This window comes from Miscanthus floridulus, chromosome 1, assembly GCF_019320115.1.
Source record: "Miscanthus floridulus cultivar M001 chromosome 1, ASM1932011v1, whole genome shotgun sequence".
NCBI classification, from domain to species: Eukaryota; Viridiplantae; Streptophyta; class Magnoliopsida; order Poales; family Poaceae; genus Miscanthus; species Miscanthus floridulus.
The window spans coordinates 29076864-29148952 of record NC_089580.1 but is presented as its reverse complement, the minus strand read 5'-3'; the positions used below and the strand labels follow the sequence as shown (position 1 = coordinate 29148952).

The window sequence follows — 72089 nt, the reverse complement described above, 5'->3', positions numbered from 1 at the left end:
TGAGAATTACTATCAGGCAAACTTACTCTTAAAGTCCTATTCAAAGCATCTATAACAGCCTTATGCTGATACATCCAATTCATTCCCAAGATTACATCTATATCCTGATCCTTAAGGATAATCATGGTAGTGGGAAAAATATGCCCACCCAGGTTTACGAGTACCTGGTATACCATTTCCTTAGTACATAGACGTCCCCTAGGTGACTGTATAAAGAAACTTTCCTTTGTTGCCCCAATTGAAATTTCATGCTTCACGACAAATGTTCTATTGATGAATGAATGCGATGCGCTAGAATCAAAAAGTATAACTGCAGGGTGATTGGCAATAGGAAACATACCCATCATCATTGGCCCCCCTTCCAGAATTTCTCTAGCTTGAATATAGAACACCCGTCCTGTCTTCCTCTCATCTTTGCCCTTCTGAGCATTCTGATTGTGGTTCTTGTTTGGTGCCTGACCCTGTTGTTGATTGGTAGGGATCTTCTGATAATTTTGATTAGCCTGCCTAGGATATGGACATTCCCTAGAGAAATCACCAGCCCTTCCACAATTGTAACATGGATAGTTGTGACCCTGGGACATTGGAGCATTGCCACCAGAAGCATTAGTTGACTGTGAATTCGGATAGGTTATAGCAGGACGGACATTTGACTGTTGCCCAGCTTGGAACTATGACGGACGATAAGGAGGACGATTATGATGTACTGGATGATAAATCACCCTCTGCCTCTTCTGATTTCCCCTAAAAGATCCAGACGGCACACTCTTTTTCTTTTTGAGCTCCTTATGCTACCGATACTTTGACTCTGAAGCAATTGTAATATTTACTGCCTCATGATAAGTAACATTGGTGCAAGTGGTCATCATAGTCTGCAACTTGGTATTCAGGCCTCTCATAAACCACCTCTTCTTCTTGGCATCAGTATTGACATGTTCTGATGCATATTGGGACAGATGATTAAATCTTCCCACATACTGCATCACAGTTTGATCTCCTTGCTTTGAAGCAAGGAATTCATCTAGCTTCATAGCCATCACTCCTTCAGGGATATAATGGGCTCTGAAGGTAGTATGGAACTCAGCCCAAGTTATTGGAATGCCAGCTGGTTGCATAGCCACTAAGTTTGCCCACTAAGCACTTGCTGCTCCTCTAAGTTGCTAGGCGGCAAACGCAGGTTTCTGATACTCCGTGCATGGAATAAGGTCAAATTTCTGCTCTATGGTTCGAAGCCAGTCATTAGCCTCCAATGGTTCATCTGACTTGGTGAACACCAGTGGTCTTGTGTTTGTAAAGTCAACATATGTAGCCTCCTGTCTGTTATGGCGACGACCACGGTTTCCTTGCATCTGATTCTGATTACTTAGAGCGATCTCATGAAGCAAACAGGAATTTTCAGCCGTCACATTGACAAGTGCGGTTATAGCATCAGCTAGATTTGTTGGAACTAGTGGTGGATCTAGAATACCATCCTCATCTTGTGAAGTTCTAGGAACATACAAACCCTGCGTATGACGCATCTGCTCATAACAAACCAAACTTTATTCACAAGCCTTTATTGAATTGCATAAAAGCTTACTCCAGACACATTACATAGGGTTTACTACTATAAACACCAGACCCTATAAGTACCAAAACAAGATACATAGCTTAACCATAATTAACTATTATAGAACTCTATTCTTTTCCGTGATTACTTCAAACTTCAGGCTCGGTATCCATTCTGGAATTATTACCGCCTTCATCATCACTTTCATTGATCATTACTAATTCTTTAGGATCTTCTTCTTCCTCCTCTTCCGATTCGTTATCATCGGCAAGGATGACACTGGGGTCCATGGCATTAGCTTGAGGCTCATGATTTGGATTTAGTAGATTGCTAAGCCTATGAACTTCCTCATGTAGATAGGTATTATGTTCTTCTAAATCTTCTACCTAGAATTCTAGCTCATGAGTTCTAGCTCTAGCTACATTTTCTCTCTACCAAGCTTCATTTCTTCCTTCCACCGTACGAACCAACATACGTTCGTAGTTCCTATGTGCGGTGGTGAGATGCCTCAATTGACCATGCAATTATCCTACCTGTATAGCATCTAAAGCCCTATCTCTAGTAGCTTGTGCTAATTCTGTAGAAATTCTCTGTATCTCCACCTGGGGATTAGGCCTAGAACTACTACTGCTAGCACCGTCATTTCTAGGGGCAAGTTGGTGACGAGGAACTCCTTTGGGTCCGGTGGACTTATGGGGCGTCATCTTGGCATGAGCCATACTATAGGAAGCCAATTTAATCCAAGTAAGATCATTTGATCAAAATCTAAAAAGTAGCTAAGATAGATTACATTCCTCAAACCAGACTCACTACTCAACTCCAGACTAAGAGGTGAAGGAAGTAACGAGTGAATTAATCATGATGCATGAATCATTCTTACGAACAAAAACATCAAAGTTTATAATACACATAAACAACATTTATTTTTATATAGGGCATAGTAATGTTACTACTCCACCACACAAAACCTTTTTTAATCAAATATGAAATGGTGAGAAAGAAATAAGATAAGTCAGAAGCAATTTGGACCAAATTATCAAGTTAAATTTAGTCATCCCAAATCATTTTGAAGTTTTTGTAAAACAATACAACAAAAACCTTGTAACGATTGCTCTGATACCATTCTGTGGCAGAACCTTCTAAATTATAGGACCCACATGCACTTGTCATTGTCCAACGACCTTTGACAACTATGAATATGTTCCTGGTAACTTAAGAAGTCTGTTGGGTGTCCTCGGGGAACCCTGAATCATCCACGATTTTTGAGCAGGATCACATTACAAAGTCATTGCGGTATTATAACATTTATTCAAATATGAACACCAGAGTGAAATCAGTGGAAGTCTTATGATAACATAGTTTACAAACTAGTTGTGTCAAACCTTACAAACTAAGTTCGATAATTATTACAAACCATAGTAGTAGTGGAGTGGCATAATTAACATATATATAACACACAAAATAAACATCCTGCCCAAGGATCACACATTTACTTCTCATCGTCAGAACGAACGATAGTCATGCAGCATGATCCAAAACAGATCTGCTCATGAGGCTCACCTGCAACAAGGGTCAATGAACCCTGAGTACAAAAGTACTCAACAAGACTTAACCAAAATATTAACTGATAACTTAGGAATGCAGGCTCAGGGATTCAAGGTATAGCTTTAACAATGATCAAAGTTCTTTTGCATAAAAGCTCTTTTAACAAAATTCTTTATATAGAAAACATCATAAGAATTATATACAAAGCTGACACGATCCGCGCTGAGATCATGAAACTTCATATCCAACACCTTCACAAGCCTTATTCAAGTTCTAGTTATTAATACTACAATGATGAACAGTGAGTTGAGTCTCCATAACCGAGGAGCAACGACGATTCGAACCGATTAAACCCAGCTGGGGATTCCAGACCACACGACATATGCAGGTCCCCGACCTACATATATCAACCTACTCTTGGATCCTCTAAAGCAAGAACAGGTCCGCGCCACCCGAGAATATAGTACTCCACCAATCCAACCCATTGCCATGTGGGTACATGCTATTCCCGCCATCTCTCCACTCCCAGTGCGCGAGTCGCCATTCTCGTAATAGAATCGCCAAGTTCAGGCTTACCGGAGTATGTGGTTAGTACTACAAATTCTCACCTCATGCAATTCAACAACAGACGTGCCTTAATCGACACAGGCGGAAAGAACCTGCTCACAAGACCTCCATGTCTTGTGGCTCACACACACCGAGTCCGCCCGGTCTAGAATTATTACTCCACGTTCTCATATCACATGATAACATAAGTAACCAAGGTTCCATTTGAAACTTGCATGTGACAGTTAATCACCTGACTTCATCGTTCTACGCATAGCTAAGCAAAACTAGGCATATACGAATTTAAAACTGGTAATATGGTAATTATGGAATAACAAGGTTGGTAATGCACCAATTAGGCTCTTACTTAACTCCTAATCACTTAATGCAGTAACAGAAAGCAAAAGTGAAATTAATTTGTAAAACACAAGGTAGGGTTGTATGCATCCGGGGCTTGCCTTCATTGACGGAAAAGTCCGGCTCCTGCGACGTTTCACAAGTATTCGATCCGACCTCAACAGACGGATTAACCTCCTCAACAACTTGATTAACTACCACGTTTTCACCTTCATTCACTACACATAATAACAATGTCATGTTTAACATGATGTGGAATACGAAACATGATGCTCGATGATATATGCAAAATTAATACTTTGAATACAACTTTCCTTCGCGGTACAGTTGCAAGTCAAACAGACTAAATCTTTTTTTTATAACACATACATCAATTGCCAAGGATCATTATCAACTAATGACCCAAGGTCATCACTCAATCCAAAATTTCAAACAAAACCTAAATCATTAAAGGTTACTATTTGCTTTTATGAATTAATTATTTAATTCAAAATTATGAAATAAATCAACTTATTCTAATTGAACTCAAAATTTTAGTACATGTTCATTACATGATAAGTAAGTGGCAAAACAAATTTCAAAATTTTTGGACAATTAAATAAGCCTAGAAAAATCATGGAAATTCATTTATTAATAAATTGAGTAATTTTTATCACATTCAAAAAGTACTGAAAAACATTATTTCATATTTTTCTTAAATACTATACATCACAGAGAAGTCACACAAAAAATTTCATAATTTTTGGAGCTCTAAATAAATCTACACAAAAATATCAAAAACAGACACTATTCATTCAAATATGAAAATAGAAAAATCCATTTGAACGCTGAGTCACTGACAACCCAACCCCACCTGTCATCCCTATCCTCGCGCGCTGACCACGGCAATGACGGCGCTGACCGGTGATTTCTCATCGACGATGAGTCCAACGGCGACGGCGAGGGTACTAACATAATCACTACGTCACAGCGCATCGATCTATGGCACTAACGCGACCAATTACGGACCGAACCGAGCACTACGCCGACCATGGCGGCCACGACGGCGCTGCTGCACTACGCCGGCGATGTGAGACCTGTGAAGCTTAAACGGATGGCTCAGGAAGCATCAGCAGCTCACCCCCAACGCGACTGAGTAGAGCACAAGGCCAGAGGAGCAACGGAGAGGTGGGTCGATGTTCTGAACAAGCACGGCGGAGCTGATCGTCATCAGTGGTGATGTTTTGGGAGCTGTGGTGGTCAAAATGAGAAACCAATGGGTCATGGAGTACCACAGCATCGTGGCAAAGCTGAAGTAAGACTCAGCAGGGGCAGAGGCGTACCGTGGAGCTCTGGCCACGGTGAAGCGCTCGCGACGGGGATGCTGCCGGCCGCGAGGAAGAAGAGCGCGCACAGCAGTTTCCCGGCGAAATCAAACTAAATTGGTGGGTTGGCTGGGCGTGTAAGGATATGACGGAGCTGGAACACGCTTTGCTGAGATGGCAACGGCGTTAGGTCGATGGCAAGAGCTCGACGGAGCTGCGGCGGCGGTGACTGGAAAACAGAGAAGAGAAAACGAAGAACGGCGACGGTGGCTGGCTTATAACGCGACCAAGGAAGCGCAAAGAAGCCACGCGGAAGCCTTCGCCATGCCAACGCGATGCCCAGACGGCCACACGCGCGACTGGAAGCTAACTGAAGCTCGACAGCGGTGTAGCGCAAGCGGTGAACACTGTTCATCGAAATTACAGAATTGCCATTCGCCAAATTTCACAAATTACTCCCAAATTTTCATAACAACTTAAAAATCTCCAAAAACAAAAGTTGTTCAAAATCAAAAGTTCTACAACTTTGCTTTTATAACCATCTCCTAATTCAGTCTAGATTTTGAAATGAACTTTTAAATTTGAATAGGGAAATTTAACGAATTACGCCTTTTTGATTTACTCGAAATTTTTCTAAACAACTTGAAAAACTCCAAAAATAAACTTTGTATAACTTGCCAAGCTCTACACTTTTGCTTTTGGGCTCAACCCCAAAATATGCTTAGATTTTGAAATGGATTTTCAGGGTAGGATTTAAATGCTGAAAAGCGGGGTTTTCTCGAAAAATTCAAAATCCAAACAAACTTTGAACTTGAGTCAAACAATACAATTCGACACATACCACATGAATATAAACTTGTTTTAGTGTATGCATCTCAAAGTTTTTAATATGACCAATTGCCTTGCAATGCATATGATGATATGGCAGTTTTAGTATTTTAAACACCCGGGGTGTTACAAAGCGCAAATCGCGGGAACGGTTTCCCAAAAACCCTCGAATGCGAAAAGGTGGGGGGAGTGCTTTATAACTGCGCCACCGCACCCCTTGCTCATACCTTCGCCCCTTTGCCATTTCATCTTCCTCCTCAGTCATCACATTTCTATATTCACATCTACTCCTGCTTCCGCCACCAAACCCTAACCAAATCTGAGAAATGACATCGAAGAAGGGAGCTACGAAACCAAAGAAGACGAGCCCCTAGAAGGCAAGCGCCAAAATCCAACATGACAAAGAGTGGGTGCCATCATGGATGGGAGAGGCGGAGCTCAACAGATTGGTGGAGGTGGGCGTTCTGCCGGACCGTGTCACCGCCGGATGGCGTACGGTCCTCGGTGAGCCCTTCCCCATGCCTCATACCGACGAAGTGGTGGTATTTAAGGATTATTTCTGGCGTGGGATGGGATTTCCTATTCATCCATTCTTGAGGGATCTGTTGGAGCTCTGGGTGGTTACTCTGTGCAACCTCCACCCAAATACCATATTGCACATATCTATCTTCATCTATTTCTGTGAGGCGTATCTCCGAATCCTTCCACACTTCAATCTCCTCCGTCACCTATTCTGGCTAAAGAAGAGAGGCGGCGGTGGTTCCAAGGTGGTCGGTGGAGTGTATCTTTAGCTGCGCGATGGGATGGTGAGGGAATACCTTATTGTTTCGCTAAGCACATCGCTAAAGGGGTGGAACACCAGGTGGTTCTACATGAAGCAGAGCCACCCTACAGTCCGCTGCAACGCCGACCACATACCAGAGAGCCAGAGGAGCTGGTCGAAGATGCTAAGCAGAGCTGATATGGAGCAAGTGAGGGAGCTCCTTGGCTTAATAAAGATTATGAAGACCAATGGTGGATTAGTGGTGGCAAGCTTTATAGTGCATCGTATCCAACCCTACAAGGAGAGGGCCCACCCTACCTTTGAGTTCAAGGGGGAGACCGACAGTACCTGAGAGAGGTCGGAGATGCTATCAAGGGATGTTGTGTAGGAGCAGGCCGTAGAGCTGTTCGCTCCACATGCCTCATTCAACTTGCTAGGGCAGACGAAACCCTTTCACTGCAAAAATCTACCTCCTTAGGTAAATATCTCAGTTATGTATTCCTGATGCTTTTTTATCTTTTGTCATTGCTGAGCAGTTGATTAATTTACTCATGCAAATATCCATTCACAAGAAAGAACAGTGTACTTCTTGGGCATGCCAAGGAGCGATTGGGCGAAGGGAGTAGATTCCCTGCCACCGCTGCAGCCTGAGGAGGAAGCTATCAGCATATCGTCGGAGAGTCCTCCCTGATGTCGAAGAAAATCCACGGGAAGAGGGCAGTGATAGATGAGCTAGCCTAGAAGAAAAGAAAGACGATGGCTGCCACTCCCCTCAAATTGAGCAGCATCTCGCTTGGCGGTGACCAAACCACTCGAACGCGAAGGACCATGGTGTTTGAGTGGTTGGATGACGATGAAATTCTGGTTGCTCCTCCACCGAGCACTGAAGCACCTTCGCATAACACACACGTAGAGGTACAATCAAAGAGAGGTGAAGAAGTCCCTGAGCAGCGAGCGAGGGGAGTCCCCACGCAGCAGGCAATGGGAGCCCCCGAGCAATAGGTAACAGGAGACCCCGAGCAGCAGGCGACGAGAGTCCTAGAGCGGCGGGTGAAGGAAGTCCTAGAGTGGCGTGCAGAGTAGAGGCCGACGACGGAGGAGGTGGGACCTCCACCCCAGACCATGGAAGTTGACCCCATGGTAGCGCCTGGGGGCTCGAGTAGGCATCGCCGATTCAAGAAATTATATTAGCAGACCAAACCGTAAGTATCCTTGCCTTGGAGTTACTTTGCTGTTGTTTCTTAGCTTTTTTGGTGATTGATGAGATGATCTGATGTAGTGCAAAGCATGTGGAGGATCCAACCCTACCCATCTAGACTGTTGAGTAACCGAAGGCTGGTCTCGGAGTAGAAGAGGTGCCGGTAGACCCCATCCCGAAGTCCTTGGTTGCTCGGCAGCCTACGGAGGAGTCAACCGTAGCTATTGACAGACTTGGCGGCGGTGAGAGGTTGGCGTCGATGGTGGATGGGTCAACGATGGTGCTGGAGGTGATGACGAAAACTGCCGGGTCTTTAGGAGCAGAGGCTAGAGCCACCGATGCCACGCTAGCATTCGAAGTGGAGGGGCCTACAGTGCCGGCGGAGCAGACGACGTTGCCTAAGGCATCGGTGGGCGTGGTTGGACATGCTATCCGGTGACCGAGCCCCCAGGTGGTACCTCTAGCTACAGCAGAGGAGGACAAGGTGGAAGAGGACGAGCATGCTGAACCTCGACCCCAATCTATCCGAATCCCCCACAAGTGCGATGACAAGGTGGTGGTTGTCGAGGAGGAGGACACCACTAGGGAGATGAGGAGACTGAAGTCTGCCCTTACTGAAGTGATGAAACAAATCAAGGTCAGTACTGCATCTGGTGTGCTTGTCTTTAATGTTGGAGATCGGAGTTCGTCATTATCATTATGTATTTGCAGGGGATAACTCAGACTATCGAGCAGTGGCACCAGCTGATAAAGAGGATGGAGCCTCTCACTGAGTAGAACGAAAAACTCAAGGAGGCGATGAACCTCATGGAGAGAAACATCCAAAGGGCCCAGCGCGAGCGAGACCTTGTAGAGTCCAATGCATGGGACCTGGAATACCAGAAGGGCATCCTATCTAAGCAGCTGGTGGCTATGTCCAAGCAGCTACAAGGCAAGTCTAAGCAGCTGGCCAATCTCCAAGCAACTGAGGGGTGCTTCCGAGCAGTTGGAGCAGCTACAGAAAGTCTCCGAGCAGAAGAAAGGTATGTTCAATCAGCGAAATTGCTTGGCGTTGCTAAAGTATCATTATTACTGATGACCGTTGTGCTGTAGAGCAAGATGTAGAGCTCAGCCAGCTATGCCAAGCTGTTGAATAACTCCGGGAGGAGAAGACGAAGGAGACCGGGCGAGCAGACAAACTGGCCGAGGAGCTGAACGGTGAGTACTTCTTGGTCAGAGTTACTGCTGAAGTAGTTTCCTTGCTTAATGGAACCTTGCAATGCTTGTAGACTGCCATCGTAGGGTCAAGGCATAGTTTGATGTGCTGGTGCAGGAGGCTAGGACCCAACGGGAGAAGTTCGACGCCATAGTGGCCGGAGTTAAACCGGTGCTCGACTGCGTTGACCTAGAGGTGGCTCCTCAGCCTGATGGTAGGCCACCATGTTTAGACACTATCATCCAGAGGTGCAAGGCGGCATGGGAGAGCTTCAAGAGCTTCAATCGTGATGCCATTGTTACCACCATTACTCATGCCCTTACGGTGGTTTGGTCCCACTATCAATCCATTGACCTTCAGGCGATAGGGGCTAAATTTGCCAAAGGGATGGGTGAGGCGGAGATCCAACAACCAGAGGATGAGGTGGAGGATGCGGCGAAGAAGCTGGCCGATGACATAGACATGTTCGGTGAGACGGATGGTGATGGTGGAGCTCGGTGATCTTCTCAGATAATATTATCTGTAACATTTGGAAAGGGTAGTTAGAGTGCGTGGGAGCGTAGAGAACATTTATGTAATTGTATAAATGTTATAAAGTGCATGTTTATGCAGCTTGCTGGTATTTGTGGTGAAAAATCATTGCAGTAATAACCCTAATGCAATTATACGTAGTATAAGTAGCGTCTGAGCAGTTAGTTTGTTACTGAACTCTTTGGCCTTAGCTAGCCCATAGTCCATAACGTCGAGCGTGGAGCCTGTGCACGTGTAGGTGTAGGAGGAACAGGCATCACCAAGGAACCGCAGCCGATCACCTATAACGTAGAGCGCAGAGCCCTTAGCACGTGTAGGGAGAGATTGAAGACTAGGTCTTCTTCATAGATCGTAGAGCAAAATGTGTGCTGCTTGGCGGTTAGCAAAATAACTTAGAGATAAACGTAATATAAATGGTGTCCAAGCAGTTAGTTCTTTACTGAGCTCTTGGCCTTGGCTAGCCCATAGACCATAACGTCGAGCGCGGAGCCCGTGCACGTGTAGGAGGAATAGGTGTGACCAAGGAACCGCAGCCGACCACCCATAACATAGAGCACAGAGCCTATAGCACGTGTAGGGAGAGATCGGAGACTAGGTCTTTTCCATAGAGAACAGAATAGAACGTATGCTGCTCGCTGATCAGCGAAATATCTTGGAGATTTGGATAAAAGTGTTCGGTGATTTAGAGAAACCTATTTGGCGAAATACGTTGGTGATTTGGAGAAACCTGTTTGGCGAAATACGTCGGTGATTTGGAGAAATTTGTTCGGTGATTTGGAGAAACCTGTTTGGCGAAATACGTTGGCGATTTGGAGAAACATGTTCGGCGATTTGGAGATACCCGTTCGGCAAAAACATTGGAGATTTTGTATTGGAGTTTGTTATGGAGTAGCGTAGAGCTCAGCGACCGTAAGTGGAGATTAAACCGTAATGGAGAAAAAATGGAGACAAATTATGTAGACCAAAATTTTATTCATCATAAAGTAGAGAGTACATATCTGGAGCGTTTCAAGGATAGAAACGTATAAGGTGCTCGATGTGCCATGAGTTGGGGACATCGATTCTGTCTAAGTCACATAGATGATAAGACCTTAGTCGGGTAACCTCTTTGATGATGTAAGGCCCTTCCCATGGGGAGGAGAGCTTGTGCATCCCTTCGGTTTTTTGTTTTCTAAGGAGAACAAGGTCGCCGATAGCAAATGAATGACCTTTGATATTGCGGTTGTAGTATCTCCACAAGCCTTCTAGATACTTGGCTATGCGGACATAGGTGATTAGGCGTTCTTTCTTAGCCCTATCGTCGTCCTCTATCTGAACATCTGCGGCTTGCTCTTCATCATAATTTTCTACTCTAGGTGCTCAGAAGGCAATATCCACTGATAGTATGGCTTCTGAGCCATAGACCAAGAAATATGGAGATACACCAGTGCTGCGACTAGCTTGAGTGCACAGTCCCCAGACCATAGCTAGTAGCTTCTTGAGCCATCTACCCAGATGCTTTTCTTATTTCTGATATAGCCTCTTTTTGAGGGCATCAAGGATCATGCCGTTCACCCGTTCAACCTAGTCGTTGGCGAGCGGTTTCTTTGCAGTAGCCAAGACGAGTGGTTTATACTCAATCCACTTGGAGAACTTGTCAATGGTGACATATACGTACCAGAAGCTGCCTGGCGCTGGCTTGAAAGGCCTAATAATATCTAGTCCCCAGCATGCAAAGGGCTAGGAAGCTGGGATGGTCTATAGCTCTTATGAAGGCATGTGTATTTGCTTGGTGAAAAATTGGCATCCTTCACAATGTTAGATGTGGTCTTCTGCGTCAGAGATGGTCATGGGTAGTAAAAACCAGCTCAGAAAGCTTTGCCGACTAGGTTTCTCAAGGCCGTGTGGTTGTCACAGGAACTAGAGTGAATTTCAAAAAGCAGCTTCACTCCCTCTTCTTGGGTGATGCATTTCTATAGTATCCCTTCCTTGGCACTTTTCCTCATCAAGTTGTCATTCACCAACACGTAATGCTTGCTTTGGTGAATTAGGTGTTCGGTTTTGGTCTTGTCAGTTGGTACTTCAGCGTTGGTGAGGTACTTGATGAACTATTCCCTCCAATTGGCGGCCGGTGAAGGTACCGTAAGTACAAGCTACTCAGCGGGGGGAGTTTCCTGAACTTCTTTCTCTTCCTTAATGGATGGCGCCAAAAGATCTTGAACAAAGACCCCTAGCAGAATCACGGTGCGAGAGAAGCCCGACTTGGAGAGGTGGTTGGCGAGCTGATTTTGATCGCGTACCACATGGTGGTACTCGATACCATAGAACTTCCCTTCAAGCTTCCTGATTTTGGCATAGTATGCATCCATCTTTTCACTAGAGCAAGACTAGTCTTTATTGAGCTAGTTGATGACCAGCGTGGAGTCCCCGTATACCATGATGCGTTTAATGCTAAGCTCAATGGCTATACGGAGTCCATGGAGACATGCTTCATATTCAGTGGCGTTGTTGGAGGCCAGAAAATATATTCGGAGAACATATCGGAGCTTATCCTTGGTCGACATATTGAATAGAATGCCCACACCGGCACTGTTGATGTTGAGAGCGCCATCAATGTACATCACCCAGTGCTTGGGGCAAGTAGCGGTGATGGGCTCTTGAATCTCAGTCCACTCAGTGATGAAATCAGCTAGCGCCTGATACTTGATGGTAGGCCTGCTTCTGAATTCAATAGAGTAAATGCCGAGCTCGATAGCCCACTTGATGAAATGGCCATTGGCCTCTTTGTTGTGGAGGATGTCCCCTAGAGGGAACTCAGTGACCATGGTGATCTTGTAATACTCGAAGTAGTGGCGGAGCTTGCATGACGTAATCAAGATGGCGTATAGCAGCTTCTGGACCTGAGGGTAATGAGTCTTGGGCTCATTGAGAACCTCACTAATGAAGTATACTGGACATTGCACCTTATAGGCATGCCTGGCCTCCTCGTGTTCGACCACAATGGCTGTGCTGACGACGCGAGAAGTGGCGGTGATGTAGATCAGGTGAGTTTCATCGGGCCATGGTGCCGTCATGATCGAAGGCTTGTTAGGAACAACTTGAGCTGCTTGAAAGCTATGTCTACCTCCTCTGACCAGGAAAAGCACTTGGAGGCCTTAAGGAGTTTGAAGAATGGTAGCCCTTTTTCACCGAGGTGCGATATGAAGCGGCTTAAAGTAGCCATGCAGCCTATAAGCTTCTATATATCTTTGACGCATGTTGACTATTTCATGTTGGTGATGGTGGAGACCTTGTTGGGGTTGGGCTCAATTCCACATGCGCTAACGATGTAGCCTAGGAGTATACTGGATAGAACTCTAAAGATGCACTTTGAAGGGTTCAGCTTCCATTGGTACCTTGTTGGGTTGGCGAATGTTTCTTCGAGGTCGATGATAAGATCATTAGCGGTCTTGAACTTGATGACCACATCATTGATGTAAGCTTTGATGTTATGGCCGATCTGTTGATCGAGGCACATCTGGATGGCCCTTTGATAAGTCGCCCCGGTGTTCTTGAGTCTGAAGGACATGGTGGTGTAGCAGTACGCATGGAAGGGCATGATGAACAACGTCTTAATCTAGTCTTCTTCCTTGAGGGAGATCTGGTGATAGCCGGAGTAACAATCGAGGAAGGAGAGCAGTTCGCAGCCAACGGTGGAGTCTACAACCTCATCTCTTTGAGGCAGACCGAAGGGGTCTTTAGGGCAGTGTTTGTTAAGATCAGTGTAATCAGATCAGTGTAATCAACACACATTCTCCATTCTTTATTCTTTTTTGAATAAGAATAGAGTTTGCTAACCACTCAGGATGATACACTTTTTTATGAATCCGACAGCTAGGAGCCATTTTATTTCTACCCTAATAGCCTCCTTGTCTAGCATGAATCAGCAGAGTTTTTGCTTGATCGATTTGGCGGTTGGCGAGACATTCAAGGAGTGCTCGATCTTCTCCCGTGGTATCCCCGACATGTCTGCAGGTTTCTAAGCAAACACGTCGGCGTTGGCACATAGGAAGTAGATGAGCGCACTTTCCTATTTGGGGTCGAGGTGAGCCCCAATCTTCATGGTCTTAGAGGGGCCGTCGAGGCCGAGGTCAACCTCCTTGGTTTCCTTAGACTTGGCGAAGGCGCGAGGAGGCTCCAATGATGGGATCTCTAGGTCATCGATGGGCACCGTCTTGGCATCGGTGACCACATTGGCCATCTGGATGGAGAGGTCGGTGGCTTCGACGAGCGCGAGACTCTCTGTCTCATAGGCGTAGGCGATGGAGAGGTTGGACCGCAAGACTAGGACTCCTGCTGGTGAAGGCATCTTCAGCACCAGATAAGCATAGTGCGGTATGGCCATGAACTTGGCTAGAGCTGGCAGACCAAGTATGGCGTGATAGGCGGTGTTGAAGTCAGCGACGTAGAAGTTGATGTGCTTGACGCGGTAGTTGCTTGCCGTGCCAAACTATACTAGTAGGGTGATCTCTCCAAGCAGTTTTGATGCCCTGATAGGTACCACACCCTAGAAGGAGGAGTCTGAGGGTGTGAGATCTATTATCCCGAGGCCCAACTCCTTTAGGGCTCCGGTGAAGAGGAGATTCAGAGCGCTCCCACCGTCAATGAGCACTTTTCTAAAAAGCACTTTCTAGACGGTTGCATCGAGGACGAGGGGGAAACGCACTATGTAGGGGATGTCTGCCCACTGGTCGGCCCTGCTAAAATTGATGGGGGCCTCGGACCATGGGCGATAGCTAGGGTTGGCGGTGGTGTCTTCTATAGTGATGGCGAGCACCCGCTAGGTGGCGAGCTTCCATTCTATTCTGCTCTCGGTGGAGGCGAGGCCCCCAAAATTGGTGGCAACCACCTTGTCATGGTCCTGGAAGGCGTTGTTATTTCCCCTAGGTGGTTGGCGGCCTCCGGCTCCGTCATCGGTGTTGTCGTCTAGTTTTTTGTCCTAGAACTCCTTAGCCAAGCCAAGGCAGTCCTTCATCTTATATCTAGTGTTCTTGTGGAGAGGGCACAGGCCATTCGAGGATCTTCTTGTATTGCTCGTCATAGTTGCGCTTAGCGTAAGGTTCATTGATGGCGGCGACGATGTGGTCTGGCCGGCGGCGATGATTTTGACTAGACTTGGGTCCTTCTGGCCGATCACGGCTACTGTCATGATAGTAACTATGGTCGTCGTAGCGGCGGTCATTGTGGCGTCGATCATCGGGGCGATCATCGTAGCGGCGTGTTGGGCGATGAGTGCCCGCATCCTTGTTGAAGCGCACCTCGGCTTCCTCGGTGTCATTGTACTGGTTGGCAGTCATGATCATCTCGCCAATCCCTGTGGGCGGCTTGTGGTTGAACTTGGAGCGAAGCTCGTGGTGATGGAGTCCTCTAATGAAGGCGGTGATGACCTCCACTTCCGTGATATTGGGAATAGAGTTCCTCATCTCAGAAAAGCATCTAATGTAGTTTTGGAGGAGCTCAGATGGCTTCTGGTTGATGCGGTTAAGATCATGCTTGGTGCCCGACCTAGTACACGTAGCCATGTAATTGCGTGAAGACTTTTTTAGCTCTTCCTAGGATCCGATGGAGTTCGGGGCAAGGCTTGTGAACTAGCTCATGGTGGGTGGCATGAGCATGATGGGAAGATAGTTCACCATGACACTAGTGTCTCCTCCGACAGCACGGACAACAGTGGTGTAAGCCTATAGCCACTGTGTGGGGGTTCATTCTTCCATCGTATGGTTTGACCCCAGTGATTTTAAAACCATGGGGCCACTGAAGTGTTCAGAGCGCCCTTGTGAATACTGGGGCCCTTCAGGGTTGGTGGCACCATCGTCTGTAGCAATGTTGATGTTGAGCAGCTCGAGAGCTAAGTCTGGGTTACCGTACTCTTGCTCGTACTCCTAGCGGCGGCGTACTTCTTCTTCATGGCGATTGAAGCAGCGTTCGTTGATACATCATCATGCATCTCAGAGATTGTTGAGGTGCACTCAGATGTCCTGGTCGACCTCTTGGTCATGTTGGTGGTGATGTTCGATGTGGTTGCCCCCAGCTCCACCCTAGAGGAGTTGCCTATCGTTGCGGTGCTGGTCGGTGAAGTGACTTTGGCGGCGATCGGTTCTTGTCGTGGCTAATTAGTGAACTAAGGTTGTGGAGTATGAAGGTCTCTAATCCTGGCAGATCTCATTGACCTAACAGTGTGACACTTTAAGCATGGCGGTGACCTCAGGTGTTTGCGGGAGCCGGGCGAGCTCATTGGCGGCCACTACGAGATTGGTGTTTGGGGTTTTGTAGATGTCGTGGCTGTCAACGTGGACAAACTCGTCATCAAGGTTGCATTGGAGTGACCTTCCTTGCGAGTCAAGTTGTTGCTCAGCCATCGCAAGAGCAATCTTGTTTGCACGGCGCTACGCGCGGTTGACGCTCCGGTTCTTGTGGGCGATGTGCTCCTCCTCGGTTTCACCATTTTGAGGGGGGCTATCGACACTGACATTGAAGATTGCACCACCATAGAACAGAGGGGGAAGAAGTAGTTCGGTGGTTGTTTCAGCGATGGTCTCCATAGAGCCTTAGGACTCAGAGTCTAGATTCTCCTCTAGGATGGTCTATAGGGACGCTCTGGAGCGTCGGCCGACGTGGAGCATGTTGACGGCCGGCGAAGGCTGGTCGATGATCTGGTCGGTGGGAGGATGGACATCTCCAACCTAATCAGCGAATCTACCCCTTAGGGCATCTTAGTAAGCGATGGCAGCGTTGGTGAACCCAAAGGGTATAGCAGTAGCCCCTAGAGTTTCCCGAGCAGCCTTCGATAGATCTAGATCGGAGGGTGGGAGTCTCCAGAGCTGATTTGGCGATGCAGAGGCAATCGGTGAGTTTTAGACCAACCTGATTGATAGATGCGATCAGATCGTCATTGTTATATGCCTCCTCTAGTAGCGAGGAAGTGGGCGGTGAGTTGTCGATGAAGGTGACCTTGGAGGTGGCTTCGAGATCGGATCTGTAGTTGCAGGTGTGGGGGTGATCAGTGCAGAATTGATCTGTACCGGCTCGAGGAGCTCTCTGACTCTGTCAGCATTGATGATCCACGAGATCGATCCGACCATGAAGATCTAGCCAGGCTACAAGAGGGACGAAGAGCCTATGGAAAAAGCCATATTGTTTGATAAGGAAACAACATGCAATCCCCTACCTAGCGCGCCAACTGTCGATAGAATATCATTGGCAGTTCTACGAGGGGTATCCTACGAAGGTAGATTGATCGGCAGAGAAGTGTGTGATCAAGAACAAGATGGCAACAGAGACACATGAGTTAGATAGGTTTAGGCCATCAGTATGATGTAATACCCTACTCCTATGATCTATTGGTTTGTATTAGCTATCGTATGATATTGCGTGCATTTGAAGGGGGTCCCTGCCCGCCTTATATAGTTCGGGGGGCAAGGTTACAAGTCAGTTAGATATGAGAGATAACCAAAAAGTAATAATAGATTACAGGAATCTTGGGATCATACGTATCCTAATAGATCTCGTAGTATCTTTAGGATATCTTCCTGGAGTATTGAGGGAGGCACCGAGCAGAGTCGTGCCTCACAAGACTTTGTCTTGTGGGCTGGGCCACCCCTAGGGGCGCAACCCATGTGGTCTATCGTGGGTATCTGGGGTCGTACCCCCCACAACAGCCATGTGAATCCTTTAGAATTGTTTGCTGTGATGTTGATTACCTATTCGCTGACTGTTGCCCTCTATGTAGAAGCCTGCAGTCCGACATATTAGATCACCGGGTTCCTAGTCGAGATAAGAGGATGATCATCCCTATGAGATAGAATTGCCTGACTAAATGAAAGAGAACACGTATGATGGTTCAGTTTCAACAGCATGGATCTTAATTAAAAACATAACTCACATGTTTCTAAACAGGTAAAAAACATATAGGAGGCATAATTGAAAATTAAAGCAAAACTAAAAAAACATACAGAAGGCTACATCACATACATCAGAGCAGAAATGAGTTTGGTATTTAGACATACCCAAAAGACAGTGACCTCTACTCGTGTATGTACATGATGAGCAATGGCATATGCTTGTATATGTTTTGAAAAGGTTCACAACAGTAACAGAAAGCTTTGAGACATGGTTAGGTTTTTCTTTTTCAGAACACAAACTGTATGTGTAAGCAAAAATAATACGTACATACAAAAAGTGAAATCAAGGGATTAGAGACATAAGGTGGCAAAGGAGTTAAAGGGGATTTTTTTAGGCTACCACACCAAGCCCAAGGGAGGTCAAGGAGGAAGAAATAGAGCTGAGGATGGCTGTTGCTACTGTCGCCGATGAGGGTCTCGATGCGGGAGGAGGGCACCACCGCCAGGGTGGGGTCAGCACTATGCTACCCCGACCTATAGCACAGACAGCTAGGGGTTCCTAGAGCACATTAGCACACACAGATCAGAGGGAGGAGGCAGCGCCGGGGGAGGTGATGCTGGCGGGCACCGCGGGAGGGGGGAGGAGGAGGAGGGCTGCAGCCGTCATGCCCACCGTCTTCGCTGTGTCTGTGTCACGCTTTCGTGTCGAGGCTAGGAGCGATGGGGTGAGAGATGAGAGGAGGAGCTGAGATATTCTGAGAAGTTTCAGGAAGGAGAAGTAGAAGCTGGATATATATTTGGTTGCCTGGCTTCGGATAAGAAGCAGGAGAGTCCAATGAGAAGTAGGTGAGAAGCTGGATAAGGTAAGGAAAATCACGAGAAGTCGCTTTCGATAAAATTTGCTTTACAAAATCTGGGCCGTCGGATGGGAAGATCGAACGGCTAACAGTTATTAAGGTGACGTGGTGGCTGCTTCCTTTTGAGGAGCTAACGCTAGATATAGGAGTAAAATTTTGTACCGATGTGTTTTTCCGTCTGCTGTGGCTAAAAAGCAAGGGGCACATGATCGTTGACGCCTAGCCATTGACCCGACTCGAGTTCCAGAAGGATGCCTTTTCCCTATTATGAACTATTACTCTTGTGGCAGTAATGAATAAGGTCATATCCACTGTGTCGACCGGTAGCTCCATTCCATTCTAGGTGCATTCCAGATTGGTCCGCCAGCCATAGCCATATGAGGCGCAGTGCTCTACCGAATCTCTCTGAGTCCAATATCCCTAGCCCCCCAAACTCCATGGGTCTGGCCACCAGCGTCCATGCTACTTTGCACTTACCTCCCGAAACCTCTAGTCTCCAGCCCATAGTAAACGGCATCTCATTTTGTCTGTCCTCAAATAGCTCCCTTGTGTGTCTTGAGCATAGTCAGCAGGTACATCAGGATGGCACTAAGAACCAATCTCACAAGTTCCCATCTACCAGCTGGGTTTAACATTTTGCCTTGCTAGCCTACAAGTCTCGAAATCACTTTGTCGACAATACCTTGCACATGCACAGCTTTCAGTCTACCTAGTGTTAACGACATACCTAGGTATGTCATTATATATGGCCATGTAGCCCGAGCCCATTGGCCTAGCCCAAGGCCAGTCTTTTTTGGCCTAGCCCAAGTCCGGCCGGGCTTGACGACGAGTGGGATAGGGCTAGCACGGCCCAGAGGAGCAGGTCATGCCTGGGCCTTACCCTAGGCATGTGGGCTGGCATGCCATGGCCTGCACCTCAACCATAGGCCCAGCTTGCCAGCGGCTGCCCCCCTCTTAGTGCCCCCGCATATATAAGTGGGGAGTGTCGGCTAAGCCGCTCGCCCGCTCCGTAGTCCGCTCCCAACCCTAACCATAATCCCCACTCATTCTCTCTCGAGTCTCGCTCACCATAGCACAATCTATGCTCTCTCTCACCCGCATCCACGATCTGGCAAATCTGAGCTCTCTCTCGTCCATCGTCCCTAACTCCGGTGACCTCGATCCGCCTGTCTAACCCTGTCTCCACTCTCCTCCCTTCTCCCTCTCTCTCCTCTCGACCTCTCGCTCTTGGTGAACTATGTGAGTTCATGACCGTGTTCCCATCCATTCCTCTTTCACCATTCGCCATCATTTCTAATCGATGTCTCTCCTCTAGGTGGCCCTCATCATCTCTAGCACTGAGCTCTGGTTGCGTAGGTAGTCCATGAACCCTAACTCTAACCCTAACCCTAGATCTGTCTTCTTGTGTCTCTAAGACTGAGTGACTGACCCTAGATCTAGATCTTTATCTCTCTATTTTTCTCCTCCGTGTAGGTCAGTTGCTAATGCCTCATCCTCTTCCTATGGCATAGACCGGGCATGGCGCACCATTGAGGAATGGTGCTGGAGATCAGCCGTCCACGGTCAAGGTTGCTATGGTGGATGATGGTGATGTCATCTATCCACTCACCGCCAACGATGACTTGATTATGGCAGGGCTGGTCCCTGAGGACGACGACAACATCCATGATGACGTTGCTGCGTTGTTGGGTATCGATGTCTGTAGCAGCTCTACTCCGATTGATCTAGACGGTAGCGACGGTGGTGGAGGGGTGGCACCGGCACCATTGACGATGGCGACAGGGACGTCGGTCAGCTCCAACAGCACATATGGTATCTCATCTCTTGGTAAGCATAAATCTAGTGTCTAGGTTGATTTTGATGAGATCTATGAGACTGTGAATGGTTCAAAGATTCAAACTGTTGCTATCTGTAAAATGTGTAAGAGTAAATTGTCTGCTAGATCTTCTGCTGGCCTTGGCCATTTGATTAGACACTAGAAATCTTGTAGGAAAAAGGCTGATCATGCTGCTAGGGTTCAGTCTAGTCTTTCTTTTAATCTTGATGGATCTGTGCATAACTAGGACTATAATCCTCCTGTTGCTCGATCTGAGTTGTGTCGGTTGATTGCTAGGCGTGACCTTCCATTAGGTATAAGTGAGACACAGGCCTAGGAGGATTACATTGTTCTTGCTCACAACCCTATATTTGCTAAGGTTTCTAGACAGACCACCACTAGAGATCTTGGTAAGCTATTTATTGAACGCCATGATATGCTTAAGAATTTTGTGTTGCCTACTGCTTCTTCTGTTGCTTTGACTTCAGACATTTGGTCTGATAATGCTAAGGAGGACTATATTAGTGTTGTTGCTCACTATGTGAATGTTGATTGGGAGTTACAAAAAAGGGTTATTGGTCTTAGGCTGATTAAGGTTAAACATTCTGGTGAAAACATTGCTGAAAGAATTGCTGCTGTGGTTGAGGAGTATTTTCTGATTGACAAGATTTTCTCTGTCACTCTAGACAATGCTTCTTCTAATGCTAAGGCTATGAACACTTTGACACCTCTATTTGCTGGTTACTTTGGTCCTAATCCTTCACCTGATCCTTTGGATCCTAGTAACCATAAGTACAGTCTTATACATCAACGTTGTGCTTGTCATATCATTAATCTCATTGTAAAAATCTAGATTAAAGAGGTTGAAACCTTACACATAAGATTTTAGAATTGCAATTAACTTCTTAAATTCCTCTAATAATAGAATTACATTGTTCAAGGAATATTGTAATGCTAAGGGTGTTAGACCTAGAAAGTTTGGCTTGGATATGGATGTTAGATGGAATTCTACTTACCTGATGCTTAAACACTTGCTTCCATACAAGAATATCTTTTCTGTGTTTATTAATTCCCATTAGGGTTCACAATTGTTGACTATAAATCATTGGTATTTTGCTGAAAAGTTATTGGAGTTCCTAAAACTCTTCTATGACTCCACTGTTGTTCTATCTGTTGTTTATTATCCTACAAGTCCACTTGTTCTGCAACATATCCTAGAGATTGCTTCTCATTTGCATGCATGTGAAAAAGATCAAAATCTGAGAGCTATTGTATATCCTATGAAGCTTAAATTCCTTAAATATTGGCAGGACATACCTCTGTTATATTCATATGCATTCATTCTTGATCCTAGAGCTAAGATGAGAGGTTTCTTTAATGTGTTGCAATTACTTGGTAAATACACTGGTTCTGAGTACAGTTCATACTATGCTGATGTCAAAACTAAATTGTATAAACTATTTAACAAATATGAGAGCAAGTTTGGTGCAGCTAGGTCTCAAAGGGTTGCACAACCATCAAATCATACAGGTAAGAAAAAGTAGGCATGGGGAAGAATCTTTGGCCATGGATCAGGTGTTGTTGGTCCTTCCCCTCTCCCTGCCACTTCATCTTCATCTACTTCTGCTGTTTATGAGCTCTCAGCTTACTTAGATAGTGATAATGTCACTTCTTATGAGGATGATTTTGACCTACTTCTGTGGTGGCGTGACCACAAGCTAATATTTTCAATCATGTCTATAATGGCTGGAGATATCATATTGGTTTTTGTATCTAATGTCTCTTTAGAGTTTTGTTTTAGTTTGACAAGTAGGATAATTGAGGAACGGTGGCGGCGCTTGTCACCAGAGACCGTGGAGATGCTGACCTGCATAAATGACTGGGAGTTAGGAGAAAAAAGGGAACAACATGCTATTGACAACCAAGAGCTAGAAGACTCATTCAATAACTTGTACCTTGATGAAGATGAATCTACTGGTGGTGCTCCTAGTACTCAGTGAGGTTGAGACTTGACTCTTGAGAGTGTGAGTGTGATCTGTGACTGTGAAAGAGTGAGTGTATCTAAGACTTGTCTATCATTTGAACAATGGTTTGTAAGACAATTAAGAGCTAGTGAAATGTTCTTGTGTGGTTTTGGTAATTAAGTGACAACTTAGGTAGACTAATTATGTTTATGTGAGATACATAGGTAATTAGTTCATAGGTACATGTGTGTGAGCAACATATGCCATAAAGGTGAAAATAGCTTGGAGATGTTGCAAAGCTCACACATGTGATGATGAAGAAGCTCATTGCATATGAGATATGACATTGAGTCATGTAATCAAGGTGGAGAAGATCAAGACAAGACTTGGCTTGATGGACCGGTTGCAAGCGTGAAGGGCAAGTCGGAGGCTTTGGAGCGATGAACCACGTGGCGATGAAGCTTAAGCAAGACTTAACGCCGATGGACGAAGGCAACGGTGAAAAGCAAGTAAAGTCAAGATCGATGAACCAATACGATCACATGATGATATGAAGTGGATCATATCATTTGATGATTGGTTGGTGCATGTGTTGCATCAACATTGGAGGAGAAAGAATGGAATGCGTAAGGCAAATGTATAACCTAGAACATTTTATTTTACCGGTCATAGGTGTGTAGAGAAGTTTATGACCGGGTTTAGGATAGATGGCCGTACTATCAAGAGGGGCAAACTTATTTGTATATCAGTCATCTAGTGCCACTCGAGTGATCTAACTTTGTATCGTCGCTAGATCGAGTGGCGTGGCAAGTTGAGTGGCTAATCCTTTAGAAAAATAATTGTGAAAATGCTAACACACATACACTTGGTGGTGTTGGCATATTTACAAGGGAGATGAAGTTAGAGTTGATGTAGATCAACTTGGCGTTGAAATAGAGACGAAAGGTGATACACATTGTGTTTAGCACTTAGGAGCAAGGGTTCAAAACTTCACCGGCGGAGTGTTCGCCCGTAGAGTGCGAACAGTCTGACGGTGCCACCGGTGCCCTATATAGAAAAGACAGGGTTTTACAGAGTGCACCGGACGCTGGTCACGCAGTGACGGACGCTGGGTCCTGCGTTTGGTCAGTGGCAGCAGTGAAGGCATAGGTGTTGGTCTTTGACTTGATGATATGTCACTTCGTGATCGGACGCTAGGTGGGTGTGTCCGGTCTTGCTCATGTGGCAGCACAGAGAAGAGGAGAAAGGACCGGACGCTGATGCTGCATCTGATCTGACTGACCGAACACGTCCGGTCACGAGTGGAACCTTACTGGAAGTGATCGGACGCTGGGGTCCTACGTTCGGTCATGATCAGACTGCTGTGTCTGATCATCACTTGACCATTGAGATCGAGCGATCAACGTTTGAAGCAGGGGCCACGTGCTGTGCATCGCATGACCGGACGCTAGGGTCCAGCGTCTAGTCGATCTGACCGGCGTGTCCGGTCGCCCCGAGCCGTGTCCAGTGAAGGGGTACAACGGCTTTATTTTCGTGGAGGCTATAAATAGAAGGGGTCTTGGCCTTGTACCGGTAGCTAAGCACACTAGAACCTTGGTGGCTTGTGTGATAGTGATTGGGAGCCCTCCATCTCACATATGCTTGATAGTGATCATCTGATTGTGTGAGAGAGCGATTCTAGTGTGATTGTATCGTGAGGTTGCATTGAGTGGCACTAGGTAATTGAGTTGCAAGCCGGTGGTGCTTGTTACTCTTGGAGGTTGCCACCTCCTAGATAGCTTGGTGGTGGTCTCCGTTGAAGCCCGTAAGAAACTTGTGCGGTGCTCCGAAGAAGAGCTTTGTGAGGGGCATTGTGCTCGCCCCGCAGGAGCCGCAAAGAGCAACTCTAGTTGAGCGTGTCATTGAGCTACCCTCACTTTTAGGGTAGGTTCTTGTGGTGCCCGACGTACGGGCTTGGCGGGTGATGCCAATTAGCCGCAGAACCACTAAGTGAGCGATCGATACAACGGGGACGTAGCATGTTGGCAAGTACGTAAACCTTGGGAGAAAATCACCATGTCAACATTATTCTTCCCGTTAGTTTGCAATCCCCCTACATTGTGCTTGTGTAGTTGCTCTTGTAATTAATTAGCTTGTGTAGCTCACTAGTTACCTTCTTGCTTGTGTAGCATAGAAGTAGATCCCTTGCGTGGCTAATTTAGTTTGTGTAACCTTGTTAGTCACATTGCTTAGTTTGTGTAGTTAAGTATTTGCGCTCTCTAATTTAGCATTGGTTGCCTTGTTATTAAGCATTGCTAATGAGTTTAGGTGGCTTTGTGCATTTGTTTACTAGCATGTATAGGAGCTCCCTCGTTATTTGAAGTACTAGTGACATAGGTTTGTGTGACCTTGCTTCTAGAATTGGTAAGGTGAGCTCTAGCTAGCCGGGCACCTTAGTTGCTTAGTTAAGATCTTTGCAAGGTGCTAGAGAACATAGATAGAGGGTTGTAGTCTTGGCTAGACCGATTGTTTTAATTCCATATTTGTTTTCGGTTAGTCAACGCGATTATATTTAGAAACGACTATTCACCCCCCTCTAGTCGCCATCTCGACCTTACAGCTGGCTGCACTCTGTTTCCTTTCTAGGGTTTCTCACAATAGTGAGTTTTACCTAGAAAGGTTTTTAATGAGGCAGCATTGCACTAAACAACTCATTTTGGTTATTTCTGTTATTTGTTGGCTTTGGAGTTTGATATCTCTGTTGGACTGTGAATGTATTGGACATTTGGACTTTGATTCTGTACCTGTATGATTCTGTGAATAAAATAAAAGTATGACGCTGTGAATGTATTGGACATTTGGACATTGATTATGTTTGATTCTATGAATGCAAGGGTAACGGGCCGTGGGCTGGTACGATCCATAATTTTGGTCGTGCTTAGCGGGCTTGCACGGCACGAAAAACGGTCCATAGTGTCGTGTCTGGGCCGAAGGCCAGGCCCGTGGCCCTAAAAGACACGACCCGAGAGACCCGGCGTGCCGTGCCGGCCCGACCCTCATCGGGCCGTGCTTTCACTGGCCTGTGTCATGCCGTGCCGGGCCAGCCCGTTGGCCATCTATGTATGTCATTGGAAAACCTCATCTTTTCCCCCACAAAAGACTAGAATATTTTCCAGATTCGGCTCAGTGCATCTTATTGGAGCAACAGTACACTTCTCCCAATCGAGGCGCAAACCAGTTGCTGCTCTAAATTTTTTCAATATGTTGAGGAGAGCGCGAACCTCAGATTGCACCGGATTAATGAAAATCACCGCATCGTCGGCATAAAGCGACAGCCGTAGCTTGGCATTGCGCCCTCTCAATGGTGAAAGCGTGCCATCACGGGTAGCCATATCCACTTATCCAGAACCCTCTGAAATGTATCAATTGCAAGAATTTAAGTGTGGTGACAATGGGTCACCTTGGAGAAGTCCTCTTGCGTGACTCGTATATGAGGACAATGCTTGCACAAGTTAAATATGATTGTACAAGCATTTCTTTTAGTATATAGGATTGAACTTTTTAACGGAAGGAAATGGTTGTACAATGTATATAGGAAAAAGTCTACATCACTTCCTACCTTTCATACTTGGTCTACTTCACCCCCCAACTATGAAACCGTCTGTTTTACCTCCTGAACTTTCCAAAACCGTCTATTTTACCCCTGGGCGGTTTTCTGACAGCGGTTTGCTACAGTAACAGCGGATTTGCTAAAGTATCCGATGGTTTGAATTTCTTTTTATTTATTTATTTTCGGTGAATCTTCGAAAAATCATAGTAAATCATAGAAAAATCATAAAATAAAAAATCTAATTTTGTTGGACTACACATGAGTAGATCTACATAGTGAATATATAATACGGTATGCTTTAGTATAAATTTTTTACTGTAGCCTTAGATTAATTGGAAAATCTAATTTTGTCTTTAATTAATTGGAATAATTCATAGCTGTAGCTTCTATGGTCCAATTGTGGTAAAATTTTTATGACACGCTAATTATTGTATGCTTGAACTATAGTAAAAATTTCGTACTCATTGGACTATGTATAACTTAGTTATAGATAAATTCTAATTAATTACAGACAAAATTGGATTTTCCAATTAATCTAAAGCTACAAAAAAAAATTTGTACTAAAGCATACCATATTATATATTCACTGTGTAGATCTACTCATGTAGAGTCCAGGGGGGTAAAACAGACGGTTTCATAGTTGAGGGGGGTGAAGTAGACCAAGTATGAAAGGGGAGGTGATGTAGACTTTTTCCAATGTATATATATGCAGGATCTTGTCTATGACACTGTTCGTTTCTCTTATAATCCGTCTTTTTTAGCTTGTTTTTTTAGTCGGAACAGTGTTTTTCTCTCACAATAAACCAGCTGAAATATTGTTTCGGCTTGTTTTTTCAGCAAAGCGAACGGGCCTGAGAAGACTGGAACTTGTAAAATGTCTCTAGTCTCTAGACACTGTACATTCCTTTTAGGCTTTTACGTTAGAGACGAAAATCTACTCAAATAAATAGAACGAGTCAACCAGTCAAAACTGCTTGTTCGTGAGAAAGTATCGATAAATGACAAACGCTTGTGGAATAAGTGGAAGAAGAAACTGATAGACGATGCTCCAGTGCCGTCATGTTTCTTGCTAAGGGTGTGTTTAGTTGGGGAGATGAAAATTTTTGGATGTCATATAAGATGTGTCGGAAGGATGTCGGAAGAAGTTTATAGATACTAATAAAAAAACAAATGACAGAACCCATCAGGAAACTGCGAGACAAATCTAATGATACTAATTAATCGGTCATTAGCACATGTGGGTTACTATATCATTTAAGGCTTTTCATGGACTAATTAGGCTTAAAAGATTCGTCTCGTGATTTTGTCGAGAACTGTGCAATTAGTTTTTTTTCGTCTACATTTAGTACTTCATACATGTGTCAAACATGCTCTTTTACTGTAGAAGACAAAAAAAAAATTTGGAAACTAAACACGCCCTAATTTCTTCGCTGTTTTATAGTCTATGCATCGTTTCAGGTACCAGTTGATGCGTGAATGATTTGATGCGTCGTGTCGGTGAATGATCCATGCTACCGACTGGCCGCCCGCCGGGTCCAAGTCTCCGGTGTGTCGTTTGGGTCTTGTAGAACGATGGCTGATGACGACTGGTTATTCCAGATTGTGACAAGCTAGGTGTCGCTAGGAAAGTTCAGTCATGCGTGCTGTCGACGAGATGAGTTTATATTAAACTAGCCAAGTTCAGATTCTAAATTAACTCTAAGTGGTCTCAAATTTACATTATTAGAAGATGTCGGAACAGTGTTTTTCTCTCACAATAAATCAGTTAAAACAGTATTTCGACTTAGGTCCAGTTTAGTTTGCAAAAAATTTTGCAAAATTTTTCACATTCCTCGTCACATCGAATCTTTGGACGCATGCATGAAACATTAAATATAAATAAAAAATAAAACTAATTACACAGTTTAGACGAAATCCACGAGACGAATCTTTTAAGCCTAATTAGACTATGATTAGACACTATTTACCAAATAACAACGAAATCGCTACGATAGCCATTTTGCAAAATTTTTTGCATCTAAACGAGGCCTTATTTTTTCAGCGAAACGAAGAGAGCCATAGTCTGAAGTCCTCTAAGTCCAAATAGCACTGCTGTTTGACACCAGACACCAGACACCAGACACCAGTATTCATACTTCTCTGAGAAGGCTTAAATGACAATCAATGCGACAATGCTTCGTCCTAACCTGTTCCAAGTCGTCTGAAACTTTCTACGAACTGACGAGACTTCAATACTTCTCAGCCGGCGGTGGCGGGTGGTCCGCGGGCGTGCAACGACCAAATTAGGCCATTGTTTGGTTGGGTGTGGAATTTTGGCTATCGTAGTACTTTCGTTTTTATTTGACAATTAGTATTCAATCATAGACTAATTAGTTTTAAAACATTCGTCTCGTGATTTCTAACCAAACTGTGCAATTAATTTTTTTTCGTCTACATTTAATGTTCCATGTACATATCGCAAGATTCGATGTAATGACTATTGTAGCACTTTTTAGGAAAACTTTTTGAAACTAAACAAGACCTTAATCGCCCAACGGCCAGCAATTTCATCACTTGACAGACAAGAGAAGATACACCAACCGACAACCGTACGTGCCGCTCCAACATGTCAAACGTGTCATCGTCCCCCGGACAAATCAGACACCGTGCCGTGGCTCGCGTCGGACGCTGCCGAGGACGTCGGATACAACATGGCGTACGAGTCAAACCCGTTGCTCTGCAGCGAAGCCATGGCGCCGAAATCCAGCTCCGTCGGGGACGGCTCCGGGAGCCCCAGGCTGCCTTCCAGGTAGCGCACGACCTCCGGCATGCTCGGCCTCGCACCGGGCGAGGCCTGCGTGCAGAGCAGCCCCAGCCTGAGCGCCAGGCTCGCCTCGCCGGCGTCGTACTCCCCCTGGAGCCTCGCGTCCACGCAGTCTCTGATCCTGCCTTCGGACCAGCGCCCGAGCACCCAGTCCACGAGCAGGACGCGGTCGCCATCGCCGCGCGCGTCTTCCTCGATGGGCCGCCGCCCACACGTGACCTCCAGGAGGAACACCCCGAACGCGAACACGTCGGTGAGCGGCGTCGCCTTGGAGGTGCGCGCCAGCTCGGGGGCCAGGTACCCGATGGTGCCGACCACCCGCGTCGTCCGCGGGTTGCCGCCGTGGTCGTGCAGCCTGGCGAGCCCGAAGTCGCCCAGGTGCCCGGCCATCGCGTCGTCGAGGAGAACGTTGCTCGCCTTGACGTCACGGTGGACGATCACCTGCTCGCAGTTGTTGTGGAGGTAGAAGAGGCCCAAGGCGACGTCTTTGATGACCCGGAAGCGCTTGCACCAGTCCAGAGTCGGCTTCCTCCCACGATCGTACAGAAACTTGTCGAGGCTTCCGTTAGGCATGTACTCGTACACCAGGAGGAGCTCGCCTCTCCGGCGGCAGTAGCCGAGCAGGCGGACGAGGTTCCGGTGCTGGAGGCGGCCGATGCTTGTGATCTCGGCGACGAACTCTTTGATCCCCTGGCGCGAGTCATGCGACACCCTCTTTACGGCCACCTGGAGCTTGGACACCGGGAGCACTCCCTTGTACACCTTCCCGAACCCGCCGGCGCCGAGCAGATGCCTGTCGTCGAACCCGCCGGTGGCGTGGAAGAGGTCCTTGTACGAGAACCGGCGCGGCCCGAACTCGTCCTCCCATTCCTCACGAAGCTCGGCGTACTTGACCCTTCTCCAACCGAACACAAACACGCTGGTGACCGCGGCGAGGACGAACGCCACGACGCCGATTGGCAGCGCTACCTCGAGGACCGTGTTTGACCGACCACCTCCGCCACCAGCTATCGGCGGCATAGGCAGCTTGGAGTAGTCGAGTGGAGGAGCTGTTGATCCGTTCAAGGAAAAGCTCCAGCCAAGGATGCAGTGCCGCGACGACATGGAGCCCAGGGAGGAGGCAAAGCCGACGTACGACGTGTCCGTGATCACCGTCGAGAGGTCGACGGCATGGGAGAGAAGAGGCTTCTTGGGCTTCGGCATCCGCTGGGGTGCTAGCGTCACGTTGAGCTCCGTGCTCGGGCCATCATAGTCCACCCACACCTGCATGGCCTTGCCGCTGATCAGGCTCAAGTTATGGAGCACTCCACCGTCGTCGTAGTAAGCTGCCGAGGCGGCCTTCACAGACCTCAGCCCGTTTATGTCAATCCCGACGTGGTTGCTGTCCATGTCCCCGAACTCCACGTCGAGTAGCGTGTCGAGCTCGACGGTGAAGACATGGTTGGTGGCGTTCCCGACATCGCTCGTGTTGAAGAGACCTATGAACTGGCTCGGCAACGTGTCCGTGAAGCTCTTGGTAGGGGCTATGAAGAAGGCGATGCCGTAGGCGCTCAGCTCGGCGTACTCCGAGAGGATGGCGAACACGAAGGTGGTCGAGAAGGAGAGCACGCTTCCACCGGCGCCTGATGGTGAGCGGAAGTGGAGCGGGGCTGGGTACACGCCGTGGCCTTTCATCAGGTACGTGCCGTTGGTGAGCACGAGGACGCCGTCCGGTGTGACCATGGCCGAGTCGTCGACGGTGAGGTTTGCACCGGCGAAGCCATTGAAGATGAAGTCGATGGCGCCGCCGGAGGAGTGCACAAGGTTGAGGCTAACGCAGAGGAGGAGCACAAGCAGTGGCATGGTGGATGTACAGAATAGGGCCTAAACTGAATGATGCTTTTTTGCATTAGTGTGCAATCTGCTATCGGCAATAGAAATGGCAGGTTGACATCACGGAGGACCCGACGTTGGATGAGTACGTTGCCTCGCTCGCCAGCAGTCGTAGCACCGCGTGGCCTTCTCTTGAGCGCCGGTTGTCACCGCGGGTGGCCCTCCAACCACAGTTGAGGACCCGGCAGTGACGGCCTCCCAGCTGGATGAGGACCCAGCGGCAGTAGTCTCCGGTGCGTTGCGGACACCACCTCCGCGCCCTATTTACTGGGCTGTGGACTCACCCCCTCTTAGTTCACCGTCGGTGGATACCCACCTGATTGAGGACATCGACGACTCCACCAAACGCCGCCTCGATAGCTTCATCAACGAAGTGGTGCGTAAGAGAGACTCTCCACTGATGTGAGCCTCCAAAGCAGCCTCTTGCTAAGCCAGTGATACCGTGGCGGAGCAGGCGGTTGACGGTTTAGCCCCTCTCTCAAGTACCTGCTTCCAAGCGAGGTGAGCTGCTGATCATGCAGCGCATGAGCTTCACTAAGGGTCCATCAACGCCATCCGCGTCGAATCTGGAGGCCTATGAGAAGCTATTCGGCGGCGACCTGATTGCATCCGAGGCCAAAGCGCTTGACGAGCTCTTCCCGGCTGTTCAGGCCAGGTAGCCGCGAAGACGCAAGGCCACCTGCTAGGTCGCCCCGTTGTGTAGGTATTGGTTGCTTCCTTTAATGTAATATCGAATCTAGAGGTCTCTTACTTGGACGGTCCAGCTATGGCTGTGTTAGGTTGACCTCCTACGGCGCTCGATACAAACGTGTTGTATATTTGTCTAAACTCTTCTACTTAATATAATGATACGTAAAGTTTTTACGTATTCGAGAAAAAAAATAATGTTGTTTTTACTAGGGCCATGTTTAGTTCACCCCCAACTCCCAACTTTGATACTATGCAAAAAAAGATTCCCCGTCACATCAAACTTGCGGTACATGCATGGAGTATTAAATGTTGACGAAATCAAAAACTAATTGCACAGTTTGGTTGTACTTTGCGAGACGAACGTTTTGAGCCTAATTAGTCAATGATTGGACAATTATTACCAAATACAATGCGCTACAGTATCGCTGAAAATCCGGCGGCGCCAATTTCGGGCGCAACTAAACGTGGCCTAGGATGAATCGATTCTGTTCACATCTGTACTGTAAAGAACAACCGGTCCATTCAAAGCATTACTCCAACTGGTTGGTTGATTGACTTGTGCAATGACTTGAGTGTTCTCCTTTTTCTTATTTCTAGACTAGAGAAGTAAATCATCGTTTGTTTCCTAGTCTTTTTTTTATATTTTTTTATCAAACTTAATATGTCTAGACTAAGAGAGCATGTTTTATACTCAAACTTTAGTACTCCTTATAATAAAAAAAATACTAAGCTTCTATTGTTCGGGGTTAAAAGAAGATTCAAATGAGTGTTTGCAATTTCGTATCATGCTATTTTAGGCCTAAACTTCTCACATCTGCAAATCTCCTTGACGTTTAGGCCCTGTTTAGTTCCTCCTAATTTCCAGAATCCAGAATTCCAACTTTTTAGAAACCCCAAATCCAAAATCCAAGAAATCTCATGCACCTGTTTAGTTCCACCCAAAATCAAGAATGGGAACACAAATATTACAGATTTGCCATGCATGCTGCTTCTTCTTCCAGGCACAGTCGATGGCACCAGCTGCTTCTTCTTCCAGGCACCAGCTTCTTCTTCTTCCGTGCTTCTTCCCGCTCCACCACGTAGCTGCCCCGCCGCCAGATTCGGCACGCCCACAGCGTCGCCCGCCGCTGCCCCCGCGCCACACCGCCGCCGGAGCCGGCCTCACCGCTAGATCCAACCCGCCTCGGTGACGGCCCCGCGCCGCCGGCCTCGTTCTGCCCCATAGCCGCCCTGCCGCCGGATACGCGCTGCCCCGGAGCAGGCCCGCCACCGAACGTGCCCTGCCCTGGAGCCGCCCCACCGCCCGTCCCCGCAGGCCTCGGAGCCGTCCCGCCCGTCCCCGCCGGATCTTGAGCGCCGCCACCGGTGGGTGTAGGTGGAGAGGGGGAGGAGAAGGAGAGGGGAAGAGGAAGAAGAAGAGGAGACAGCGTGCGAGAGAGTGGGCGAGAGAGCATTCGCGGCCGGGGAGTTGCGAGCGAGCAGCGTGGCGGCGGCGGCCCGGAGACCGCGTTCGCGGCCGGGGAGTTACGAGCGAGCGGGCGAGCAGTTGAGTGCGAGAGCACGTACATTTGGGCTAAATTTGGGCTTATTTTGATCTCTGGACTCCAGAATCCAGAATTCAGAATAGGTATGTTTTTCCAAAAAATCCTAGATGGTGTTTAGATCCATTTCCCAGAATGCTGGGCCAAAATCCAGAATATTTTGGGTTTGAGGAGGAACTAAACAGGGCCTTAGTAGTTTCCGTAGCCTAAGAATATGAACTTCCGCGGAATATTCTCGAGGCTAACAACGCTTTTTTTTTTTCCAGTCATCTCAATTTAAATTCTACAGCTCAAATTATATCCAACTTTGTGCTATTGAAAAAAAAAACTAACTAGAAGCACGAATCTTTACTAAAACTAGAAATGACGATAAATCTGGTAAAAGTAACAACTATGATTTCACCGTAGAGTACTACATCCATTCTAGTTTTAAATTGTTTGGCTTTGCATTGTTTATTTAGGTGCATAGTAAAAATTATGTATCTATAAAAACCAAACTCATCTGGTTGTATGCCTGTATCCATGCAAATGCCACATTTCTCATAATTTTCTAATGTTTCAATTTCAATAGTTCAGAGCACTCCGTGAGGAATATGGGCTATGGCCTACTTGAGTTTTTGGCTGATTGAGACTATGAGTGTGTTTGGTTTGAGAATTACTTTGGTGCTGTTCGTTTGGACTTGTTTGGCTTATAAGCCATGCCTGAAAGTACTATTGGCTGATTTGATGTGAGAAAAAAATAATATTCGTTGGCTGATAAGCCATGACTTATAAGCCGAATACAATCGAGCGAACATGCTGTTTATCCTAGATGAGGTGGTCTATATCATGAATCAATTTCTCAAATTTGATAGAATGACTCCATTCCCCATATTAATATTAATTATTAGCTCGTGAGAAATAAGGTGACGATGCACCAACCTATTCCATTCCACAAATCAAACAAAAAAGTGAGAAATGAATAGATGATGGACTAACTCATTCCTCAACCCAAACACACCTTGTAAGATCAGAGCAGCGGCGATTCAGAATGGCATATTCAGAAACAGAACATATCTCCAGCCTGTTCGTTTCGGCTGAATTAAGTACTGCTGGCTGATTTGATGTGAGAGAAAAATACTATTGGCTGGCTGATAAGCCAAGCCAGATACATGCAGTTGCTGCCTTACTCTCTTCCTTCTACCTGAAGCTTTCCATGACGTACCTCTGATCCCAATCTAATCCCCCATATTTGCTACCTATCTCGAAATCTTTTTTTTTAGGTCAATGGCTGGTGCTCTGTCTTTTCATTTCAGTAGGGATTGAATAATGTACATTAGTAGTTAGGCTATGTTTAGTTCGTGAAATTTGGAAATTTGGCTACCGTAGCACTTTCGTTTTTATTTGGCAATTAGTGTTCAATCATGGACTAATTAGGCTCAAAACGTTCGTCTCACGATTTCCAACCAAACTGTGCAATTAGTTTTTTTTCGTCTACATTTAATGCTCCATACACATATCGCAAGATTCGATGTGATGGCTACTGTAGCACTTTTTGGGAAAATTTTTGGGAACTAAACACAACCTTAATGTCTTATGACCCAATAAGGGATGATAACAGAAAAGGAAAGGGTGAAAAAGATAGAAATCAAGCCATGCCGGTTAGCGCGTCCACCATCTGCATCGCCACCTCTTGCCTGATTACAGCCACTAGTTGTATCTCCGTTAGTGCTTTGTTGCCGTATACTCGTCGGCATCTTTCCTTCCAATGTTCCATGTCGTATATGTGATGATTGATTTCTATGTTCCGGATCAGCTGTTTGTGTTCCGCCCAATAGATCAGACCACCGTAGAACTGATTGCCTTGGCCTTGTTTAGTTCGCGAAAATTTTTGGGAAATGGTACTGTAGCATTTCGTTGTTATTTGACAATTAATATCTAATCATAGTCTAATTAGCCTTAAAAGATTCGTCTCGTGAATTTTGTCTAAACTGTGTAATTAGTTTTATTTTTTATTTATATTTAATGCTTCGTGCATGCATCCAGAGATTTGATGTGATGGAGAATCTTGAAAATTTTTGCAAAATGAAGTGCAACTAACACTTGGTTGAATGTTTAGGTGGCCGGTCTCTGTGCTATGTGTTGCCACTCTTTTGACTTCGACTATGATTTAATGATTCTGGACTTATGGCAGGCGAGTCCAGACTACCTATTTTCAAGCATACCTGCTACTATCTCTATCGTCTTCTCCTCACGTAGTCACATGCGTTCAGATTCCTACCATCGACTTCTAGACTAATCCATGGACGGGATGGTTAGATGGATTACTGTGATAAGCAAATCCATGAATAGAGAATATAGCTCCAGATGTCAGATTTTCTGGTCCAGGAAAATCTGACGGACTAACTTATCCATGTCTTGTAATCTTTGTCATTAGTAAATAAATTAAGGGTTATTAATATGTTATATTATTACTTAGTAATTATAGTATTAAGATAAGTTTTGATAAGTGCTAATAAGTTAATTAGTGCATGTTTAGTGTGCTAATTAGGATATTAATGGTGCTAATTAACACATTTTATTTTAAATTAGTGATTATCATGACAAAATTAGTATTAGTGCATATTTATTAGTGTCTAATTAGTTGTTATTATTTTTAAATAATAGATATAGTTAGTCAAATATTCTCACCACATCTACCTTCATCCATCCAACCAAACAGAAAAATGACTCGTCCCATCCATCGAACTAAAATGCATCATGGATATCTCAATATCCCAATATTCGTGGATCGCTGTATCCCATCAGGGCCAGCATGCTGAAGCTGAGGTGCGACGGCGTGAGCTCAGGGAAAGGCATGTCGCCGTCGAGATACTGCATCACCTGCCGCATGCTCGGCCTCGTGGCGGGCAACGGGTGTGAGCACAGCAGCCCCAGCTTGAACGCCAGCATGGCCTCGTCGTCGTCGTAATTCCCCTAGAGCTTCGGGTCGATCACCTCGGCGAGCGATCCCTTCTGCCAGTTCTCGAGCACCTAGTCCACCAGCATGAGCCAGCTGTCGGTCATGCTCTGCTCCACGGCTCTCCGTCCACACATGACCTCGAGGATGAACGCCCCGAAGGCGAACACGTCGGTGAGAGGGGACGCTTTCCCTGACCGCGCCAGCTCCGGCGCAAGGTACCCCATCGTGCCAACGACATGGGTTGTCTGCGGGTCGGCTCCATGGTCATACAGCCTTGCGAGACCAGTCTCCTAGCCGTCCGTTCATCTCGCTGTCGAGCAAGACGTTGCTGGCCTTGATGTCTCGGTGGATGACGACCTGCTCCCAGTCCTCATGGATGTACAACTGTTAGGATCAAATGTGTACCTCTGTGTGTGTAACCGTCGATCCAGGGGCGACCTCTTCCACTAGAGTTCCTCTAGTTGCCCTGGGTCAGTAGCGTCGTGACCTCACGGACACCAGTGGAGAGGCAGCTCCGGCTTGGTGGCGAGGTACAGTGGTGGTGGCAGTGATGCAGCAGGGGCGACGACAGAGGTTGGTGGGGCACATCCCGTCGTTGGCAGCACTTCTTTAGGATCGGATTAGAGTTTCTCTATAGGTGGGTGTGGCGGCTCCGTTCAACCTCGTGAGCTGAGCCCAGTTCTTCACTCCTCTATATATATGTGCTGTGCGACAGGGGTCCACCAACCAGTTAGGGTTGGGCGCCCCCGATTAGGGCGCTGAGGCAAGGGCCCAATAGGCTGTTGGACCTATTGGTGGAGATCAACTAACATTCTCTCCCTTGATCTCATTCCATATTTCAATTTCATATCATTTACTTTTGTTCATTCCATTACAGATTAGTGCATAGAGCATGTCTCATCGTCACAGCCAATTCTGATAGACTTAACAGCTACAACACACTACTCTATTCTGAAATAGATACTTATCTTTGGGCCTTCTTTTGTCCAGGAATTTTAGGCTTTCCCTTAAACCCATGCTAGCTATATGTTCTTTGAACACCATGTTCTCTGAATATGTTGGGTTGTAAGCTTTTTATAAGCGGATCCGCGAGCATCCTTTCTGTACTTATATGCTCAAGATTTATGACTTGATCCCGGACTTTATCTTTCACAACATAATACTCTATGTCAATGTGTTTGGCAGCACCACTTGACTTATGTTGTGAGCACACTGTACTGCCAGATTATAATCGCAGTACAACTTAAGTGGTCTATAGATGTCGTCAACCACCTTCAAACCGGGTATGAACTTTTTTAGTCAGTTCACCTGCCCGTTGCCTCATAACACGCTACAAACCGTCATACATTGTGGATGATGTAGTGACAGTTTGCTTTGAGCTTTTCTATAAAATAGCTCCCCTTTGTGAGATGATAGAAAATCCGCGTCTGGATATGTATTCACTCTCATATAATCAGAATATGAATATCCCACTATATGGAATGAATCAGATCTTCTATATGTCATCATGAGGCCTTTTGTTACTTGCAAATAATGCAAGACTTTCTTTACTAATTTTAGTGTTCTATTCCAGAATTGCTCTGGAATCTGCCAAGTAAAACCCGGTAACAAATGCCAAGTCAGGGCGCGTACATACTTGAGCATGTTGCAAGCTTTCAACAGCTGAAGCATATGAAACCACTTTCACTTTATCAATTGAGCTCATATTGGTTTCTGGGATATTGAAAATCCCCATATCTGTCGTCCTTGACTATAGGAGCAGGTGAGGGACTACATTTGTGCATACTGAATTTCTTTAAGATTTTTTCCATATATGCCTTTTGTGACAGTCCTTATACCCTTTTTCTTCTATCTCGGTGAATCTCGATCCCTAAAATGAATGAGGCTTCACCAAGATCTTTTATATCAAATTTCTTTGTCCCCAGTAGTAGACTGACATCACTACTAGCAAGTAAGATATTATCTACATACAGGACAAGGAAGATAAACTTCCTATTCTTAAACTTTATATTGACACAATTATCCTCTACATTCTCTTTACTTTATATAGACACAATTGTCCTCTACATTCTCTTTAAAACCCAAAATTCTTTATTGTCTGATCAAACTTCAAGTACCACTGTCTTGAAGCTTGTTTTAATCCATAAATGGATTTCTTTAGGTGGCATCACATTTGTTCTTTTCCTTCCATGACAAAACTTTTCGGTTGTGCCATGTAAACATTTTCCTCCAAGTCTCTGTTGAGAAATGTCGTCTTTACATCCATATGATATAATTCTTAATCGTAATGTGCCACTAATGCCATTTTTATTCTGAAGGAAACTTTACATGAGACTGGAGAAAGGGTCTCATTGTAATCAATCCCTTCTCTTTGCATAAAGCCTTTTACCACAAGTCACGCTTTATATGTTTCTATATTCCCTTGAGAGTCAAGTTTTGTTCTGTAGACCTATTTACAGCCTACTGTTTTGGCTCCTTTAGGAATTATTTCTAGGTCCCAAACTTTATTGGCATTTATTGATTTTATTTCATCTTCCATGGCCTCAAGCCACTTCGATGAATGATCACTTTTCATGGCTTCTTCAAATGAGGTGAGATCATCCTCCATTTGAAATTCATCGGTGTTGTACACTTCATAATCAGCAGGAATAACTGATTTTCTAATTCTTTGAGACCTTCTAGGGGCCTTCACATTTGGCACATGTTCTGTTTGAGGCTATTGTTGCTCCTCCTCATGTGTGGCAATAGGTTCTATAGGATCCTAAAGAATATGTTTCTCATTTTCATTCATTGTTGTCACAGGCGGAATAACAACAGGTGCTGACACCATAGTATCTTGCACTATCAGTGCAACGACAGCATGTAGTGAGAGAATTGGCTCATGAATCATTGGAGTGGGCGCATACACCCGCTTCACTTCAAGGTCAATTTCTCGAGCTACCTCCCCCTCATCTTTTCATCCTCTAGGAAAACAATGTGTCTCGTTTTCATAAACTTTGTATGTCACTCTGGACAGTAGAAACGAAAATCTTTTGACTTTTCTTTATAGCCAATGAAATGACAACTTACTATTTTGGGATCTAGCTTCTCAATGTTTGGGTTAAATACTTTAGCCTCAGCAGGGCTCCCCCACACACTCAAGTGTTTAGTGAGGGTACTCTTTCTGTCCGCAACTCATACGGTGTTTTGGACACCGACTTTTTTGATACTTTATTGAGAATATGAATGGCCGTTTTCAACGCCTCCATCTACAGGCTCAACTGTAAGGTGAAGTAACTTATCATACTACCCATCATATTCATCAGGGTGTGATTGATTCTTTTAGCTACTCTATTCTGCTGATGTTCGCCCGGTGTAGAATACTGGGCTACTATGCTATTCTTTTAGGGTATGCCAACCATAGTACTCCCCCACGGTCAGACCTGACTATCTTAATCTTTAATATCTTAAATTTATCCAATACATCTTTTCTTTCTTTGATTGGATAAATATAGCCATAATGGGAGTAATCATATGTGAGCGTTATGAACGAATCATAACCATCCATACTCTTTATAGGAAAGCTGATCACAGATGTCTGTGTGAATAATCTATAAAATTCCTATGTTTCTTTTGTCATCTTTCTTAATCTTCTTTACATACTTTTTTTATGCATTCTCTATATTTTTCTAAATCTGAGAGCTCTAATGGAGGAAGAATATTATTCTTAACTAGTCTTTCTATTCTCCACCTCGAAATATGGCCTGAACGATAGTGCCATAATTTCGACAACGCATCGTGAGCTCTCTTATGCCACCTTTTCTAGATTAACACTCTGTGACCAGCTGCTTTATCAGCTAAGTGGCATATGTCTTTGAAGAGCCAGTGAACTGACTCTTTATTCTATCGAGGTACTCGGTGACTGTGTCACATTATGGGATTGAGCCTACAATTGTAGGTTTAAGCATGTTCTTTATCACAGCCAAACATTTCTTGTTTATAGTGACCCACTTTCTATGCTCAAAAGCCATAGGACATCTTTTGGGTTTCAAAGTCCCTTTCTTTAGTTGCCCAAGTGGCATCATTCTCTTTTGTCTCCCTCACCGGTGCCACAATCTCAGTGGAACACGGTGAGGTGACTACCTAGTCCACCTTAGACAAGATGAAAACTAGGTTAAACTTTTTATTAACATATAAATAACACCATTTGCATGCCTTGATTCCAACATTGGTCAAAATCAAACCATACAACTATTCTTATACACTAATTCTACATTACCGTTGGGCAGAAATAGTATTAATGCATAAAACTTTAACTTTCACAACTGTTCTTACACACTAATTCTACATCACCGTTGGTCAGAAGTAGGATTAATGCATAAATCATTAAAATTATCAACTTTTCTTATACACTAATTCTACATCACCATTGGACAGAAATAGAATTAATGCATAAATCAGTAAAATTATGATATTATTATTAACAACGTTGGTCAGAAAATAACAACATCATAATCATGTCAAATTTTTTTTCTCCAATTAAATACCATATTGGTTCAAAATAACCGGAGAATCAACATTTTCTTTAGCAGCGGAAAAACTTTTTTTTCTCCAATTAAATATCACGTTGGTACAAATTAACTAGAGAATAAACAATTTCTTTATATGTGGAAAACCTTCTTTTTCTTGAATTTTACCCACAGGGAAAAATTGCTTTTTCTATTTTCTTTAATCCATTAATCAATTTCCAGGAAATAAATATTTACCGAAAAAACTTTCTTTTTCTCCAGTTAAATATCACGTCGGTTCAAAACCACTAGAGAATATATTTTTTCTTTAGCAGCAGAAAACATATACTCAATTTCTTGAATTTTACCCACAGGAAAATTCTCTTTTCTCTATTTCTTTTGAGCCATTTTCCATTTTTCAATTTACTGAAAAAGAAAAACAGAAATGTGGGCTCGCTCTGGTACCATTGTTAGGATCAAATGTGTACCTCTATGTGTGTAACCGTAGATCCAGGGACGACCACTTCCACTAGAGTTCCTCTAGTCGCCCTGGGACAGTAGCGTCGTGACCTCACGGACACCGATGGCGAGGCAGCTCCGGCTCGGTGGCGAGGTACAGTGGTGGCGGCAGTGACGCTGCAGGGGCGACGGCGGAGGTTGGTGGGGCACATCCCGTCGCTGGCAGCACTTCTTTAGGATCGGATTAGGGTTTCTCTGTAGGTGGGTGTGGCGGCTCCGTTCAACCTCGTGAGCTGAGCCTAGTTCCCCACTCCTCTATATATATGTGCTGTGCAACAGAGGCCCACCAACCAGTTAGGGTTGGGCGCCCCCGATCAGGGCGCAGAGGCAAGGGCCTAATTGACCGTTGGGCCTATTGGTGGAGATCAACTAACAACAGCAGCCCTGACGTGACGCCTTTGATGATCTGGAACCTCTGCGTCCAATCTAGTGTGGCCATGGTCTTGTCGTCGTCCTTGCAGTATAGGTAAGGCTGCCGTTGGGCATATAGTCGTACACCAGGAGAAGCTCGCCTTTCTATCAGCAGTAACCGAGCAGCTGCACGAGGTTACAGTGCCGGAGACGGTCGATGTTGACGACCTCGGCGACGAACTCCTTTATGTTAGAAAGGATATGCAATATAAACGACGAAGAACAGTAAATCAAATATAGAGGACATGAGATTTTAACGTGGAAAACTCTTTTAAAGAAGAAGGGAAAAAAACACGAACACCAGCCAACAAATCTTCACTATATCGGATGAGGACGACGGGGATTTATAATTTTTCTTATCCTGAAACGACGGCTTAGAGATAGAAAGGCGACGATCCATCCGCTCGTCGGTGGTTGACTTGACTCGACGTGCCAGTTGGCACTAGCCGTCGAGATGGACCGGTCTGAATGGTTGGCTCGATCGGATACACGTCGCTTTCCTCTCCTGTAGACTTGTCGTCGCGGATTGGGCCGCAGCGCAAGGAAATGCTCTTCTTTTTATCTACCCTACTAATGCACCAAGTTTTCTTCGTTTGGTCCACCCAGAAAAGCGTCCCCCGCTGAGATGGCCATCCTAAATGCACCCCAAAAATTATACACACAAAACCAACCACATCTGAATCAACCGCCTAGATCTGTTCTCAATATTCTCTCTCATTACTCACGCACGATCCAACGATCAGCATATTTTGTATGGTATTCCTCCTCCCCCTCCACGCGTCGTGGAAAAAGAAATATTGACGCGAGAAAAATTGACGTACTGCGTATCCACGGCTCTTTCCATGCGAAGTCCGCCTCCGCTCGATCTCCTGCCTCCGCACCAACGAAGCCTCACCGCAGCACGTACGTTGCCTCCACATACGTTGCTCATCCCTCCTCCATTCCGGTGCTCATCCTTCCTATGTGATTCCCCGCCGCCTCCGTCGTGGACGTGCAGGCTGGCTCCATCATCGACGTGCAGGCTAGGCGATCTCGATCGTGGGTAGCACAAGTCCAGGCGGCGGGTGGCTGCGCTGCTCTATGTGCCTGCGCCTGAGACGCGCAGAATCAAGGGCTGCATCGGGGACGCTCGCGTAGAGAGAAAGAGGTCGAGGTGGGAGGCGGACGGGTAGCGCGCCAGTGCGGCGGGGAGGAGATCTGCGTGGAGCATCCGGCTGTGCCAGTAGTCCACGACATGGCAGGCGTGGGAGCACGCGGGTTGGCCAAGGCCGTGCAGTCCAAGACCAGGAAGAGCAGGTCCGAGGGGCGTGGCGGCGGCGCTCGGGGTGCCTGTGTTGCTAGGGTACCGCCGTGGCCATTCTAAACTGCACTCCCTGAATTTCATCTTGTTTCCATGATTTTCTCTAAAGAAGAGTAACGCAGGTAATAGATGATATCTTGTACCTTGCTCCATTCTAAACTGCACTCCATGATCTCTTCTGTTGTTTTCTCGACGCAAGCCACTACTGCACATACCCATCATACAAAAAATGCTTCGAGGTGAATTGATTAAAGTGCCATATTAAATAAATTTTGGAAAGGTTTAAACGACGCCCAATGATCCAAGCCTACACGGTGCATGCCTCGTATTGCAGCGCATGTCGTCGTGAGGTCCAAACTATCTAGCTATTTGGGGCACTGTCGATTTCTTATGTCTCGGATTTTGTTGCTTAGTACAATATTGCTTGTCTTTGTAATCCACTTCTGACTGAAGGATTGATCCCAGATTAAAAATGTATGCAGGAGGCATCATAATTCAAGGTTAAATAATCATGTCTGAATAAATAAAATTGGGTTCAACAACCATGTAGTAGACATTGAATTTTCCAGATCAATGCATGTTCAACATTCCCAATTCTTGGTGATACTTCATGGACGGTGGTGGCTCAGAGGATGAGGCCGCGACGGTGGCGGCCTCCTTCGTCGTCCACTCTGCGTGCTTGTCGCCATTGCCATGTCGAGGAACTGTCGGCTTGTGTGAACTCGCCACATGTTCGTTTCAGCTTCTCATGCAATCCTAATGGCACTATAGTACAAGAGTTCAATGTTGAGTCCTATTGTTTCGGTATCTATTTTCTTCCCTATCTGGTCTGGGATTGATGATGTATTTTCTTCTGAATCTGTCTAGGATTAACGAGCCCTGTTTCGTTGTGGCTAACTAATGATCGTCGTAGGCACTTGTAGTAACATGGATGAAATGATCGATTCATGTGGTGATTTTGCTGGAAGGAGTTCAGGAAATGTATGATTCGAAAATTTGTTACTTCAATCCATCAGTCAATTCAAAAATTTGTGGTTGGTGATGAAATTTTTGTTTCTCATGTTTGTAGCTTTGTGAATTGCATATTGGTAAGTGGAGGTTCTAGTCTGATGCAGCAGTGGTGACAAGAGGAGGCCACCAGCGGAAGTCAGTGGTGACAAGAGGAGGTCACCACTGGAAGTCACATCCAAGACCTCCTGCCTGGCCCATGGATCTCTGAATCCAGGATATCAATGACATCTTGCCTTGCTGGTAAATGCAAAAGTTCCTTCCTTCCCCTCAAATTTTTGGCTCCCATTGCAACGCAGGTAAATGCAAAAGTTCCTTGTCCTTGTCATAATCAGGGAGGTGTGCTTCACGTCAAAGCCATAGATCACCACAACATGCTAACGTATAGAACACTCTGCAAATCTCCTCTGTCCAAATATAGAACACTCTGTGCAAATCTCCTCTGTCCAAATATAGAACACGTCAAAGCCATAGATCACCACAACATTTTAAATACTTTTACGGTTTATGGCTTGGTAAAAGAAGAATCTGCTTGAACTATAGAACACTCTGCAAATCTCCTCTGTCCAAATATATCTCTATCAGTTATACGTGAAGATTTACTACATCTTTCTCTTGTCTTCTGAAGCTTGCATCAGCAATAATAATAACTTGTAGGCGAGCTCTCGAGGCAATGACAAACAGCACAAACATGTACTACTTAATTAACACAAGATTTCGGTGACCGCATATTCTAGAAAATTGTTGTTGTTCAGCACAGGGTTTCTATTAACAGTCATATTGTATCTTTTTCCATCAGGAATTACAGTTGCTGAGTATTTCCATGATATGGGCCACAACATCAGTATTGTATCCTGGGAAACTAGATTTTGTGTGTACCATGATGATTATGGTACTACAGGCTTTCAGCTACCATGGTCACCACTGGACATTGTTTGTTAGAAACAAAGAACAATGTGTGGGGGCAGCAGGCCATGGTCATGGTCGATCGCATGCATGATTAAGCGGGCTTTGTTCAACATTGATAGTACCTCTGCCTGCATCGTATTTGGTTGTTTATATGTGCATCCCTAAAAAAACGCCGTGGCGTTAGCACGAGCACTATACTAGTTTATTTGAATTGAATGATCAAGGAAACGCTCTGTGTGCTGCTCCACGCCTGCAACTACTACCATGTTCGGAGGAGTCTCCACTCCATGGGCTGATGGGCATGGCTCCATCCGCGGATCAATTTGAGTACTTTTGTGGCGGGAATGGGCTGCATGCGCATGGCATCTGTGTTGGGCCTAATACCACCCATTTCTTGCCCAGGCCGGATCTCAGAGCAAGGCTCCGACCACTCTTCTTGTGTGGCCGAGATAAGTATGTTCAGCCTAAATTAGCTATCTCATCTTAGTCTGGGTAGCCGTGGCTTAGGTGGATGACGAAGGCCTTTCATGCACAAATTTTGGTTTATTCAAAGTTGTATAAATTACCGGGGAATTAAGTTGATGAGCCATACTATGAAGCTATGGGAGAGAGTTATCGAGCATCGCTTAAGAGCAATAACGCGGGTCTCTATGAACCAATTTGGTTTTATGCCCGGAAGGTCAACCATGGAAGCCATTTTCTTAATAAGACAAGTTATGAAGCGGTATAGGGAGAAGAAGAAGGACCTACATATGGTTTTTATTGACTTGGAGAAGGCTTATGATAAAATATCAAGGAATGTTATGTGGTGGGCTTTGGACAAACATAAAGTCCCAACAAAGTACGTCGGGCTCATTAAGGACATGTACAGCAATGTTGTGACTAGAGTTCGAATAAGTGATGGAGACACGGATGACTTCCCGATTAGGATAGGACTTCATCAAGGGTCAGCTTTGAGCCCTTATTTGTTTGCTTTAGTGATGGATGAGGTCACAAGGGACATACAAGGGGACATCCCTTGGTGTATGCTTTTCGCGGACGATGTAGTGCTAGTTGATGAAAGCCGGACAGGAGTGAATCAGAAACTGGAGTTATGGCGGGAGACTTTGGAGTCCAAAGGTTTTAGACTTAGTAGAACTAAAACTAAGTATATGAGGTGTGACTTCGGCGCTACTACTCGGGAGGAGGAAGATGTTAGTTTGGAAGGTCAAGTAGTGCCTAGGAAGGATACCTTTCGATATTTAGGATCAATGCTACAGAGGGACGAGGATATTGATGAAGATGTTAGCCATAGAATCAAAGCAGGGTGGATGAAGTGGCGGCAAGCGTCTGGTGTCCTATGTGACAAAAGGGTACCACAGAAGCTAAAAGGCAAGTTTTATAGGACGGCGATTAGACCTGCTATGTTGTATGGTGCAGAATGTTGGCCTACGAAAAGACGACATATTCAACAGCTAAGTGTCACGGAAATGCGTATGTTGCGTTGGATTTGCGGTCATATAAGAAGGGATCGAGTTCGGAACGATGATATACGTGAGAGATTAGGGGTAGCACCAATTGAAGAAAAGCTTGTCCAACACCGGTTGAGATGGTTTGGACATGTGCAACGGAGACCTCCAGATGCACCGGTGCGTAGTGGAATCCTAAGTCAGGATAGTAACGTGAAGAGAGACAGAGGAAGACCGAAGTTGACTTGGGTAGAGGCAATAAAAGGAGACTTGAAAGGATGGAATATATCCAAAGACTTAGCCTTAGATAGGAGTGCTTGGAAGACAGCTATTCACATGCCTGAATCTTGATTGCTTCTGTTGGGTTTCAACTCTAGCCTACCCTAACTTGTTTGGGACTTAAAGGCTTTGTTGTTGTTGTTGTTGTTGTTGTTGTATATAGTCTGCATGGTATGTTCCTTTGTTCGTATTTTTTTTGCCTGCAGCAATGAATTCGATGTATTGTGTATAGTAGATTAGAGGGGTAGCTCGGGACATGGAAATTTAGACTATTTTTAAGGTGGTGCCCTATGTCCAATCAGCCTGTTCGGTTGGCTGGTTCGTATCGTTGCTGGTTCGTGAAGAAGTACTGCTGGCTGGTTTGTGTGAGAGAAAAATACTGTTCCGGCTGAAAATTTACGATCGTATACGACAAGCACAAACCAAACGAACAAGCTGATATATGTGGATGTTGTATTACTCGTGCGCTGAATGCTATGGTTCATTGTGGAGCAGGGAGATGTTCATAAGGAGCCCTACTCCACCTTATATCACAACTTAGGGTTAGATGCAGATGACCCCCAAACAATAATCAGTGATTATGTTTTCCTATTCAGTTACAATGAAATCTGGCGGGTTCACATGCCTATCCATCTAGTCTTGTGGGTAGTAGAAAAAAACACTCTTTTTCAACTACTAGATATGAATATTGTGGAATATCGTTCACTTGAATCTAGAATTTTATTGTCCTAGCTAATTCTAGAATATTATTCTCTTGAACTTAGAATATTTTTTTTGTGAAGGCGGAACATGTTATTTCAAACTTATAACATTATCCCTAGTTAATCAAAATAAAATGTTTTATTTAATGAGAAAAATATTTTCAAATGAAAATTTATCAAAATGCACCAAAGTGGGATATATGGTTTTGAAGCATTTAGTACAACAAACATAATGATGCAATTGAAATTTAATTTGGATACTTCACTATGGTTTTTAAGTTTCAAAGTGCTAGCATATGTACTGATGTAATCAATTTTGTTTTATCTTACTTGGATTTCATATGTTTCTTCCGTATGCAAGGCCAATATTAAGGAAATCTCATGTCGCGGGTGGTGGGCAGTGGTAAGCTCGAATTTATAGATGGCCAAACAAATGACGCAACACGATATGTTACATACTTGATGCTGAACGGCCAGCAAGTCACCATCACCATCTCCATCACTATTCTCCCCTATCATCATCAGCTTGTAGTCAGTGGAAGTCCGATCTATTCCTCAACGGCGGTTGCCACATCCACACGGTGCAAGCATTGGCCAACAAATTACAAGAACAAGAAAAAGGTAAGGTGGATAGGCAGACAACACAAATACAAAGAAGGAAGACGAATAAGAAGTTAGTGTTAAGACAACACAAATACAAAGAAAGGAAGAAGAATAAGAAGTTAGTGTTAGGATTTTGCATGCATGCGCTACCAGAGCACCAGAGATGTCGTTGAAGACCAACATCCATGGATTTAGAAGAAGAGAGCACCAGAGATGCCGTTGACGACCAATATCCATGGATCTAGGAGAAGAGGAGAGGGAGACTAGGATTTGGGGGGACGGATCCTATGAGGGGTACGACCCCGGATATCCACGGTAGACCACATGAGTTGTGCCCCCAGAGGCGGTTCAGCCTACGAGATGAAGCCTTACAGGGCACGACTTTGCTCGGCGTCTTCCGCAAGATATTGAGAAGATATCCTGAAGATGCTACGAGATCTGTTAGGATACGTACGATCCCATGATTCCTGTAATCTGTTATTACTTTCCGGTTATCTCTCAGATATAACCAACTTATAACCTTGCCCCCGGACTATATAAGGCGGACAGGGCCCCCTCCAAACACACGCAATATCATACGATAGCCAATACAATCCAACATACTACAGGAGTAGGGTATTACATCATACTGACGGCTTGAACCTGTCTAACTCGTGTGTCTCTGTTGTCTTCTTGTTCTTGATTACACGCCTCTCTGCCGATCAATCTACATTCGTGGGATACCCCTCGAAGGACTGCCGACGATATTCTATCAACAGTTGATGCGCCAGGTAGAGGACTGCTATTAGCTCATGGATCACTGCCTGTTATTACAAGGAGCCAAAAAAGAGGGGGAAGGCGAGAGGGACAGAAAGTAGAGGAGGTGGGTAAAGATGAGAACAAAAACAAGCACCTTCGTCCGTCATTGGCATATGAGCAAGATGAGAGAGTGACGACCGAGACACAACAAGGAGCAGGGTACGCGGCGCGGGTGCGGGGCAAAGTGGAGCCTAGGGTTAAGAGGTGTAGCGACGAGGGATTATATGGTGCAGGGTTTAGTGGGCCACGTTAAGCCTGCTGTTAATCATATTGGGTAGGCTGACGCGTCGTGCCCTGAAATCACCCCAGACACGGAAAAAAGACTGGTCTGCCGTGGGCATACTATGCATCGAGCAGTGTCGGGCCGTGCCTAGGCCAGGACAAAACAAGAGACTATGGGTTGGTTGATGGGCCTAGGGTTGTTTAAATGTTTAGCCATCTATAAATCTATATACTCTGAGGCCTGGTTTAGTTCAAAAAAATTTTCACCCCAAACTATCACATCGAATCTTGCGGCACATGCATAGAGTATTAAATATAGACGAAAAAAAACTAATTGCACCGTTTGGTTGGAAATCGCGAGACGAATGTTTTAAGACTAATTAGTCCATGATTAGCTATAAGTGCTACAGTAACTAACATGCACTAATGATAGATTAATTAGGCTTAATAAATGCGGCTCGCAGTTTCCAGGCGAGCTATGTAATTAGTTTTTTTTATTAGTATCCGAAAATCCCTTCCGACGTCTCCGAAATATTCGATGTGACCTCCACAAATTTTGAACTAAACACCCCGCTGTATTTTCAAGTCCTACGGCGCAACCACACGGAGACTGTCAGTCTGTCACACTGAGACTGGGAGGGCGCAGTTAATGCTGCAGCTCCAACGTTGTTGTCACAGGGGCGTCCGGCCTGCCGCGCATCTACAGTGGAGATTTAAGTACACGCCTGCCGTCGCCCACAGTCCACACGGATAGAGCCGTGCGTTGCCCCGCTCCGGCGCCGCGCGGTCCGGGCCGCGTCATTACGACAGCGCTGCCGAGTTCGTTGGCCGTCTTTGCCGCGCCGGCCACGTACCGTTCGTGCTACAGTCACATGGGCTTGTTTGGTTTCAGACTGGCCAGACTTGCCTGGAGCTCGCGTGAGTCCCAGGCGTCCGATTTTCCACGCCTGGGGACAGGATCAATCCAAACACGCCCCGACGACTCACCCTGGGGCTGGGTTTGTTCAGCTCATGCTGACGCGAGATGGATGCATGGATCTGTCATCATGATCAGGCGCTGCATGCTGGCTGTTCGCCTGTTCCGCCGCGCTGTGAAGGGTGCAGCATTTGTGGCCAGGCGTACCACCCACGTACGGGCACCGGACAGCTTAGGCCCTGTTTAGATCCTACCCAAAATTCAAAAATTTTCAAGATTTTCTGTCACATCAAATCTTGCGGTACATGTATGGAGCATTAAATGTAGGTAAAAAGAATAACTAATTGCACAGTTTGCCCATAATTGGCGAGACGAATCTTTTAAGTCTAAATAGTTCATAATTGGACAATTTTTACCAAATACAGACGAAAGTGCTACAGTAGCTAAAAGTCAAAAAAAAAAAAAATTCCGCATCTAAACGGGGCGTTATTAGCTCCGTGCTCGGTGCGGATTCACCACGTGAGCCGCACAGGATGACAGGACGCGGGCGGCAATCGCAGCACAGGTTTACTAGCGAAGAGCAACGACATGTGTGTAGTAGGACTGCAGGTAGAATGGCATGGCACCTGTGCTGCGCAAAGAAATGGTCGGTCCATCGATCTGGATCTCATCTGGGTAACAGACTAACAGTTACAAATCGTACCGTTCCATCCCTCTCCCCTCCGGTTTACCAGAAGGGCACAAGCTGAGAATATACCGATGCAATGCATAGAGGTTTATTATCAGTCGTCTTTATGGAAAAAAAAGAGAGAAAAACATGGTGCCTACAACGACTTTGCAGAATTACTACAGATCGTCGAGAGCAAAAAGTATCAAACCGAAACTGTATATTTACAGCCGAATAGCAGCAATGGCCACCGTCACTTCAATCACTACTACCTCAACAATCACCGTCTTACCGGGACCTGCTTTAAGATTTTACCTTGCATGCCGCTACCATGGATCGATCGGAGTTTACTCTCCACGGTAACCCAAACTAAACATGCACCACCGGCCGGCCGGCAACTTTGCTGGACGTCGATCCGATCGAGCATGCACACGCATGGGAGACACGCACCAGCAGACACACACGAGCTGAGATTCCCGGCCCTCACGACGACCCCAGCCGGTACATGCCGTCCGCCATGAACGGCGGCGGCCTGTCCATGTACAGTGCCGCGGTGCCCTGCGGGACGTGGAACCCGCCCTCCATCATCGCGAACGGCATGTCCTCCGACGCAGGCTTCCAGTGCCGCTTCCGCTGGTTGATGAACCAGTTGTTGATCTGCTTCTGGTCCAGCCCTGTCATCTCTGCCAGCGCCATCTTCTCCGTCTCCTGACAATAGATGAGTACGTACTCGCAACAGTCATGCATCAAAAGCTTCAGTTTTTCTTTGGCAATGCAACACAGTAGTTGCCATACAAGAAGAGCTTGAATTAGTAATGCATGGATGGATATATATAGGGTTTAGCTTACAGAAGGATAGGGCCATTTGTAGTGCAGCTCCCACCAGTGCAACAGCTTCTGCCTCGCTTCCTTGGGGAGCTTCCCTTTCTTCTTCCTCTTGGAGAACTCCTGGCGAAGGCCGCCCAGGTAGCCGCCGTACTTCCTCAGGAGCTGGTGCTTGAGCTCCATGTCCTCGGCGCAGGGATCGATCTCTTCAGGACAGCTCGCGTCCTGATCATCCTCGGACGACCCGGACACCTCACAGTTACTGTCTGCAGTTAAAGATGATGATCAGCAACCAACAAAGTTGGTTAAAGTTTGCTTGCCACACTTTAATTATTGGTTCCAAAGATAATAAAGATTAGCTAGACCACTTCTGACAACGTTTGCGTGGTAACCAAAGGGCCACACGAATTACAAGCCAACAAGCTCCCAATTAATTCAGCCTGTTTAGATAGGTGGTGTGATGGTACGAATGAACAGTCTTGCTCTGATCAAATACTGCTCATGCACATATATACAGTATTCTCCCCCACCTAGGCTTCAACGCACCCCTCACACATCCCGCAGTCTATGGTAAAATAGAAACCAATGGAAGTCAATCAAAGCAAATATGGAAGTCAGTCAAAACAAATAGAAATGAGGGATGCGTGACTCCGATCAAGGCAATTTTCAGCACATCCAGCAGTCTACGGTAAAATGGAAACCAATGGAAATCAATCAAGACAAATATGGAAGTCAGTCAAGGCAAATAGGAAGGACGGATACGTGACTCCGATCAAGGCAATTTTTAGAATTGTCATTATAATGGAAAAACCCACACCGATCCCGGCCCCATCTGACGCGCCCCTTCCAAAACTCTCCGTGCCGTTCTGGTATTGCGTCAATAAGTAATGGCGACAGACCTGCCAACATACCCACTTGCATGTTTCCGTCAAGAACACGTGGGACCTGGTTTGGTGATCCCATACGTCAGTAGGAGCAGTGGAGCGTCTGCAGCGTGGCTAAACCTGGAAAGGTCTACCCCTTTCTTCTCATAAAATACCAACAGCGGACAAGGAAGCAAAACGGGTCACTTACAGTCCGAGCCCACAGAGAGGAGATCAATGAAGAGGTTTAGCACATTTGGTTTTGCCTATTTTTTTTAAAAAAAATAGAAGAAATATCCGGTTTCATCCTCCAAAGAGAGAAGTTAGACCACTGTGTTACAAAAGTAACACACTACACGCCCCGACCGAGTTTACAAAATAAACGAACTGACTTGACACGTGATTATGAAAATAAAAGGCCATTATGAAATAGAACACGCAAGCTAGAGACAATTAGCTTTGTTCTAATTTTTAGATATATAGCTTTTGCTATGCACCTAAATATACATTATGTCTATATACATAGTAAAAACTACTTCCTCCATTCTAAATTATAAGTCGTTTTGATTTTTTTGGTACATCTAATTTGTTATGCATTTAGACATAATAATATGTCTAGATACATAGCAAAATGGATGAACCAAAAAAGTCAAAACGACTTATAATTTGAAATAGAGGGAGTATGTATCTAGAAAAGCTGGAACGACTTACAATTTCAAACAGATGGTGTACTTAAAACTTACTTGATAAATCAGTTGATTATGCCAAGAAGAAATGTTTTTTTTCTTTTGTCCAATAATTTTCATTAGTTAGCTTTTTAATACCCGAAAATCATCTGAAGAAAGAAAAACAGGATGGGAGAGAGGGAGAAACCGAGGAACAACCAGATAAATATCCATCGCGGTTGCACACATATATTTACGACTATATCTACTATTTAATTTTAGAAAAGATCAAATACATTTTTTTCTTTCATTTATCAAAAGTGAATTATAGAGTTACTTTAAGAAGCTATATCTACTTTAAGAAGCTTGATACGACATCTTTGATTATTTGGGATGAAATTTGCATGAAGTGACCATGAAGATCTCTAAGACATGTTTAAGGACTTAGGCAGATTGTAAATTATATGGTTAATGCGAGAAATAACTTTATTATGCCTTGTTACGTGTAAGTGTTTCTCAGATTGTATATACATGGTCATATACAATTGTGTGAAAGTTGAACTCTAGAAACAAAAATCGTTGTTTGGTTGTTTCCATGTACATCCCTAAAATAAAGCCGTAGCGTTAGCACAAGCACTATACTAGTACAATTGAAATGGAAGTCAATTAAATTTCCTCTAAACCAACAACTTAACAGTGTCCTTGTCAGAAGATGTGTGCATTGAAATATAAAATGCTACGACGGTGACCTAAACCCCCTATGAAGTTAAACTCTTCAGCACTTATGCCATTCCAATTAGATCATAAGCACAATTTTTTCTACTCATACAAAAATAATTTAATTAAGAAGTGGTGGCATCATATTTCCCAATTATAGTCATGACAACACTAATCTAGCGAGAAGGCAGATGATAACTATGTTGTGTGAGTTGAGAACACCGGTGCCTTGGTGCTTGTGGCTTTGTTGGTAGCCTAGCTAATCTTAGAGGATGTGGCGACTTGGTGGTGTCAAGAGGAAGCCATTGCATACCAGCTTGGAGTCTTGTAGCATTCTACAATAGCTAGCCCTACATGCATGGCAGGGTTCAGTTCAGTGAAGGACACTATCAGTAGATGCACAAGCGACAACGATATGGTGTGACTCTTTATAGCGGACTATGGCCGCTAGCCATGCAAAGTAGTGGTTAGATTGGGCGAGACATATCGTCTCACGACACAGGCGCTAATGAATTCTTATCGACATGTTGGCTTCCTATAGTTTGATGACGATGTTGCAGTATGAAGGCCACCGCCGCTGTGTGTAGTTTGGCACGTTTTCTCTTTCTTGGAAGTGGCAATGGTGAAAGGTGGTTGTGTGGTTGTGTTGTGTTTTTGTGGTGCATATTGATGTCCTAATCCAATAATTTGGTTGTTTTTGTGGTGCATATTGATGTCCTAATCCAATTTGGTTTTCTTTTCGTTGTGGTGTGTATTGAAGTATGAGATCAATTTAAACACTTCCCTTCGAGCAACTGTGTACTCTATATAAATAACCTATGAGACTTAATACAAATCATCCAATATTTGATACAAATCATCTAATATTTGCAATATTCACATCCTCACATGGTATAGAACTGGCGGTGTTCCAAAGCCACTGCCTTGGTAGCATCCGCCGCATCAACCCTCGAAAGATGATCACATCACTCTCCCAGGGTCTGCAACCCATAGTTTAGTGTTCACGTTGTCTACTATTGTTCGGCCTACAGTTTTTCCTAATATTTTCTAGATGGGGTTTTCTATATCTCAATCACAAATTGGGTTGCATCTCACTGTTGATCATTAACGATCACATTTCATGTCCACCTCTAGATAATGACATGGCTTGACCCTCGTCAACAAGACTACGTCCTTTGTACCAATCGAGAACCCATCTACTCGATTATTGTCACATTAGATCATCATCGTTGGTCTGTTGTCGATGACTAATACAAACCATCGCACCTCCGAGAACCAACGGTATGTGACCATGCCATTATCAACACGATAGCTACCCAATTGGGCAGTAGTCGTGCTTCATGCCGCTAGTCCTCTTCATCGTGCAAGGTATTGATTTGAGTTAGCACATTCCTGCTCTCTAGCTACCAAAGTTGTCCCATTGAGATCACCGCACTACTAGTGAAGCCGGCGTTCGACCAGATTACACTAATTCTGTGCACGAGTATGCTAGTGTTGGTGCTTTGGACCTGCAACTCTCTCCTCCATGGCGATGTCCACAATGCACTGTTCTCGGCTACCTTGGCAACAAAAGGCTATTATCGTCTACTTTGTTGGTTTCCCCTCCATTCTAAGCGTCTGCCTTGCTCACACTATGACAGCGGGGGAGGAGGAAATGCTAGAGTATATGACATGGATTTGAAAGGATTCCATGCATTGATATAGTAGGATAGGATTGGTTTCCATCTCTATCTCTGAACTTGCTTGAGATCATCAAGCCGCCTTGTACTTTATATAAATAGCCTAGACTTCATATAAATCATCCAATATTAGCGTTATTTATATTGTCCCACTTTCATAAGGTAGTGGTACACAGTGTTATAGCAAAACATTAAATAATGATTAATATTTTGATTTTTTTGTTTCGAATAATGTTTTTAGGATGAAGGTTGATTCATAGCAACTCACCAGTTAACAATTATTAGCCAATATATGGATAAACCGGTAGCCTATGAAAGATTTTATACGATATGTACTGGTTTTAACATCACTAGTAGTTGGGGCCTTAATAATGATAACATATAAATTTACACATTCCTTATCAAAAAATTATACTATAATCATTCATATAAAAGCAAATTCTACTAACTTTCAATCTAAACATGCAAGCTATCCATGTTATTTCCTACTAAATGCCACATTATCTTCCACTAACTTTCAATCTAGATCTATATCTATATCTATTATAAAAGCAAACTATTGATTAGATAATACATATATCTATTATAGATCTCTTCATGCAGGAAATCCACTTCATCCCCCACAAATAAATGCTCAAACTGTCCACACCATCCTCACTAAGTACAATTACTAATTTCAATTTGTCAAAAATCTGCATTCTATCCTATATCTATATCTATATCTATTATAAAAGCAAACCATACTAACTTTCAATCTCAACATGCAATATATCCACGTCATTCCCCACTAGCCGCCTTCGATCTCTCCATACAAAAAATCCACTTCATCCCCCACCAATGGCTAAAACAGTCCACATCATCCCCGCTATGTGCAATTACTATTTTTAGTCTATCAAAATACAAGGCATGCATCTACATCATGCTTTTTGTTTGCATTTGCCATCCCATCGTCTTATAAATCAGTCTGGTACTCCATTAGTTTTCTTATTGGATTATACCATTAGCTTGCCCAGTTTTGATCCGAACCTATACAATAACATGCAGGTCCAGCTCATGCATGCAATGCATGGGTATCCTTCTAGTTATTATTGTATAAAGGAAGTGCATATCCTTATTTGGTAGGGTCATTAGGTGTGCCATCGTTGTAAACAAACAGTTCATTGATTCCAGGTGTTTCTTTTCTCTTATTACGGGCCATTCACTGTGGATCAAGCAATCATACACAGGAGAACAGTCTCACAAACTATTCCGTTTCATCCATATGCCTCCAACGAGTGCAGATTAATAACCATACAGTCAGAGAACATATATAGTATGCTTCTATTCACCAAATAAAATACTGTGGGAAGAAGCCTAGCTACATGCAGATTGCAAGTAATGTTGTATATGTACACTAGCATGGGTGCCCAGGCTTCGCGTGGGAATGAGGTGGGAAAAAAAAGGGATTTTTTTATTCAGCTGACACTTTTCTTTTTTCGGGAAAAAAAATAAAAGAAAACTTATCGGACGCTGGATGAACAGCAACGCTCCTCAAATTTAAAGTTCTTATATAGATATAGATAGATATGTTCTGATGAATGTTGGGGCAGCTATCCTGAAGCCATGGCCCAATTGCCATTCAGTTTTCACGCAGCATGCAAAAACATAATGTAGATTTCGTTCCATATTTGATTTGGGGGCAAGCAAGTAATGAGAATTGATGAGATCTGTAAAGTTGTAATACATTGTAGAGAACATGTGATTGTATTGTATAGCAGCAGATGGAGGAAGGGCTGTGCATCGTACAACATACAACCATACGTACAGGTTATTCAGACACTTGCTATTTTGCCCTGTGTAGATATGAACTGCTAAATTATGTGCATCCGGGATTTTTTTTAATCTACGTAATACTATAAATACTATATTAGATCTAATCTCGTCATGACTAAAGTTGAATGATCCAAAAAACAACGTGATACTACAAAAGTGCTCCAGAAAATATGCATGATACTGTGTACCCTATAACGAAGCCATCTATTTTAAGAAGAGTTAAATACACCAGCGGCACACTTAAGCCCATGAACTTGCAAAATGCATTTCTAGGTCCTTGTACTTGTTAAGCGGTGCACCATAGGCCCATGCCAGCCATGTGGATGTTTTTTTGCTGACGTGGCACGCTAGCATGGCATGTATTTTTCAATTAACCCCTCACGTTAGTTATCCTTATTAAAAATAGACCCTTCTTTCTCTCTCACCGTCCCGCTTGCTGGAGCACGCTGTCGAGAACGTGGCCGCGGGCTACTCCACGCCCCTCGGCCAAGCCTCCCGACACCGCAGTTGCCGCGCGAGCTCCTCCGCTGCCGACTGGAGCACGGCCGCCGCCGTTGGCCAAGTCACCTGCCCCCGGGCCGCCGGTCGCCGACGCAGGGGGCCGCGCGGGGCTGGCCGCCACCCACGGGCACGGAGGTCGCGCGAGGGAGGACGCGGGCACTCAGGCGCGGAGGACGCGCAGGGCTGCAGCTAGGAGGTTGCGCGGGCTGCCTGCCGCGAGCGCGAGCACGGTCGCAGGGCGCTGGCCGCAGGGCGCACTGCGCGCAGCCAGTCGGGCACGCGGGTTGTACGGCGAGACCAGATGCATGGCCTCTGGAGTCTTGCCAGCTAGCTAGCTTCTTGCACGCGTTCGAAGGGCGGAAGGTTCTGCTTGGTTGACTCAGTCCCTGAGGACGCTGTAGAGCTCGACGAGGCGGGTGTCGAAGCAGAGGCTGCGTGTGGCAGCGGCGTCGTGGCTGCAACCGTTGTGACAGCTACCGATTCACCTGCTCCGCCATCTCGACGAAGGGGAGCACATCGGAGTGGAAGTGTGGAACCATGTGCGCTCACCCTTGTCAACAACGACCCAGGCCGGCACGCCCGCCAGCTCCCGCGAGGACGTGTCACTGCCCGCACCGGCAGCGTCGAGGTCCACGAGGCGACCACCAGGCTTGGCGTGACCCAGGCGGAGGTCCCCCATCTGGTCGTAGCCGCACCCGAGTACCCGACCGCGGCCACGCCCGCCTCCGGCGCGTGCTGCGCGGTCATGCGCGCACACAAGGAGCCCCGCATCGTCGTTGTCCATCGTTCTTGTGAGCATGTTCCCCCACGGCGTTCGGTGCTCGACATTATGCCGCTTCAGCTCTAGCGCCGCCACGCACGTCTGACAAATGCTGGGGACCCTCGGCGTCCGATCCAGAGCTCCTCGCTGCGTGTTCTCTTCCCACAACAGCCAATCACGTGGGCGAGATGGTTGCAGGGCGACAGGTAGATAGGGGCTTCGGAGGAGGATGCGACGGCGGTGCCGTACGTCAACGTGCCTCGCCCGGGCAGGAAGTGGGAGCGGAAGCCGTACGTGACGCCGATGCAAAACACGAAGACATTGCCTCGACGAAGACGAGGTGGCCCTTCCCCTGCCACTCGAGTCTGGCACCGGTGATGCAGAACACGACGACGGCCTTGGTTGGCGAGGTGAGCGACGGCGTGAGCGCGAGCGACATGTGGCAGGAGGTGTTGTATGCCATGGTGAGGTGGGCGACGGCAAGCGCTAGCGACACGCGGCCACGGTCTCGACAGCGCGTTGCTCCAGCAAGCGGGATGGTGAGAGAAAGAGAGAAGGGTCTATTTTTAATAAGGATAACTGATGTGAGGGGTTAATTGAAAAATACATGCCAGGCTAGCGTGCCATGTCAGTAAAAAATGTCCACGTGATTGGCATGGGCATGCGATGCACCCCTTAATAAATTTAGGGATTCAGAAATACATTTTCCAAGTTCATGGATCCATATGCGCAGACACAAGTTCAAGGGCCACCAATATATTTAACTCTTTTAAGAATTTATCCATCGGCAAAGCATAAAACCATGTCAGAGTGCGCGGGCAGTAGCAAACGATATGTATGCTCCAAAGTACAAAGGCATGTGTAGAAGCAAAAAAAAAAAAAAAAAAAAATCGGACAGGATTCTTTTTCTAATGCATAACTACCACTGTTTTTTTTCATGTAAACACTATGGTCACAAAAAATGTCATTTTGAATGAACTTTACAAGTAATTTATGTATCATGTATATATCAAACATAGCTGTTCTAGAATATTATAGAACTATAATACAAGATAAATCAACTTATCATTAATTACATCTTCGTGTAATTAACCTGGGTTCCTTAATTTTATTACTATTATATTTACTATTACTGTTATTATATGTATCACTATAGTACTACATGAGCAGATGGTTATTGAAAGAAACAGCGGCGCTACCAATGACTAGGAAGGATGCAAGCAACCATACATATGACAAGTACTCAAGTGTGTCATAGCTTGGGTTCTTGTACCCTACTGTAGGAGTAGATCAAGAGACAAAGCAAACAGTATAGCAACAGTACATTTATCTATCTCGAACAGTACTGAATCCGCTATTTATTTGGAGACCCATAATCGTCCATTTCGTTAGGCTTATAAGCCATATTTTTCAGTCAACGAATAATATTTTTCTCTCACAACAAATAAGTCATATTTTTAGCCATGACTTATTAGCCAGTGACCAGATTACCACCACACGTGCGGCCCAATTTCCAACCACTAACTGTATATGCCTACTAAACGAGCTTAGGTATAGTACTTTGCTTAGTTGTATGAATCTCCCTTTCTTACTAGCTACACACAAAGGTATATAGGAGTACAACAACACACAGTGAAAGACATACAAGACGTGTGTGGGTGGTAAATAAAACTAAGAAACAGTGATGGCTGAATATAGAGAAACTAGTAACTCTGATCTGATGTGGTTCGTCAGTAACAGTGCATGTAACTGAAGAGGGTATCCAAAATTGAAAATTGTGCCCCAGCGTCATTCCATGGCACATCAGGTCTCCAATATTGCATTATACGATGCGAGTTAAAGCCAATAAACGAGAGGTGGAGAGCCATGAAACCTGGAGCTAACAGTGGCCTCGTGATGCTCACTATACTACTACTGATAAGTGCTCTCTATTATGCCTCAATCATCAAACAAGTGGACTAATGCATGCAAACCTTATCCCCTCTCCCCGAATAAACAAAGCAACAAAAATCACCCGTATCAGCAGCACGAATCCAAAGCGGGGGGGGGGGGGGGGGGGGGGGGGGGGGGGGGGGGGGGGGGGGGCGGGGAAAGCTGGCTCAGTTCCATGGCATAAACCCAACAACATTTCCCGATGTGGTAAGCTACCTGTCTGCAACGAACCATAGAGAAATAGTTACCGGAGATCGAGCCGAGCTGCAGCTGCCTCTCCACGCTCTTGAAGAACTCCGTTGCCTCCTGGATCGGCCGCGCCATCTCCTCCTGGAACTTCACCAGCATGTTGCAGTAGGCCTCCTGCATCAGAGTGACAAGCAGGTGATGCGGATGATTATTTGAGATGGATACCATGCATGGACAAAGAAGTATCGCATGCGACGAATCCATCGATGGATCAAAGGAGCGTAGGTACCATGAACTGGTCGAGCTCCGGGTCAGGCCGTGTCGTCGGCTCGCGCCACCGGCTTGGCCCCGGCTGTGCGTCCAGCTTCGCCGCCATGGCCGAGAGCCTATCCGACACATCCGGAGGCGCGCCGACCTATATATATATATGCAATCGACAACATAATCGAATCCAAGACATATAGCAGTAGCTAGTAAGATTTTATTTTATACAGAGTTAAATGCATGAGAGACCTTTAAACTTATCATGGGTGTCACTTAGGTACGTAAACTTGAAAAATGAATTTGTAGATACGTAAACTTGCTAAATGATATACTGTAGGTCCATACTTGCCATGTGGCAGGAAAATATGCACCCAACCCCCTGAAAAAATATGCCCCTAAACATATCAGCCTGCGATGGAGGAGATGAAGACGCCGCTGCTCGTGTGCGCGCTGCCTCCCTCTGCTATGTCCTCGCCAAGGCCATCGCCGTGTTCTGCGTCGCCGGCGCAGGACTCGAGTGGCAGGGGAGGGGCCACCTCGTCGCCGTCGAGGCCATGTTCCTCATGTCGGTCGAGCTCGTCGTCGCCCACCTCGCCATCGTGTAACGCGCCTCCTGCCGCAAGCGCCGACACCTACTCGTCTACAGAATCGACGTCAAGGGAAGAGAACATACAGCGACGTGTGCGGCGCTCTGGATCGGAAGCCGAGGGTCCTTGTCCTTGCGCTCTGCTGACCGCGGTCCTGTCGCGTCGAGGCGCTGCGCTCGCCTGCTGCGGCCAATGGCCTCGCTGCCCTCCACGACCGAGCGCCCTCTGCCTGTGCTGCTGCCTCGCTCCGTCCCAACGCCTTGGCACTCGACTGCCCTGCCGCGGTTTGAACCTTAACGCAATCGTGACAGCACGTCTGCACGCCATGCCCGTCGTCCACGCCGAGTACCTCTGTTCCTCGCCTCGTCCCGAGGCTGTGTGCCATCAATGCCTGCGCAAGTCGGTGCCCCAGCCACGACATAGACGCCAGCCCAAGCCCCAGCCGAGCCTCTGCCTGCCCTGCCTCGACGGCAATAAAAGCCGTGTTCCAGCTTCACGGTCGCCCTTTATTCCTCTTCCAAATTCGCCCACTATAGTGAACGTCGGCCCAATTACTTGCACCCACGGCTTCTTTAGGAAGCAAGGGGGTGTTTGGTTTCTACAGGTCATCCTAAAATTTCTGTCACATCGAATGTTTAGACACATACATGGAGTATTAAATATAGACTAATTACAAAACTAATTACACAACTTGCGATTAATTTGCGAGACGAATCTTTTAAGTCTAATTAGTCCATGATTTGACAACGTGGTGCTACAGTAAATATATGCTAATGACAGGTTAATTAGGCTTAAAAAATCGTCTCGCAAATTAGCCTCTATCTATGTAATTGGTTTTGTAACTCATCTATATTTAATACTCTTTATTAGTATCTAAACATTCGATGTGACATGAATTTTAAGAGCGACTAAAGAACCAAACACGCCCTTAGCAAGCCATAGGACTTGACATCGCTGCGAGCCATCGATGGTACAGGACGGATGGATTTTCATATCTTGCATATTTTTCAGGGGGTTGGGTGTATATTTTTCTACCACGTGATAAGTCTGAACCTACGACGTATCATTTAACAAGTTTACGTACTCAGAAATACATTTTCTAAGTGACACACCGTAATAAGTTCAAGAACCTCTCGTATTTAACTCTTTTATATATATACATCTCCTGAGTTCCTGATTAAACAAGTCCTGTGCATGGATGCTGGCTTGTACTAACCTTTTGGCAGTCCAAGTAGGCGGCGAGGAGAGCCGAGTACTGGGGGTGCGACATGATCTTGGCCTTGATGGTGTCTGCATCCCCATCCGCCGCCGGCGACATCTCTCCCTGTACTATTGCTGCCGCGTCCTTCTGATGGCTATGCTGCTGCGCTGCCGACGGGTCGGCCAGTAACTGTTGCAACGCGATGCGTGAGCTGTGGTGCTGATGGTGCTGCCCGTCCGGCGGCGGAAACACCTGTTCTGCCGACGACGTTGATGCCGGCAGCGGAAGCTGCAAGAAGGAAGCAGCAGCCTTGGAGGAACTGCTCCCACCTCCGCCAAGATCCCCGAAGCTATCCATGGCTTTTGGCTAGCTTCTTTATTTCCACTGTGTCAATAATCAAAAGACAGATCGAAGAAGAAGAAGAAAACTGATGAGGCCAAGACGACTCAAGAAACCCTAGCTAAGGCTAAGCTAGCTAGCAATGGATCGGACGACGGGAAGGAAGAGATGAACTCAGGTAGATGCATGGTTGAGATAGATATTTAGGATAGGATCTGATTAGGAGATGGATCGATGAAGAGAGGAGGAAAGGTATACAGGAGTGAGTGATAATATGCGTGTGTGTGGCTGGTGGCTGGCTTTGTTCCCATGTAAAGTCAGAGTAAAGAGGAAGCAGCTCAGCTGTGCGCTGATGTTGCTAGCTGCCGCTGTTACACGCACAGGACGACAGCTGCGCCTGGGGAATACTCGGTCCGAATAGACAGGTACCAACCGAGATGCGAGGAGGTCTGAGGGGAGGAGGAGATCCGTACCAAGGTTGCAGACGCATCATACATATCACATGCAGATGCGTGATATTTTTTTCTTCTTCATCAGTAGTCCTATGCTTGCGACGTTTCTTGGAGCTGGACGGATTTTTTGAGGTTTCCATCAGTGTCGACGGCCTCTCTCTGCAGGCAGGGAGCAGGCAGGACTCAGGGACAGATGAATTGTTTCATCTACAAGCAGTAGCAAGCGTCACGTAGTGGGGACTGTAGAATGAAGTTAAAGGCTACAGCCGCGCGCGGTGGTGTTCCCGGCATGTCGTCTCTCTCCCCCTGTTTAGTTCCACTCCAAAATGTCAAATTTTTCAAGATTTTTCGTCACATCGAATATTTGGACGCATACATGAAGCATTAAATATAAATAAAAAATAAAACTAATTACACAGTTTAGACGAAATTCACGAGACGAATCTTTTAAGCCTAATTAGACTATGATTGACACTAATTGCCAAATAACAACGAAAGTGCTACGGTGTCATTTCGTCAAAAATTTTTACCATCGGAAAAAGTCTACTCCACCCCCTCAACTATGGGAGGTGGTCTACATAACCCCCTCAACTATGAAACCGTCTATTTTACCCCCTGAACTTTCCAAAACCGTCTATTCTACAGTAACAGCGGCCTGCTACAGTGCCAGTGCTTTGAATTTCTTTTTATTTTCGGTGAATTTTTGAAAAATCATAGTAAATCATAAAATGAAAAATCTAATTTTATTAGACTCCATATGAGTAGATCTACACAGTGAATATATAATACGGTATGCTTTAGTACAAATTTTTTTTTTAGCCTTAGATTAATTGAAAAATCTAATTTTGTCTATAATTAATTGGAATAATTCATAGCTGCAGCTTCTATGGTCCAATTATGGTGAAATTTTTATGGTACGCTAATTATTGTATGCTTGAACTATAGTAAAAATTTCGTACTCATTGGACTATGTATAACTTAGTTATAGATAAATTCTAATTAATTACAGACAAAATTGGATTTTCCAATTAATCTAAAGCTACAAAAAAATTTTGTACTAAAACATACCGTATTATATATTCACTGTGTAGATCTACTCATGTGGAGTCCAATAAAATTAGATTTTTCATTTTATGATTTTTCTATGATTTACTATGATTTTCAAAAATTCACCGAAAATAAAAAATTCAAAACCAAGGTACTGTAGCACCCCTGCTGCCACTGTAGCAGGCCCGCTGTTACTGTAGCAAAACCGGCGCTGAAAACCCACCCAGGGGGTAAATTAGACGGTTTTGGAAAGTTCAGGGGTAGAACAGACGGTTTTATAGTTGAGGGAGTTATGTAGACCACCTCCCATAGTTGAGGGATGGAGTAGACTTTTTCCTTTTACCATCTAAACGGTACCTATGCCTACCACTATGTGTTTAGCCGCTTGACCCCTCCTTTTCACTAAGATGGAAAGATTCTTGGTGAAGTAACATGCTACTAGCTGGTGCGTGTTCATACCGCCCGTACGTGTCATCAGTTGGCGCCTTCTCGCTCAATCTCATGTCTCTCCACCTCCGGTGATCTGGTCTTTCTCCATGTCAAGATTTCTAGTGATAAATCAAAGCCAAGGTTATGTTGAATTAATGGTAGCGAAAAACATGGCATATATCCTCTGCCGAAGATACTAATCCACCAAGCTTTGTCGTCCCAAGTCAACATTTTAAAACTCGCACCGGTTATTGTTGGCAGTAAATACCCCTCCACGACAAATTGCCTAACAAATAAAATTATATACCCGTACCTATACGGCTATACCTATGGATAACATTACATCCGCGCCCATCGGGTATGATACCTGCAAGAGCCCATGGGCGGAGCTATACTCAACTTAGGGGTTGTTTGGATTTGGTCCTAAACTTTAGTTCCTCCTAAATGGTTAGTCCCATTTAGTTACTCTAGAGTTACTAGAGAGGAATAAAACCCATTTAATTATAGTGTCGGTGCAGAATGTGATCAACTAGTGAATATTTGTAGTTTTATTGTACGTTATGATCGGAGGTGGCCTAGCACTCAATGACATAGGATTTATACTGGTTCGGGCAACATGCCCTACATCCAGTCAGGGTCGGTTGGTGACTTTATTCCTGAGCCTAGGTACTCGAAGTTTGCAGTGGGGTTACAAATGAGAAGGAGAAAGATGGGGAGTACAAGAGGTCCGGTCGGCTCCGACCGGAAGGGCCGAGAGTGACAGGAACTTCGCTATGAGCTAGGTATTCAAGTGTGTGCTTGCGGTCGGAACTTGGTGGTTCTGTAGTTGTGAGCTATAGATCTAAGGAACTCTAGCCTACTGGAATCGGTCTTCGATCATTCGGTCCCCTCTGTTGGAGGGAGTCTATCCCCTTTTATAGATGAAGGGGATGGCTTTACAGATAAGAGGGAGAGGGTATGAATGTTTTTAAGCCTTGTTGCCCACGCTGACAAGGATCAGATAGTGGTAGACCCCCACAACGCTGTTGATGCACTGTAGAATGTCAGGTGCACGTGGGAGATGTCGTTGTCTTCTTCAGGAAGGGTTGACGTCAGTACCTGCAAAAAACTGTTTGATACCTAGAGGTATGTGAGGAGCCTCGCTATGTTCACCCGATATGGTAAATCCTGGTGTCCATACCGCTATCGATGTCCAGGGACACGCGGAGGGTTACCGTATGGGAGTTTTAGCGGCCCCTATAATACTGTAGTGGGAGATGTCAGCGCCTACAATACTGTTTATGTCAGGGTGGTCGCAGAGTGTTGTTCTATGCAGGGTATGGTCCCTGGTATAGTGGTTTTGACTTGTGAGCCTTGCCTTGCCTTTCTCCGCACGCCTTCTGGTTCCTTTCGGGCGGACGTCCTCGGTCGGATGGCTCCAGTCAGCTCTGAGTGCGCCGGTCGAAGAAGAGCAGTGAGCAGGGTTCCTACGAGCCCTGGTTGGAGGGACGTGGGGTTAGAGTCGGAAGTAGGGCTCGAGGCAGGCCTTTCGATCGAAGAGGCCGTCTGGAGGCGGCTGAAGCCCGAATTGAGTGCTCCAGCTGGAGAGGTGGGCCGAAGTAGCTGATGAGCAGGCGTTGCTCTTCTTGGGCCTGGCCTTCCGGTCGGTTGCTGGACCGTTCCTTTGCCCTGTTGTTTTTAGATTCTTGGGCCGAGCCTTGGCGCAGAAGCCGATCCCCGAGAGACCCTGGGTTTATGAACCCGACCTATAGTGTTTGGATAAAAAGTGACTAAATAGGACTAGATTTACGAGCTCCTAGCTGAACCAAACACCCCCTTAGTGGGTGTGGCTGCACCCACAAAAAAAATATATAATATTTTAGATATGAATGATTAGAGTTAAAATAGTTCGATTAATTGGGATGAACCTGGTGAACTTATATTTTCATTAGAGGAAGTATGTATGTACTCATGCAGGCGATAAGATGGTATTTGTAGAAGAGATAGCATCCTAATTACCTAGTTTTAATCATGTTGGACTCTTCATCATGAAGGTAATTTGTGGGGTACATCGTTCAATAGTTATCTATATCATAAAGATAAACCTAACTAGCAATTTATCTTGCCATGCAAAATGTCCACATCAGCATCCACTAGAACATCCCACTAGCACATTTAACTATCTCGCCATGTAAAGTGTCCACATCAGCATCCACTAACACATGGTATTTTGTCTTCATTCAAGCTATTCACATTACGAGTGGAATCCAGGTCTGTCGGTTGTGACGGAGTCGCCATAGCCCTCATGTGGCATTCCACTGCTCCTTAACCCGCGTCCCGACAGATGCCCGGGTCATTTCGGAGATCGACTTAGGTGGCCCACTGGCCTTTCCTTGATAGAGATTCTGTGGGCATGTCTCGAGGTTAGGATCAAACGAGAAGGTTGAGATGACCCTGTCTGCTTCTGAGCAGATTATGCGAGGGCCGCTGGGGCTCATCTGTGTTTTCTCCCCTAGCTCTATTTGACACGAGGTGGCCTCGAGCCCTTTGCGAGCCAGGCTTTGAACCCTGGTCGGTCTTTGCTCATGTCGAATGAGGCAACTACCGCTTCATGACACAACACAGAGCATTGTGATGCATTTAATTGCATATGCGATGCTCTGGATGTATGGGATGAAATGAATGACTATATGAATGAATGTGTGAATGCGTGTATGAGTATGGATGAATGAATTTTCATGTATCAAAAAAATAAAGTAAGAGGGATTGATAGCTTTACCTTGATGACTCAAGTGACAAGCTTTGAGGAGTTTTTATCGGATATGTCCGAATGGGATCCACGTTTGTCATTCGTGATGGAGTAGGCATGGCCCACATGTGGCATCCCACTACTCGTTACCTATTTCTCGATAATCACCTAAGACATCTGATCAACTCAGGAAGCCCGTTCGTCTCTCCTCGATGGAGATCCCATCATTAGGCCCTTCCAAGTCTAGCTTGGGAAGGAGGAGGGCTGTCCGTGTGTGGTTGCATTTTGTTTCCTATGCCCGGCGTGTGGAGTACCTCTCCGATGAAGTACACGGGTCGTTGAACCTTAAGGTGGTGTCCTGGCTCCTCCCTTTCGATGACTAGGGTGGTGCTCACTCTGTGGTTGCTTGCCACGACGTAGAGGAGGAGGGGTTCTCCCCATTCGAGAGCAACGAGGATTGGAGTACCTCTCAGTGACGCTTTGAGGCTCTCCAAAGCGTGCTGTGCTTCCTCAGTCCAGACAAAAGTGTCCATCCTTTTTAGAAGCTTGTAGAGAGGCATCCCTCACTCACCTAGCCAGGAGATGAACCGGCTCAGGGTGGCTAAGAAGTCGGTGAGCCTTTGTACGCCCTTGACATTGCATATAGGGCCCATGTTAGAGATGGCCATGATTTTTTCAGGGTTGGCCTCGATACCGTGTTCGGACATAATGTATCCAAGCAGCTTCCCCTTTGGAACCCCAAAAACACACTTTTTAGGATTTAGTTTGATGTTGAACCTTCGGAGGTTCGTGAATGTCGTAGCCAAGTTTGCGATCAGGTCACAAGCTTGAGCCGTTTTGACCACTATGTCATCAACATAGATGGCGATTGTTGGTTTTGGCCGTTTGACTTGGTCAGGCAGATCGAGCGGGTCGATTTGATCGGCGAAGCATTGCTGCATGCACCGTTGATAGGTGGCACCAGCGTTCTTTAGACCAAAGGGCATGATTACATAGCAGTATGAACCACATGGAGTGATGAATGAGGTTGTGAGCTGGTCAGACTCTTTCATCATGATCTGGTGATAGCCTGAGTAGGCATCTAGAAAGGAGAGGATTTCGTATCCTGAGGTGGAGTTGACTATCTAGTTTATGCGTGGTAGAGGAAAGTGATCCTTCGGACATGCCTTGTTGAGGCTAGTATAATCAACGCACATTCTCAATTTCCTGGTCTTCTTTTTTACAAGAACAGGATTGGCAAGCCAGTTGGAGTGGTATACCTCCTTGATGAATCTGGCTACCAGGAGTTTGGTGATCTCCTCGCCTATGACCCTACGCCTCTTATTATCAAAGCGACATAGGCATTGTTTGGTGGGCTTCGAGCCTAGGATGAGGCATAATGTGTGCTCGGTGACCTCCCGTGGTATGCTCGGCATTTCAGAAGGTTTCCAAGCAAAGACATCACTATTGGTGCATAGAAAGTCGGTGAGCTCGCATTCCGATTTGGCTGGGAGCTGGGTCTCAATCCGCACCGTCTTGGTTGGGTTGGTGGGGTCGATTCCCAACGCCTTAGTTTCCTCAAGTGGGCAGAAGGCAGTCAAGGAGGTTGGCTTGTTACAGTTTGGGACTACTAGGGTCGATGATTCTTTGAGCCAAGGGAGCTTGGCTGAGTTGATGACAGCAGTGGCGAGCTCGAAATGCTCGTGGATGCATGTGTTGGCATGCGAAAAGGTGCCACCCATAGTGATGATGTTGTTCGGTCCTAGCATCTTCAACTTCAGGTAGGTGTAGTTGAGGATCGCCATGAACTTGGCATAGCATGGCCGCCCCAAGATGGTGTGGTAGGACCCTGGGAAGTCCACTACCTCGAAGGTAAGGACCTTTGAGTGGAAGTTGGCTCGATCGCCATACATGACGGGCAGGTTGATCTGCCTGAGTGAGTATGCCTGGGTTCCTAGGATCATGTAGTGGAAGGGAGAGCTCACTGGGTGGAGCTCCGACTAGGGGATGCGCATGGAGTCGAGGGTGTTGACATAGAGGATGTTGGGGCCGCTGCCTCCGTCCATCCGAACCTTGGTGAAAGTGCTTCTTGTGGACAATGGGGTCGACGATGAGTAGGTAGCGACCCGGTCTGGTGATGTGGGAAGGATGGTCCCTCTAATCAAAAGTGATCGAAGATTCTGACCAGCTAAGAAAGGTAGGGACGGATGTTTCAGCGACGCATGCTTCTCTGTAGCGCACTTTATGCTGGCGCTTAGAGTAGATGGCATTAGATCCCTCGAAGATCATGAGGCATTCCTTGGGATCAGGAAATCCATCCCCATCCTTGCCCGCTGCGCCTCCTTTCTTGGTTGCTGCCTCCTTGCCCTTTCCCTCTTTTGGCCCACCAGCTTGTCGTAGAAAGTGCTTGAGGAGTTCATAGTCCTTGTAGAGGTGTTTGATAGGGTATGCGTGGTTGGTGCATGGGCTCTCCATAAGCTTGTTGAAGTGATTAGGTGGGCCCTGCTGGGGCTACTTGCCCACACGATCAGTTGTGGCGACCAACGCGGAGTTGGCCAATCAGCGTCAATCCTTTTTGTTCTTCTTGCCCCTTTGCATGGAGGGGCCCTCATCTTGGTCCTCATGTTTGGTCTTGCCCTTGTCTCATCCTTCGCTTAAGACCGCCTCGATGTCCTCCTCATCAGAGGCGTGGTTCGTGGTGATGTCGAGCAGGTTGCGGGTGGTACGGGGCTTTAGGTAGCCAAGCTTGTGGATCAGGGACTCGCAGGTTGTCTCAAAGAGGAACACACTGATGATGTCCGTGTCGATGACATCAGAAAAGGAGTTGCATCGCTTTGAGAACCTACGGATGTAATCCCATAGGGACTCGTTGGACTCTTGCTGGTGGCTCTTGAGGTCCTAGGAATTCCTAGGATGGACATACGTCCCCTAGAAGTTCCCGATGAAGATCCTCTTGAGGTTTGCCTAGTCACGGATACTGTCAGGTGGGAGGAATTCGAGCCATGCTCGAACATGCTCCCCCACATAGATGGGGAGGTACTAAATGATGAAGTGGTCATCATCCACTCCTCTGGCTTGGTAGGTGAGCCAAAAGTCTTTGAGCCATATTCCAGGGTTTGTCTCCTCAGTATATTTGGTGATGTTGATAGGTGGTCGGAAGCGTTGTGGGAACGGTGCTGTCTGGATGCATCGGCTAAAGGCCCATGGTCCTAGGCCATTTGGGTTGGGACTTCGATCATTGAGTCGATGACCATGCCTGGGGTGCGTTTCCCTACTCCCCTTGATGCTCCGGCTTGGGACCGTGCCGCCTGCTGTTATCGCCACACGATGGATGTCCTCGTCCCACTAGACTTGACACTGGTTGTTGACGATGCTGCAAGCGTATTGGTTTGGCCCAAGGTGTTCACGCATAGGTGGCCGGTGTGGAGCTAGCCTCGGGTCAGGCCATGGCATAGCTACGCCCTCCTGTTCCATGTCTGGCGGCCACAGTGGTGAGTGGATGGAGCGGTTTGACCGGTGCATTCCTATTCCCCTAGTAGGGAAGAGGTGATGAGTCGATGGCACGACATAGAGCTCTCTGCCTGTTGAACGGTGGTGGTTTCCACTAGAGCTCAGAGGTTCTAGTGGACCGCCTGCTCCTAGGGTTCGACAGGCTCTAGAAGGCCACACAGAAGCATCGCCACAGTGGTGATGTTCTAGCCAGCCCGAGTGAACTATGGGGGATCGTTCCCCCCATCCATGATGTTGCGCTGGACCTAGCGGGAGTGACCCCAAGCGCCACTCACTAGGTTACACACGTGGGGCACAATGTGCTGTGCCAAGCGTGCTGGCACAGGTGGCGGCTCTCTCTGTCGCCATTGTCGTAGCTCCTCATTATGCTCCTGCGCACACGCGAGGGCCTCCACGTGAGGGTCCAAAGGGGTATGGGTCTGCAATGACTCTGCTACCACCGGTGGCTGTCCTAGAGCATCCATGATAGGGCACTCTTAGGACAGAGGGTGGCTAGGTGTCATGATGTCGCTGATGCTAGAGCCATCGCTCTCAACCTCGTCATTTATGAGGTCATGCAAAGAGGCGGGAGCATAGCCTGCCATTCCCATGAATTCGGACATGAGAGGGGGTGGCGTCAACATCTTTTGGGGCCCCCATGCGTATGCATCCACGGGGGACGTGAGGCCATAGGGGAAACGGCCACATGGCGGTCGTGGCAGGGACAACAGGGTCCCTTCAAAGAGTCAGCGGAAGATAGTAAATAGCGAGTAAATAACAGTATGTACGTTACTCATAGCGGAGTTTGAGCCCAGCGTAGGCTCGAAGCAAAGCGTAGATGCAGACGCCTCATCATTGAAGTCGTCGGGTGTCCCAGAGCCGATGAAGGGTGCTCCACCTCCGATGGGTGTCGAGACAAGTGCCTCCTCATGGAGGTGAAGCACATCGAGTCGGTTGGCTATGATGTCTAGGCTTTTGAAGAGGAAAGTCTGGGATGGCTCGAAGACGAGAGGAACCTACATCCCAACAGGTGGAAACATGGGAAACTCCAGCGAGCCAAAGCGAGTCGTATCGCTTGAGCCCACCATGCCGAAGATGGTGGAAAGGTGGGCCATCCAATGACCAAAAGCATGAATGTACGATGTTCTCCCCACAGACGGCGCCAACTGTCGGTGCGAAAAGTGACCAACTAGTAAATATTTGTCATTTTGCCGTACTATCAGAGTTTTGAGTAAACACCAACTAGTACATTTATATTTGTTGCGCATTGGGCCCGGATGGTATGCTAAAAGACACAAGGTTTATACTGGTTCAGGCAGAATATCCCTATGTCTAGTTTATGGCTGCTGCTCGTGTTATTAGCACTAAAAGGTTCGTAATAGGGGGTACAAATGATCGAGAGAGGGATAGGTCCCAAGTCTCTGATGGAAAGGTCGATAGGGCGCTGAGAGCTTGGTTGCTGCTCAGCTATGTGTTATGTGGTGCGTGGTGTGTTGAATCGATCGGTCCCCTTAGTGGGGTGCCCCGCCCTCCCTTTTATAGATCAAGGGGAACCAGAGATTACAAAATGGGAGAAAGAAGAAGAGCCAGAGGCTAAGAAGGTCCTTCAAAGATG

The 72089-nt window shown here is 46.0% G+C and overlaps 3 protein-coding genes and 1 long non-coding RNA gene across 4 annotated transcripts; 1 reads left to right on the top strand and 3 right to left on the bottom strand.

Moving 5' to 3' along the window:
- Window positions 1-28487: 28487 nt before the first annotated feature.
- Window positions 28488-30650, bottom strand: LOC136477119 (L-type lectin-domain containing receptor kinase SIT2-like). Its single transcript, XM_066475156.1, has one exon. The coding sequence runs from the start codon at window positions 30544-30546 to the stop codon at window positions 28519-28521; it is 2028 nt and encodes a 675-aa protein (XP_066331253.1). The 5' UTR covers window positions 30547-30650; the 3' UTR covers window positions 28488-28518.
- A 4905-nt stretch (window positions 30651-35555) lies between these two features.
- Window positions 35556-35972, bottom strand: LOC136453804 (L-type lectin-domain containing receptor kinase SIT2-like). Its single transcript, XM_066454365.1, has 2 exons — window positions 35829-35972; window positions 35556-35762 (listed from the first exon to the last, which is right to left on the bottom strand). The coding sequence occupies exons 1-2, from the start codon at window positions 35970-35972 to the stop codon at window positions 35556-35558; spliced, it is 351 nt and encodes a 116-aa protein (XP_066310462.1).
- A 7193-nt stretch (window positions 35973-43165) lies between these two features.
- LOC136477115 (uncharacterized) lies at window positions 43166-43581 on the top strand. The gene is made up of 3 exons (XR_010763856.1): window positions 43166-43269; window positions 43333-43446; window positions 43535-43581. It is a non-coding gene; the product is annotated as an uncharacterized lncRNA (long non-coding RNA).
- A 6535-nt stretch (window positions 43582-50116) lies between these two features.
- LOC136477108 (homeobox protein rough sheath 1-like) lies at window positions 50117-62629 on the bottom strand. The gene is made up of 5 exons (XM_066475137.1): window positions 62027-62629; window positions 60249-60374; window positions 60019-60133; window positions 50866-51107; window positions 50117-50724 (listed from the first exon to the last, which is right to left on the bottom strand). Exons 1-5 carry the CDS (start codon window positions 62366-62368, stop codon window positions 50500-50502), a joined length of 1050 nt encoding a protein of 349 aa, XP_066331234.1. The 5' UTR covers window positions 62369-62629; the 3' UTR covers window positions 50117-50499.
- Window positions 62630-72089: the final 9460 nt, after the last annotated feature.

Excerpts from the sequence above, each read along its gene's own strand:
- LOC136477119 (XM_066475156.1), bottom strand. The coding sequence starts at position 30,546 with ATGCCACTGCTTGTGCTCCTCCTCTGCGTTAGCCTCAACCTTGTGCAC.
- LOC136477108 (XM_066475137.1), bottom strand. The coding sequence starts at position 62,368 with ATGGATAGCTTCGGGGATCTTGGCGGAGGTGGGAGCAGTTCCTCCAAG. Across the intron at positions 60,134-60,248 it reads CGGAGCTCGACCAGTTCATG|GAGGCCTACTGCAACATGCT; the intron begins GTACCTACGCTC and ends ACTCTGATGCAG. Across the intron at positions 51,108-60,018 it reads GCAGCTCGGCTCGATCTCCG|ACAGTAACTGTGAGGTGTCC; the intron begins GTAACTATTTCT and ends CTTTAACTGCAG.
- LOC136453804 (XM_066454365.1), bottom strand. The coding sequence starts at position 35,972 with ATGGGGTACCTTGCGCCGGAGCTGGCGCGGTCAGGGAAAGCGTCCCCT. Across the intron at positions 35,763-35,828 it reads CCGACAGCTGGCTCATGCTG|GGGAATTACGACGACGACGA; the intron begins GTGGACTAGGTG and ends CCGAAGCTCTAG.